At 41.6% G+C, this 67,650-nt stretch overlaps 2 protein-coding genes and 1 long non-coding RNA gene across 6 annotated transcripts in view; 1 reads left to right on the forward strand and 2 right to left on the reverse strand.

Moving 5' to 3' along the window:
* LOC103106474 (zinc finger protein 345-like) overlaps positions 1-8,025 on the reverse strand; it is a 17,924-nt gene extending 9,899 nt beyond the window's left edge. The window contains exons 1-2 of one of the 2 annotated variants that reach the window (XM_056796457.1): positions 7,919-8,025; positions 7,019-7,142 (exon numbers count right to left, since the gene is read on the reverse strand). In XM_056796457.1, the coding sequence (XP_056652435.1) occupies positions 7,019-7,051 (33 nt within the window). In that variant the 5' untranslated portion in view covers positions 7,052-7,142; positions 7,919-8,025. Of the gene's footprint in view, positions 1-7,018; positions 7,248-7,918 lie in introns of those variants that run through there. The other variant, XM_056796458.1, reaches the window with a different exon arrangement.
* A 23,441-nt stretch (positions 8,026-31,466) lies between these two features.
* Positions 31,467-39,865, reverse strand: LOC130453978 (uncharacterized). Its single transcript, XR_008911667.1, has 2 exons — positions 39,729-39,865; positions 31,467-37,370 (listed from the first exon to the last, which is right to left on the reverse strand). It is a non-coding gene; the product is annotated as an uncharacterized LOC130453978 (long non-coding RNA).
* A 264-nt stretch (positions 39,866-40,129) lies between these two features.
* LOC103092547 (zinc finger protein 383-like) lies at positions 40,130-58,174 on the forward strand. 3 transcript variants are annotated; one of them, XM_056796462.1, is made up of 7 exons: positions 40,130-40,265; positions 41,889-42,585; positions 43,320-43,444; positions 49,699-49,825; positions 50,869-50,964; positions 55,453-55,515; positions 55,633-58,174. In XM_056796462.1, the coding sequence occupies exons 2-7, from the start codon at positions 42,246-42,248 to the stop codon at positions 56,658-56,660; spliced, it is 1,779 nt and encodes a 592-aa protein (XP_056652440.1). In that variant the 5' UTR covers positions 40,130-40,265; positions 41,889-42,245; the 3' UTR covers positions 56,661-58,174. The 3 variants fall into 3 exon arrangements, with proteins under 3 accessions (XP_056652440.1, XP_056652439.1, XP_056652441.1); XM_056796461.1 differs by having other exon boundaries at positions 55,453-58,174; XM_056796463.1 differs by lacking the exon at positions 40,130-40,265 and adding an exon at positions 42,898-42,986 and having other exon boundaries at positions 42,461-42,585; positions 55,453-58,174.
* The last annotated feature ends 9,476 nt before the right edge of the window (positions 58,175-67,650 follow it).

Below are 67,650 nucleotides of genomic sequence, written 5' to 3' on the forward strand. Positions count from 1 at the left end.
CCAAAACAAAAATCAAAGATGGTAACTCTAGGACCCCTAACAACAGAACACAAATTCTTGTTAATCCAAGAATACCCAATCAACCTTCTTGGGAGAGATTTTTTGTGTAAAATTGGAGCAACCATTCAATGTGATAAATTGGGGAAAATCTTTCTACATCTACCCAAAAAACTCTTTAAAACATTATCCATTGCTGTTTATGGGGAAAGTGAGTGATGTACAAGTTCAAAACGAAGGTACAATATTTGAAATTCCAAGTGATATACCAAAAGGGCTTTGGACTATACATTCTACAGATGTAGGGATTCTAAAGTCAGCAACACCAGTAAAAGTAGAAGTTAAAGAAGGGACACCACCAAAGATACCACAATACAAACTAAGGAAAGAAGACATAGATGGAATCAACCCAATTATCCAAAGCTTGTTAGATCAGAAAGTTTTAATCCCAACAACTTCAGAATACCCATAAAGAAAGCAAAATGTGACTCTGAAGGAAAAGTTCAATGGAGACTGGCCCAAGATTTAAGAGCAGTAAAAAACTTTTTTACAAAATTCCATGCAGTCATTCCAAGCCCATCTAGAATAATTTCAGTAAACCAAGTAAATCTAGATAGTATACTGTCATTGATCTGTGTAGTGTTTATTTTAGGATTCCAATTGCAAAGGAAAGCCAAAAAATCTTTGCTTTCACTTGGAATGGGATTAAGTAGACATGGGTAAGATTACCAATGGGATTCTGTGATAGCCCAACAGCATTTTGCCAAATCTTGCAGCAAGATTTAAAGAACATTCAATTCTAAGAAAGCAAAATCATGCAATATGGAAATGACATTCTTCTTGCATCCACATCTGCTACAGTTTGTTACCAGAAACAGCAAAAAAAAACTTCTCCTAGAGCTATATAAGGCCACAAAGTTTCCAAATCAAAGTTACAATGGGTCATGCCTAAAGTGGCATACTTAGGATTAAGCTTGGAAAAGGGAACGAGAAAGATTTCCAAGAAAAGATTAGAGGATGTTCAAAAGCTCAGGGTGCCAAAGACTAAGAAACAAATGCGAGCATTTTTAGGAGTAACAGGTTTATGAAGACAATGGATGCCAGGCTATAGCCAAATAACAAAATGCCTGATGGATTTAACCAAAAACACAGAAACAGAACCTTTGAAACTAACAAAAGAGCATCTCCAAGCCTTGGCACAGCTCAAAGAAGCAATCACAACAGCTCCAGACTTAGGTATTCCAGACTACAACAAAGAATTCCATCTCTTTGGACATAAAGCAAGAGGCATAGCTTCTGGAGTGTTAGTCCAAACTTTAGGACCCAATTTTAGGCCTATGGCATATTATAGTACAAAGCTGGTTATAACCAAGAAAGGAATGATTCCCTGGTTGACAGAAATTTCAGCCATAGCAACCATGATTCAAAAGTCACCTGATTTGGAATTAGGATCAAAATTCAATATCTACTCTCAACATCAACTAGAGCCCATATTGAAGAAATGTCATTTAGAAGTTACACACAGCAAAGACTTTCTCAGTATGAAATTGTGTTACTGAGCAACAAAAACATTAGTTTAAAATATTGGCAACCATTGAATCCGCCAATATTGATTTCAGACCTGCCATTTGAAAGGGAACCCATAAACAATTGCCAGGAAACAATATTATTAGTAGAAAAACCAAGAAGTGATTTAAAAGATACTCTCCTGAAACAACCCACATTGAAATGTATACAGATGCATGATAGTTAATGGGGAAAGGTACACTGGAGCAGCAGTAGTAACACAAAGAGAGACATTATGGTATGCATTCTTAACAAAGCATGTGAGCACTCAAGGGGAAGAGCTAGGCTCAGCCTGAGCCAGAGCAGTTTAAATTAACTCTTTCCTCTCTCTCTCCTCCTAATTCCTTCTCTCTATATTAAATTAAAATCATCATAATTTCCAGCTGACTTGGGTATTTTATTATTTGGGATTTTCCCTGGCAACCATATTAATTTAGATTTTTAAGTCACAAATATAGAATTATCTTTACAATATGGACATTCAATTTGGCAAGGAAGGACTTGTAAACCAGTTTACAATGCAATGATAGGTGGAGATTGTCAATTAACAAAACATATACAAGCTTGACAAACAAGAAACAGGAAATTGACTTGATACAACAAACAGTACCCCTGGATTACAATTTGCACAACATCAAACCAGGAGACAAAGTATACTTTAAAAAGTTCAATAGAAAATTGGCTACAGACATAAAATGGACTGGACCACACTAAGTATTGCTTACTACCCCAACAGCTATAAAAATTGCAGGGAAAGACTCATGATTCCACTGTTCCCACATAAAACCAGAAAAATCCAACATCACTGTAACAGACACAGAAGATAATTAGACAAAAGATAGCACTGAGAAATGAAAACAAAAACTCATTAACATCAAAAAGTACACCACAAAGAAACAATAGTGATACATCATGTTCCAGACAACAACATCCCAGCAGTCAAGCATACCGCAGTGACAAGACAACTTTCCAGCCCAGAAAAGCATGCCAGAGGAAAAGCATCAAGAAAAGCTGCTAGAGAGAAGAAACAAAAAGAAAAAACTGAAATGAACAGCTAAGACTTTTGAACTTTGTAAATTTGTTCATAAAAGAAGACAGATGGAAAACAGGACTTATATGTAAGACTGAGTGAGGCAAAACCATTAAACAAAATTAATTTTACGTATTAGGGAAATAGAATGCAACACTACATAATTTGGGAGGAATAAGAGATCCATCAGTCAACATGAGAAGTGGAAATTTGAAGAAACTTGATAAGTATTAATTCAAAACAACACTATTAGACACTGTAGCAACCCAAGCATATTCACATCTATGAATCATAAATAACTGTAGGGCTACTGTGTCTCCAAGCACAAGGTTTTACCAATAAGGTTTGTGAATGTAACCTTGAAATGGCCATGCGGCCCTTGCTTAAGACAAACTCATTAACATTTTGGCTCGGAGTACTCGGGGAAAGCACAGGTTGAAATCTACACACCCAAAGGTGTTCCCTCTACATTGCCACCCAATCTCAACTGTCTATACTCGGTGATGTGATTGCTATGTGATTGGAAACACCTCCTTGCTTCCTCAACAATAAAAGCAAAGGCAACTCCTTTGAACCTCCTCTTGGATCTTCAATCTTCTCTAGCAATCTCTCTGTCTCCCTCTCTCTCTCAAGCCTCTCCCGAGGCTATGGCCCTTGTCGGCTTACATTCCTTATCTTAATCTTCTCCTCTACCTCGTGTTCCATTGATCCTCATATTTTCCTCCCAAGGGGAAAAATCATAGGGGTTGCCTGCCCTATTCAAACACTGACTTGTCCGTGTCTTTCATTCTCCACCCTGGTTCTCAGTTCCCTATCTCTCCTCGGGTCCCATCACAAAGGTGAGCCCCTTCCCTTGTGGGACCCTTCTCGTCAGGGAAATCCTTAAGGAACACCCCACAGACACAAAATACAAAATCACAAACCGACATATATTAGGAGACCTTGTTTAAATAAACAAGTGTCTGAAATTGTCTCGATTTCTTGTGAGGTGGAAATATCTAGCATGTTTTTTAATTACCTTACCTACATAGACAGTGATTATGAATGAGAAAACACATATTCAAAAACAAACTGGAGGAGAGATGGATATACAATTTCACATCTATTCTCTAACTTCAACATCACATGACAAATACCATCTATTGAGAAGGGTTGAAACCAGGATTAGTTTGAGTTCCATAGAGTAACACACAACACAAAACCTTGTGAGAACAAAGACTGGTCTTAGGTATAAAATCTGACAGAACAACTAAGAAATTTAATTACATCAGGAAAAGCCCCAAGCTCTTAGTGACAAACTCTTAACTTCATAACTATGACAAGTACAAACATCCCAGTAATGGAAGATGGGGAACCCACATTGGATGAATCTGTTATCAAAGACTTTTAATACCAACTTATAGATGAGAACTGAAACAGGTTACCCATATCTCTCAACTTCCACCTAAAAACAAATCTCTACCTGGGGGAGGAAGAGAGGGAGGGTACACCATGAAGACATTATCTCATAGTTTCAGACATCTCACAAGAAACAACTGTATGGCCACAATCATGTAAAACAACATTATTCCCATAATATTACCAGCAATATAGAAGAACAAGAAGCAACATTCTAAGAAAATGCATAAGAAAAAACTGAAGTATTGCCAACAGCCCCAACAACATGTTAACAATTGTCCCTATAAATGGAAATCATTACATGATAGTAGAAGAATAAAAATGATAGCATTGCACATAAGAACAACAACAACACAAATGTGAGACATGAGAGTACATGTTAAAACAGAATATAAGCACTGGAAAAACACTGGGGAAGTAGCCCCAAATTTGAAGATATTAGCTTCAATAATTAAGAACGAAACAAGATTATTTTACAAAAGACACATCTCTGCAAAACACATTACATCATGTATAATTCTATCTATACCAACAAGAAAATAAGAACCATAGAGTAAAGAAAAATTCTATCTCCAAGAAAAATTCAAAAGTCAAAATAATCTCCTAATATAAACATCTCAAAGAAGCTGTAAATCTTGAAATCTCTCAGACTTGTGAATGTTAAAAATTTTCCCATCAGGGAATTCTTAATTGGAACAAATTCCCTACTGAGAAACATTCCCCATTTTGATGTGAGAACTCGCCAGGATCAGAAATGGGAGGACCTCTACTCCAACCGTACTTAAGACTGCTTTAGGAGAGAAAACTCCTTACTAAACAAAGAAAGTACTTGGATCCATGCTTATGGTAGGGCAAGGAGTTCTTTGAGCCAGGCCTGTTTTTAGAATTGATACAATGGGATGCTAGGTACCTAAAAGGGTCGGGCAAGTTTTCTCTTGATGAGATTGGTCGACACAGCAGCATTTTTTCTGATTCAGACTTACTGAGGAGATTGGTCGACTTAGCAGGAATTTAGATGGGCAGTCCTTTGGAAAGCATCTACAGTGATTGGTAGATGTAGGGACTTAGGGGAGGTGACATGGGAGAAAAACCCCTATATAAGAAAAAGCAGAATCTCTTGAGAAGAGATATCCTTTTGGAGGAATTCCTTTTGGAGGATCTCTGATGAGGATCGCTTGGGAAGAATCTCTTGAGAGAGGCTCTGGAGAAGGGAAGCTCTTGGAGGACAATCTCTAAGGAGGTCTCCCTGGAGCTCCTCTAAGGGGACTCTGTCCCTCTGGAGGCTCTGGAGAGAGACCTTTTGGAACAGTCTCTGGCTGGAAGGCTCTCTGGTGAAGTCAGCTGAGATGGAGCTGGCCTGGTGTCACTAGAATCCTTGTTTAGGCAGACCTTGTGGTGAGTGTTAAAAGACTGACTGACTGATTCTCTCTCTTAAGACTCAGGTCTAGGCCATATTGGCTTGAGGCCCTTCATAATTATTCCTTTCCTTCTCTTTCTCTAATTCCTCATTATATTATTAATTAAAAATCTCTATAAAACCCAGTTGACTTGGGTATTTGAATAATTGGGAATATTTCCCTGGCGACCACCTCATATTTGATTTAAAAACCAAGACACTGTAGTGAAACATATTTTCTGCGGTCAAATTTACTCACCCTCTCTTATATCTATCACAATTTATATCTTCCACCATTTTAACTCACTACAGTTTAAGACATCAACCATTTTAAATCTCACAAAGCCAAATCTCAATGTAATAAAACCCCTTGAAAAATTAAACATCAAATGATATAAGACAACATCACATTTCAAAATCACGAGATGTATCTTAAAAATCTACTAAGTACAACATACTATATACACCCACACATGAAGATTACCACACAAAAAAGCATACATCCATACACAAAGAATCAAACCGTAAAAGACTGGCAGGCACGCATGAAGAATTCAAACTTACTTCCACGCACATACAAACAAGAAAAAATCAATCTTACGCACAGGCATACAAAGAGCTTACACACATACATGTTCCTGTATGTTAAAGAACACGGGACTTCAATCAAGGTGAGATGACAATGTGTAACCTGAACAGATGAAGTACCTAAGACATGTATGTTTTCTATAATCAATACCAAGGACATGGAAAGACTTTGAAATCTAGAACTAATGGTGATGAGGTCACATAAGAATTCGTCATACATGTTAACCTCACACATAGGTACATGCACATATAACATCACATATAAGCACAAGATGGAATGAAACCTCATGGACTAGATAAGTATGTAACATCTCATAATTAGAACACCTAAAATTCATACTGATAGAACTGTGAGTTTCTGTGGAAAATTCAGACAAAGAACTTTTCTCATCTGCAGGACTTTGAACCCAACTGACACAAAATGTATCCTAATTGGACAGATGTCAAATTTGTACAGACAAAGCCATGTACATTTGTAAAATACTAACGGAACTAACATTCTAATGGAAAGTGACTGCCATTTTGAACAACCAACTCTCAGGGCAAGATTCGAGAAGTCATTGGAAATTCTAAATAGATTAGGGGCAGATGGACAGCTTAGAAAGGGAGATTGTTTATGAAACAAGTTCTCGCCACAGATGTTAGGGCAGAACAAGGTGCTGGATGTCCTCAGCAGCACCTCCCCTGCCTCCCTCCCCCACTTCTCACTGTCTAATAAGGCCCAAAGGCCTGGCAAAGGCTGACCCACTGCCTGACCCAGGAAGCAGCCCATGGTGTGTCCTCTGGCCCTGAGGAGGAGCCTAGCTGGAGCCCTTCTCAGCAGCCCTTTCACACTGGAGGGTGGATGAAGGAATGGCAGCACCTGGGCCTGTCTGGATGGAACCTGGGCAGCTCATTCAGGCCAGGAAACCCCAAAACACAGTGGATGGCTGACCCTGGAGCTCCCTTAGGACAAGCAGTGACAGCGATCCTGGAGGCCTGGCACAGACACAGCTCTGAGTTCTGCTGGATTCCAGCCTGGCCTGGGGAGGGGCTGCACTCACCTGGGAGAGGGACCTTGGGGTCCCGGGGGCCATTCCTCTGGCTGCGGGCTCTCTGCGGGGCAACACGGGGGTCCTTCAGGGGGTGGCAGCCCTGGGGAGGGGGGTAGGCTTCCTCTCTGTCAGCCTGGAGGAGAGAGGGGGAGGGCTCAGAGGGGTTCCCAGGCCTCAAGGGAGACTCTCCCCCATCGGGGAGAACAGGGAGCTTCAGGCTAGGAAGGGCCTTGGACTGGCCAGGAAGAAGCCCCCCCCACTCCCTGCTGCCATCTTTGGCTTCATTCCATTCAGAAACTACACTGGCTGAATTGAGGGAGACTCCTTGGGGGAGGGGTTACTGGGGAATGGGAAGAGGTACACTGGAAGGGGAGACCGGCATCACGTGGGTGTTGGCATGTCTTCGGTGCCCAAGATCGCGGCCCCTTCCATGGCACGTGGGTACGGGCATGCCCCAGACACCGGGCTTAGGTTTATCGGCCCCTCCCCCCACCTTTTGAATGCCTCCCCCGTCCCCAGATGCCTTCTGGCTCTAGATTCCGGCCCCGGGAGGGGGCGGGTAGGGGGCGCCGGGAGGGACATTCTCTCCTCTGGCGGAGGGCAAAGCCTCGCCAAGGCTCCTGGCCCAGATGGAGCCGTCCGGGCCTGACACTGACGCTTCCGTGTTGGTCCCGTTTCTGAGGTCCTTAAAAATGACCCACAGACACCCACACTTAATCCCCGCCACACAGCCCCTTCCCCACCTCCCGTGTTGCACATGCGCACACTCCCCGCTATCCCCAAGCTCAGCACCCGGAACTGGTCCACCGGGCTCTTCCCGCTCCCCAGGACTTAGAGCACAAAGTCTCCGCCAGACCAGGGAGCCGGGGCCGCGCCTGCGCGTGGACTCCCTCCCCCTCCCCCTCTCACCGAGCAAATCAAAGCTCCGGGAGTAACAAAAGAGAGAAAAATAGAGGACCCTCCAGGAACTAAGAGGGACCATAGGCGATTCCCAGCATGCCTTGAGCCTGTCACCTGGGGGAGGAGACAAGACCAAGAGGAAGTCCGGAAACAGGCATTCTGGGAAATGGAGTCCATTCTGGGCCGGTGGGGGAGGGGTCATACACTGATTGTCCCCCAATGTGGGGGGCCGCAGCCTTCTCCCCTCCCCCCACTTCCCCTCCCGCCCAGCCCTACTGCTTCTTCTTTCCACTGGAGGCTGTCTCAGGCTAGGGCCTGGCCCGCAGCAGGTGTTTAATTGGCTGATCAGGGAATGGATTCATCCTTCCCCAGGACCTGAGGAGGGGGTGCTAGGATACCCTCTGTCTGACAGAGAAGGAAACTGAGGCACAAGGCAGTAGCTGATCCTGCAGGGCCCAGGCCCAGCCCCAAGGGCCCCCCTCCTCCAGGGATCTCTCTGAACATTCTGCTGCACCTTCTGCTCTGGGGGTAGCCCAGGGGCTCCCGCAAGGAGGGGCCCAACCTCTCCCCAGGTGGTGGAATCAGGTGACTCTGGGGCTGCCCTCCTGGGCCTGGAACCCCCAAGATCTGGGCTCAAACCTGGCCTCAGACACTGCCCAGCTGGGGGAGCTTGGCCAAGGCCCTTCCCAGCCTTTGCCTCAGTTTCCCCCATGGTGAGATCCAGACAATAAGAGCCTGAGCCAGGGCTGTGGGGAAGCTGGTATGGAGAGGGTCTGGGGGGAAACAGAGCTGCTTCCTCTGGGCCAGCTGGGGAGGGTCTCCTTTAGCACCGCCCCAGCCCAGAGGCCCAAAGACCCTTCAGAGGCCTGGGGGAGGCCCAGGAACCCCTCCTGCCCTAGAGGAGGCTACAGAAGGCAGCAGCAACAGCCACTGAGCCAGACTGGGAGCCCTGATGGACAGAGGACAGTCTGGGGGTGTCTGTGTGTCTGTCTGCAGGGCTCCTGGGCTCAGGAGGAGAGAATACACAGGCCTGGGATGGGATGGGCCCTTCCCTAGACTCCAGACTCTCCTAGGCTTTGGGCCTGTCCAGCCTGAGCTGGGAGGGAGCTCTCAAGGGAGGTCCAGAGGGGGAGGCCTCTAAGGAGGTGGCTGGGCCTGCCCTCAGGGGAGGCAGCAGGGAGGGTCCAACACCCTCTGGGGGGCCCTCCTAGGCCTGCCAACCCCCAGGAACCCAGGAAGAGCCCTTTCCTGCAGGCACCCCCAGGCCCAGCCCCCAGAAGCCTGGCTCCTGCCCTCCCCCAGCAGAAAGGCCTTTCCCTCTCTGGCCTCCTCTCAGGCCTTCCCCAGCAGGGGCTTCCTGCCTCCCCTCCTCCTCCACCCTCTCCCTCCCCAGCTCAAGCCCTGCCTTCTCTCAGCCTCCCCCTGCCATGTTCCCTTTCTTGCTTAAGTCTCCCCTTCTGGGTCACAATCAGGGCTGTTTCTGGGCTCCAGAAGCCTCAGAAGGGCACATTTGAACCCAGAACCTCTGCTCTCCAGACCAGGCTCTCTCCACGGAGCCCTCTGGCTGCCCCTGGATACAGCAACTTCCCAGAGCTTTTCCCCCACAGCCCTCCTGGTACTTCCGGCCTGTGTGGAATGAGGTTTGGGGTGTGATTCCTGGAGCCCTCTTTGGCCTGGAACCCCAATTCTCCAGAGCTCTCCGTGTTCCTGTTCCATAGGCCTAGAAGGAGAGGACGTGTTTGCCCGAGCAAGCCGCTGGTGTGGGAGGAATCCCTTTTCCTGCCCCCTCCCTGCCTTCCACTGTTTTCTCCAAATGAAAGTGTTTCTCTACCAGCATTTTATCGAGGCTCCTGTGGCTCATTAGAGTGATTCGGGAGTAAGAGCCTCCCAGAATTCCACTCCACACACAGTCATTCCCTCCTCCTGTCTCTCCCCCCACCCCCGTGCAGGCTGGGCCCCCCAACTTACCTCTCCTCCAGCCAGAAACGTCTCCCCCTGGGCCTGCCTCCACGCTGTCTTCCCTGTTCCCTTTCTGTATTTGTCAGAGCATGTCCCAGCCCCCCAGGATTTTGTCTTCCAGAGGGGAGTGGGGGGCAGGGAGGCACTTTGGGAGCACAACTTCATGGGCTGGGGGACCTCAGGGCATGGATGGCTCCCCATCCTCCAGGAACTGGAGCAGAGCAGAATTGGGTCTGGGACCTTGTTAGCTCCATGGGAGAGGAATTGTGGGGTCTGGAAAGAAGAAGCCAGGGCTTGGATGCAGATCTCCTCTGTACCCTGCTGCCCCACCCCAGGGGCTTGTCCTCCTTGAACCCCCCCCCCCAATGCACCCAAGGGATGCTCTTCCCCCTTTCCTTGCTCTGCCTCTCCCCCAGCTCTCCCCTGTGTCTCAGTGGTTGAATCCAAGCTGGAGCCCAGCCATCCCAGCTGGGTTTTCCTCCCATCCCCAGCCCTGACTTTCCAGAAGAGCCAGGACTACCCCCGTTCCTGGGGACTGAATTATGAGGGGACTTGGATCCTGAGCACCTCGGGGTGGGATGCAGGGGTCACAGAGAAATGGATTAATTTGGTAGGAATGTGGAGAGGTAAAGTAGCAATCAATAAAGTACATTTCCCCTTATAAAAAGCAGGCTTAAGGAATGTGCTTTCTCAGGCTGTAACAACAGATGTCAGGGGATGGTTCCTCAAGGACGAGATAAATCAGGTATAGGAGAAGATCTACAAAGAATGTTCATCCTCCCCAGTAGATGGTTCATCTGGCTTGTGTCTGATAAGACTTGATTTCCCTGATCAGGCTGGCCCAGGCCACGTTTTACTTTTTTAAACTTAAATCCATATATCCTTCATTTGCTTTGTATGAGCTCATTTTACCTTTTCACCTCTCTCATATATGTAAACCTGTAAACACTGTCTGTAACTTTGCCCTGGTGTGACTTTCACTAGGAAGGCTGCCCTGGCCAGTTAAGTACATATTATTAATCGATAGATTAATAAAGAAATATTGGTTCCATTAATTGAACTTCTGGGTGTCCGGACTTACTTTATGAAGTGCATAAAGTGGAGTGGGCTGCTGTGAGAGCGTGTGTGTGTGTGTGTGTGTGTGTAGGAGAGAGATCTCTAGGCTCGTGGCATACAGCTAAATGGCTGGGGTTGTAACCCAAATCATAAGTGGGCAGCTTTTGCTAAACCAGAGCATGTGAAACAGTCTTGAACCCTCATCCCCTTTGGGGGTGTTTCTGAGTGTGGACTTGGAGAATATGCAGTTTCCAACTCCTGCATGTGAATTTTTTATTTACTCCACCCTGATTAGTCTGTAGAATTCTATCAACTAGGAATGTATACACCCCCACTTAAGGATTAACTGTTGGGAAGGATGGTCAATGATCCACGTGTGCTAGCAAGTGACAAATTAGAAACAACTGACTGACCCCCTGGACTGTCCTAAGCCAAATTTAAGCCACCATTGGTACATGTGAGACACAGGAAGTGATGTAAAGAACTGCCTTTGTATTTTGTGTCACTTCCTGTGAGGGGGAATTTTGCAGCTTTTTTCAGTGGTTCTTGACCTGGAGAGCTGGAACATGGAGATCTGAGACTGCTTCCCTTGGGCGACCATGTGGTAAGATTTAAGGCCGAATCCTCTTTCCCTAGCTTTCTGAAGGCACCAGCCTCCAAGGGGGCCCCTCATCTTAGAGGAAGCCTTGTGGCTGGAAACCAACCTATATTTAATCTTCTGGGAAGGCCCCTTGGCTGAGGCCTCTGAACTTCCCCTGGATCAGGCCAGGCCAGAGCAGATCTTCTGCCCTTTCCCACTTCTCCCTCATTCTTAATTATCTTCCTTCTGTTGTAAATAAACCACCATAAAATTCTATTCTGACTTGAGTGTTTCATTGGAATTTAGAATTTAGATCCCTGGTGACCACTAATATAATATATTCATTCTGAACCCTAGATTTTACCTTTAACAGGCCCCTTAGAATTATCATTTAAATTCTTAGCTCATTAAATTCTCCAAAGGTTGCACACAATTTAACCAATTTAGTTGAAATCCATCCATCATCATCTATGTGACAATTTACAAAGCCAAAATAGAAAAAAAAAAGGGCTGTTTTTTATATGGGCTTATTCAATAATATTTGTTCAGTATAGTTACAGGGGAAAGGTAACAGAATATAACAGTAGTTAAAACACAGTAGATTAAACAGATTCAGTGTAACAGAATAGTACTGAATACATTTATATATGAACTTAAAACAACAAAATTACATCAGCTCCAGTCAGAATAGAATTTTATGGTGGTTTATTTACAATAGGAGGAAGAAATTAAGAATGAGAGAGAAAGAGAAAAAAAGAAATGCTCTGGCCTGGCCTGGCCTGAGCCAGGGGGTGTTCAGAGGCCTCCTTCCCTAGTGACATCCCCCACCCACTCCCCACCCTACCCTTTTTTCCCCTTTTGACTTGAATAGGGATGAAGGGGCCTTTTTGCCCATATGGACTTGGAGGGCTTGGGGACCCAACAGGAACTCCTATTCTTTTATTTTCCACAACAGGCAAGTTCCTAGAATTCCTTCTTTCATCCTAGTGCAGTGCAGGGCAGGGGGAGCCCCTTGAACGGATCCTAGGGGTCCTTCCAAGCTGTGGAGTAGAGTTAGGGGCTCCCTGGGGCAGTCCCAAAACAGAACTGGGGACCCAGGCAGCAGAGCAGCTGCTTTATATAAAAGGGCAGGATCCCTCATGCCCCCTGACAGTTTGACTTTCCCAGGTGTGAAAAATGCAGACACCTGTTTCTTTCCAGCCTCTGCACTCTCCTTATGTGCCCCTCCCCAACCCAACCTGTTTTGGATGAGAGTGGGGTGGTAAAGGACAGAACCCCCTCACAGAATGGCCCTTGAAGACTGGGAGAACAGCTCACAGGGGTGGCCCATTCCAAATGGGACTGATTTTTTTTAAACTAAGGGGAACTGGGACCCAACAGATCTTTCCCCACATGCCACATCTGCTGAACCACTGCATCAGGGACCTGCTCAGAGACACCCATTAAATTAATCCTGGGGGTCCTTCCAGGCTGCACTAGGGTTAGGAACTCCATGCCCCCCCCCAACTTTGAGAACTGTTGGCTGTTCACCTCATTAGCATGTTTCTTCAGATTGCATTTTTTGCTCTCCCTCCCTCCACCCTCAAACCTTGCTTATAGCATATGTAAAGTCACATTTTCCTTGCAGAGTACCTGCCTTCTTTAGCATATCAAAAGCTTTCCTGGAAGACTGCCTGCCTTCTTTAGCATATTAAAAGACAATTTTTTTTTGGCTTTCTCTTTATCTGACTGATTGCTTAGATAGGTCTACCCACAGCTGCCTTCCACTCTACACACATTTATAGCACCACCTACTGTTAAGAATTAAAACTGCAGGAAAATAAATAGAATTCCTTTGCTACTACTACTAGTGATCTAAAATAATGCAATTAAATTGAATACATTTAAATAAAAAGATTATTAATAGAAAATATTAATAATATTGAATTTAAATTAAAACTAATTTTCTAAAATTGAACAACACCAACATTAAATCAAAATAATTACATGCAATATTAAGGAATAATTTAAAACACAATATTAATAACACTATCAACAATAATTATTAATTATCAATAACTATTATAAGTCATTATCATTTATTACTAATGGTTATTATTGATACTTGTTTATAAATGGTTTATGGTTGTTAATTATTAATAATTATAACAAATGCATAATATTTATTGCTAAAATCACTGATAATTATAATCAATGCATATTATTAATTATTGATAAAATTATCTATAATGATAATAAATGCATATTATTAATTACTAGTAATATAATTAACAATTATAATAAATGCATATTGTTATTAATTATTACTCTGACAATTATTAACCTAAATACATATTCATTATTTATGCTATTGCTGTGCAACAATTACTGTTTCCTTATATTAGCCTTTTTTGTTTTAAACCTTCTCTTATTGCCTTCCACAATTACATTGAAGAACTTTGTGTCTGTTTTTTTATGTTTTAGGAACTTTTCATTGTTTAAGCTGACCATTCAGCAATACTCAAACTAGCTTAAATAAGACCTACAAACTAGACTATATGGGAAATACTGCAACACATCAAGGAAAATCAGGAACTATTCCTCCTGCTTCACCCCTGCATAAATTTCTAAATTACTAGAGTGATCCAAATTTGTCTAAGGAGAATTGGATGACAAAGAACGAAGCTAGAAAGCTTTGTATGGCATGGATGGACATATCTTTTACCTGGCCAAAATATGCGTCTTTTGACTTCAAGATCTTAAAAGATTTGAAGTTAGTCATTAAAAACAAAGAATCCAAAGATTATAAATACTGGTATTTATGAGCATATCATGTTGATAAATCGACCATTCCCTCCAGTGAGGAAACCATTCTTTTTTTGGAACCAAACCATTCTAGCTTAACTCCTTCAGTAAAATCTAGCAAGGAACATGCTCTATCATCCCACCTGGCCTGTGAAGAGGTTTCTCCTCATACTGACCCAAAGCAGGACTTTTACCCCTCAGCTCCTCTCCCTGTCAGACCTCACTCATCCCCCACTCCTCCCATCCCCTTTCCTCCTAATCTACCTCTCCACCCTCCTTTGCCTACCCATATCCTCTATCCTCACCGGTACCATCCTTATTTCAATCCTTTTCTGTACCCTCCTTCCTACCCCCTTACTATAACCCCTCTAGACCTAACCCATCCTATTCCTCTCCACCTAGTACTGGGTCCCATCCCCCTCCCTCTCCACCCCACCCATAGTCCTGCCCTCAACCTTCCACCAACATCTTCCATCTCTCCCTATTCCACCACCCCACCCCCTAGCCTCTACCAACCTCACTACAACCCACTCCATTGAACTCCAGAACACAGGCCAAGCAGCAGTTGCCACAGATGATTCAAGTAAAGTTCTTTTCCCTCTAAGAGTTGTCCTTACATATAACAGACGTGGAGATTTGGCATACATTAGACATCATACACCTTTTTCTCCACAGGACATTGAGAAACTCAAAGAAAAAATACCTTCATATGAGGCTGAGCCTGTGGTAGTGATAAATAAGTTTGAAAGTATTTTTCACACATATAATCCCACATGGCTTGAGGTAGAAGATTTGCTCCAGGCCTTGTTAACAGAAAGGGAAAGGAATAAGATTCTTTCTCTTGTTAATCAGGGCCAAGGAGAGGGAACAGTTCATTGGCCAACTGAAGATCCCAAATGGGACCCAAATTCAGAGCAAGATTACTTACAACTATGGCAAGCTAGAAATGCATTGCTAAAAGCTATGAGAGCCTGTTCTGATAGGCCTGGAACATGGACTAAATTTTAAAATCTTAAGCAAGAAGATAGCAAAAATCCCGCCCAATTTATGGATAGACTTCTTGAGCTGGGAGGAAGGTATATTGATCTTGATCTTGATAGAGAACAGGACAAATCAGAATACAATTTGTGAAAAACAGTTGTAAGGTAGTTAGGAATTATTTTATGACTGGCTGTCCAAATTGGCCTACCATGGACCTAACATAAATTACTGTTAACCAATTTATAAGCTATCAAAATTGAAATATTCTGTTATATTATCTTTATTTTTTTTACCTCCTATGACTATGATTGTACTATAAAGGAATATCATTGTAAAAGTCCATGAACAGCATTTTTTCCTTTTTTGTCTTTGTTATTTATCACTCAGAGTTGATGGATGAACTCCATCACATTGGTTTCAACCTGTATAATGGTTTTAAAGAATTTAATTGCTTGATAATATCAATAGATTTTAATGAGTATTCAGACATGGTTTTCAGATATATTGGAGCATCCCTACCTCTGATCATTCATTTGCCTACCTCTTGAGTTGTTTGGAGCAAGAGGTAAGAGTCCATTTGTAATTGAAGTAGAGTGCATTGGTATTGTTGTAATTTCCCATCTCTGCATTTATTGTAAATGTAATGGATGATACACCTGGAGTGATTTTTGCCTTTTAGTCCTTGACTCCACATACAAATGGTTGGGACATATTGGAGACAGTTCTGTTACACTGTTATAGTCTCATACCAAGAGGGAGGGAGGTGCCCACGTGGCTTAACTAACCTGTGATGTATTAAAATCTCATCCAGTAGGTGGGAATGATTTTTCCTGTGAAGTCTTGTAGCTTTGAAATGGATTTATTATGTTTGTAACTCTTCATTAACTGTATAGAGTTTTTTCTATTCATTTTTCCCACTTAATTTTGGAATGATGGTAATAATAGACTATGTTAAAAATATCTTTGCCAAAGTTGAAAGATTGGCTAAATCTGTAGAACTTGTGACAAGTATTCATTATTTCAAAGGGTTTTTTGGATGTCACATAGCAACTCATGTGAATCCTAATGGTAGTGGGTTTGTTTGCAGTTATCCTTAAATGGGGCCTTATAATTTGGGGGATTTGGGGATTTTTTAGAATCTGTATTAGTTGTTGTACTACTGTTTTTAAAAGGCATTTACCTGGTGAGAAAATTATGTACATTCACACTGTGGATCCTGGCCAAATTAAGAATGATATACATTTCATTTTTGAGTGAGCACCTTTTGTGTTGTGCCTCTACTTGCCTGACACATTGTCACATGGAATGTGAACTGTGAAATTTTGATTTTTTAAATTATTTTTTCTCTTTATGTTTGTAATAGGATATTTGATTTTCTTCTTCTTTTTCTAATGGTGATACTTGAAGTACAAGAAATAAGTATTAATTTTTTTTATTGGAAGGATTAAGTTTACAGTATAAGTTTACAGTGTCTGTTAGCCCTAGTAATATGTATACCCAAAAGGCTTTCAACTATGGAAACCTGCCATTTATTGATAAATCTTATGGAACTTTGCTTAATGATTATGTCTGATTCTAGGAGAAGGGAACAAAGGAGCCAATATACAGTGCCAAGTAGCATGAGGTCAAAACAGACCAAAAAACCAATCCAGGGAGGATGGTTGAACTTCTATGCCTATACAAAAGGACTTGAACCTAGTGTGCGAATTGAGGTTGTGGAGCTTGACAAATGTTAAGATGCAGGACTTCCTTGAACCACACTCCATGCGCAATATTCTGTCAAGTACCTCAGGTTGGCTATCATCCTGGCTCCCCCTATCTCTGACAGTAATTGTACAATTGGACCAGGGAATGAATTTTCCCATTTACTTCTGAAATTTAGTCCTTTTTCTCTTATAGTTTGGTAGTCCTGGCTGCAAATGGGTAAAGTGCTATGTTGCTGCTATTGTCCTACAGGCTTGTGGGACATAAGTCACTTTAATTGGTCCTTGCTGTGATTCAAGAACCTGTTACAGGTTTATTTTTTACTCAGAATTTTATACACATAAGATTTTTTATTTTATTTTTTAACATTTCTGTATTTCTTATTTTTAAACAGAGTTTCATTTTTTTACTCTTTTCTTTGGGATTTTTTTTGGGTGGTTTGTTTTTGTTTTGTTTTTCTTTTGACAACTATTTCATATACCTCATAACTCAGTCATGTATCCCAGTGTGATTCTGGTGTTGGTCAACACCCTCCTCAGGGGGGATTCTGTAATTATCCTAAAATTCCAAGGTATAAACCTTTTTGGAGAAATTTCAGGAAAAGAAACTTTCCAACACCCCCAAATCAAGAAAGTGGATCCTTTTGGAGAATGTGCTGTAAAGATGCCGGAAGAAGCTATACACTGCATCAAAATATCCAGAATGAACTTTGGGAAATAAAGAACTGAATTTGAACATACTTATTCTGAATGTAAACTCTTATGCCAAAGGGGACTGCCCCTTAATTGGTATTTTGTCAATGTATCTATCAATCAGTTTTTATATTTTACTCCCATCTCTAACTATTGTAATTCCCTCTTAGGAAAATGCAATACTGTATGTACTTTTAGCTAGAATGTATTTAGAGTTATACGATAGTTATACTTAATTCATCCATTGGGGAGACGGGTCTCCCAAAGGATCACAGGGAAGATTGTGTCAATGAAGTTCATTCTCCTCCCCCTCCTGAGTAACTTTACATTTCTATCAAACATTCCTGAGATACCACAGTTGCACCAGTTTTGCATCCCTGTACATTTTGTATGTCAATAAAAATTAAGGTTTGGGGCAGAATCAGGGAGAATCCAGGAAGAAGCCAGAGAGCAGGCAGGTGAGGGGGAGGAGAGAAGAAGCATGCAGGTTAGGCACCACGTGGTCAGATTACTTAGAGGAATAGTTATCTACTCTTTCCAATAAACTTTATAAAATATATATCTGGATAGAAATATTTTAATTCTTACAGGTTGATGTAGGCAGCTTGCTAATGATTTTGCTATGGGACAATGGTGTGTCACTATTGTGGTAACCGTTTGTCAGACAAATGCGAAATGTTGACTAGATGTTATTAAGCACAAAAATTCACGCTTAGAGGTTTGATCTGTGGCCCCTGCAGTGCATCCTGGTTTCCTAGAACTGGAGTTGTCTAAATGGGATTACTAACCAGCCTAACAGAATGTTTATTCTATAAGGATAGACGTTGTACTGGCTACTTTGTGGATGTCAAAGTCATCCAGCAAAAGTTGTCATGTTAGGGGGCAGCTGGGTGGCTCAGTGGATGGAGAGCCAGGCTCAGAGACAGGAGGTCCTGGGTTCCAATTTGGCCTCAGCGTCTTCCTAGCTGGGTGACTCTAGGCAAGTCACTTAACCCCAATTGCCTAAAAAAAATTGTCGTGTGGTTGAGGAGAACTTATTCTGGAATTTAAACGAGATTCAAATGAGATGTTATTAATTGCATGTGCTGTCAGAACCAGCAGCAAGTGATCTCTAAAAGGTTCTCCATCACAGGAATACACAGATGGCAGTCATAACTATCAATGTAAATGGGATGAACTCACACATAAAACAGAAGCAGAGAGCAGAATGGATTGAAAATCAGAATTCTACCATACATTTTCTACAAGAAACATACATAAGGTAGGTAGACACACAGGGGGTAAAGGTAAGAGGCTGGAGCAGACTCTATTGGGCTCCAACTGACACAAAGAAGGAAGGAGTAGCAATCAGGATTTCAGACAAAACTGAAGAAAAAATAGATTTGATTAAAAGAGATAAGGAAGATGTAATGATAATTGTAATGTAGGTGAAATTAGCTTAGTTAAGAATGGAGTGTAGTAAGATGTAAGGTTCAAAAAAGGGATTTGAGATTTCTTGGGCTGTTTTAACATTTCGCCATGGAACCCTGTTGAGGTCAGGGATAGGGAATTTTGGAGAGTATCTTAAGAGTCAGTTTAGAAACTGTCACCCACTTCTGGGACAGAGATTTGGAGGATGGTTGATCCTGCTTTCCTGCTGCTCAGCCTTGAAGTCCCATGAAAGATTTGTAACATCTCAAATCTGAAGGAGTTAGAAGGCTTTTTGGAGCAGAGAGCAGGAGAGTTATTGAGATTCTCCTGGGAACTCCTCTGTGGGCCACAAGAAAGCAGAAGCTGGGAGAAACAGCTTGTGACACAGACTAAGAGAGTTGATCTTTGGCCGAAGAGAAAGGAAGTTTGGCAAATCTCTATAAGTTAAGTTTATAATTTTTGGAAATAGGTTTGGTGAGTTAGAATTTATAATTTAGACAAATTAATGTAGAGTAAGCAGGATCACTATTAGTGGTGGAGAGGCATTCCTAGGAGGTGTGAATCTCAAAAACTACTCGGGCTGTACCTTAGAAGATTTGGTTTAACTATTCCCTTATTGTAACAATGGAGATACTTGATCTAACAAGAATCAGAAATGTATTGATAACTTTAAAAATTACTCCACCCTAAGTAGACATACTTTAGGGGAAGATAAAAGTTATAAACTCCTGTTTGAACAATGAAGGTACTTAACTCATACCTTATAGTGAAGCTAGAACCTTAATCTAGGTCTATTTTTAGATCTAATACACAAGGGTGTTAAGTACCTGTAAAGGTTAAATTAATCACAAAAAGGTCAAGTAACTTACAAAAGGCAAGCTTAACAAAGAGGTGTGAAGTACCCAGAAGATATAATCTAACTAGAGAAGGTGAGAACCAAAGAAGATGAGAACTAAGAATGGGCAGTCCTGGAAAAAAAGCATCTACTGTGACTGGTAGACGTGAAAATTTAGGGGAGGTGACATAAGAGGAAATTTCTTTAAAAGGAAGGGGTAAAAAGTCAGGAAGAAATTGAGTTCAGAGTTGAATTGAGTTAGATTCTGAACTCAGTTCAGGAGATTCAGTGGAGGACTAGAGCTTGTTTGGAGATGGTCTTGTGGTGAATAATAAGACTGACTCCCTCTCCCTTAGGCTCAGGGAGGCCACTTTGACCAAGGCCTTTAACTACTGCTTGGCTCAGCCTGAGCCAGAGCAGTTTAAATTAATTCTCTCTTTCTCCTTCCCTTAATTCCTTCTCTCTTTATTAATTAAAATCTTCATAAATCCCCAACTGACTTGGGCATTTTTCATATTTGGGAATTTCCCATGTCGACTACTTATTTAGATTTTAAGTCAAAACATTAAAATTATCCTTACAGAGGGAAAGGTTGGTGGGAAATTTATGTAGATTGATTAGTTAATGGGGAATTCCTTCTCAATATTTACTTTCTTTTTATACAATTATTTAGTTATAAGAAGTAGTTTCATATTACTAGCCTAAACACGAGTTTTCTTTTGTGTGGGATGTCGAGGTCAAGGGCTCTGAGTGACTTTGGGGAAGGAAGGAGGACGAGGCCCCAGAATATTGGCCTCCTGGGGGGAGGTTCTCTGTGGATGGAGAGGGGGACAGAATGACTGCGGACCAGGCTCTGAGCTCAGTGAGGACACGAATAGCCCCAGGGCAGCAAGAGAAGCTCCAGAAGATGCACTGGGTAGAAAGAGTGGTATGAGGGAGAATGGAGAGGGGGGTGCTGGAGTGGCAGACAGGCATCAGGTGGGTGTGGAGGAGAGTGTGTTGGCATTTTTTTAGTGCCCAAGATCAGAGCTCCTTCCCTGGCATCCCTGGCTCATGTGGGCTGCTTCTCCCCGTGGCATGTTCTTACCTAAATGTTGCCCTTCGGGAAGGGCCCAGGCCCCACCCCTTCCTACTGAAGGGGAAACATATTGGGTATGCCAACTAGAAGAGACCAGAAAGTTCCTAACCCTAATCACTCCACCTCCCCCTTTCCTGTCTGCAACAAAACTAGTAGAGCTTAGCATGGGTGTTCATGAGGCTGGAGGAGGGTGAAGATTGGATTAGGAAGGTGATCCTGCACCAGGACTAGGACAAGATGGGACATTAGATTGTAAGCCCCTCTGCTGCACAAAGGAAACAACTCTCTTGAAATGACACTTAAACACATATCTCAAGCTCAGTGCATGCTTCCCAACTGAGGTGCATCTCTGTGGTGGGCGCCCTCTTCCAGGAGAGGAATAAACCAGCCTGCTTCTTTGTAGGCTCTGAGTGATTTGGGGGGCCCGGTGGCATCCCTGGCAGACATTTGAGATACACACAAGCACCCTTTGAGCTGCGACTATTGGGATTTGCCACCTAAGCAAGCCCATTGAGCCCCTTTCAAATGTGAGTTTTTTGATGAGTGATGAGCTGAGTGTTCTGAGTGAAGGGCTATCCATCTTCATTACTTACATGGAGTATTCTCCAGGATAACTTTTTGGATGTCCAAGAGATCTGAACTCCAGCTGAAAGTAATTCCCATTGATTACCTGGATCCATGGGACTGAAGATACTTTCCTCCATCAATGAAGCATTTGCTACATTCACTATTCCGACAACAGTCATTCCCCGAGGTAATTTGCTGAGGACAGAGGACTCCATCCCATCTGAATCTGTGATTTCATCTCATTCACAGGCACTTACAGTCAGTTAAACTTTTAATGACTTTGATGTTAGAATCACAGATTTCTCTCCAAATGAAGGTACAGGGACCCCCCCTTCTTGAATCTCAGATGACCAAATTCTTCCACAAAAGGGCTAAGCTTTGTAGTCATCTCACTCCCTTCAAACCTGGTTTTTGCATCTGAAGAAATCAAATGATGATATATGTAGAAAAAGACATACACACACACACACACACACACCAGCAAAAAGTAAACTGATTTATATTCTATTTCCCCAGTCAAAAATATTTTTTTCTGACATAAATAGGGAGAATAAAATTTTGAACACACCAGCAAGACGGCCAATTTTCGAAGGAGCTTCACCTACAAAAATACTGGATCCTCACAGCACACCTGTAATATGGGCTGGTCCAGCATTCTCACTCTATTCAGAACTCAGACCAGAACTCCATGAACATGTGAATAGAGAAGGTAAGAGGTTATAGAGGACCAGATGAATTTCCCTTTTGGGGAACAAGCTAAGCAGTATCCACTCAGAGAAGTGCCAGTAGAACAGGGGTCAGGATACATTAGACCCACTTTCAGAGCCTCTGAGGTTCAGAAATTTAAGAGAGAGGAAAGACCTGCTGGAAGACCCAATTGGGCTAGCAGAACAACTTAACCAATTTCTGGGACCAAGTATGTATACATGGCAATCTTGTACCACCTCTTTTCAAAGGAAGAGAGAGATCAGATTAGGAAAGCTGCTATAAGGGTTTGGGACCATGAGCATTCCATAGTCCCAGGTGAAGCAAGGGGTGAGCAGACATACCCCCTTCAAAACCCTAACTGGGACCATAACAACACAATTGATCAGGGAAACCTGAGGGGCCTTGGGAAAATGATAATTCAGGGGAGAAAATCAGTAGGGAACCAAAGTCAGAATCTAAATAATATATGTGAAGTAAAATAGAAGAAGGATGAGAATCCCACTGAATTTTTGAATCGACTTAGAGATCCATTTAGCAAACATTCAGGTTTATATATGACCTAGCCTTTTGGACAATATGTGTCAAAGACTTTCTTCATGACCAACAGCTGGCTGGACATCCATAGGAAGCTTCAGATGATGAGGAGTGGCTGTGCAGGCCATTAAATGAATTATTACAGCAAGCCCGATTAGTATAAGTGAAATGAAAAAGATTATACTCCAACTCATGAAACAATCTACACTAATACACTAAATTCAGACATTATAAAAGAGGAAGTGAGGAAGGAAGGACAGCTTAGGAGAGGGATGAGTTCCAGGAAGAAATAAAAAGATGTTCAGTAAGACCTATGTGCTCCCTTCACATGTTACAAGTGTGGCAAGGAAGGACACTGCAAAAGGAAGTGCCCCCAACGAGATTAAGAGCATAGAATGTACTCCCTCTCTGAGATGGAGGACTGAAGGAGTCAGGAGCTCTTTGAAGACAACCCACTCAGAGCCTTTGATAATACTTAAAGTGGAGAGAGGAAGTAGAACCCACTTTCCTGAAAGATACCGGGGAAAAGATCATCCCTTAGTGTGTTACCCCAGAGACTAAGCTTTGTAAAATGAGTCTTGGAGTGACTGGGCCAACAATGATTTTGAAGCATACTTTCAAGGTAGATGTTAACTATTGGTCGGATTTTTGTGCTTTTTGAGCCTGTGTTGTCATGCATGCACACAAAAGGAGGGTTGGGAAAAGAAACCTCTAAGAGACTTTGAGGGACATCTCCCAGCTTCGCATTAATCTGGAAAATGGGAGAGCAGACAGACCCCAGAATGTACTGGAGAGATTCAAAGAGACGTGAATTTGGGAAACTCTTAAACTTTAAGACCATCTAACTAAGGGGAAAAGGAACTTTGCCCTCTATGTTTAACAGGACAAGGACAAAGGGAAAAAAGATCTGTGCAATATTTTTCCTCCCCCCCCCCTTTTTTGGCTAGCTACCGAGAAGGGAGATTTGATCCCACAGTTTGATTGGATTTTAGTTAGAATTAATTTTTATGATACGGTTTTGGAAAAGCACAAATGAAATGTATCTTGAAGAATTGCATGAAATGACTGTAAAGTGATTTAGCGTTGAAAATTGTTTATCAGTTGTATAAAATTCCAGATGAGATTGATTTTGTATTTAATGATGAGAGATAAGTTCTCGCTGACATTTGAAATGAACATTGGTTAGAGGTTTGAATGTTTGGACATACACTGTACTCTCACTCAGTGCCTCCTGAGAGCAAGAAGTGGTCTTTCCCCACCTTCTACTTAGTTCTCTGTCTCCCAATGGTAAAGGTTATTGAAAGTGAATTTTTGACAGAAAATTCCTAGGTTCTTTTCTGCCATTTCCTGGCATGTTCTCTAAATGAAGTCAGCTAGTTGGAGCAGTATATAGAGCGCCAGACTTGGAGACAGAACAACCTGAGTTCAAAACTGTCCTGAGACCCTAGCTGGAATTAACACTCCACAAGTCACTTAACCCTGTTTGCCTCAGTTTCCTCATCTGTAAAATGAGCTGGAGAAGGAAATGGCAAACTACTCCAGTATCTGTGCCAAGAAAACCCCAAATGGGGTCTGAAGAGTTGGACACTGAACAACAATAATATGCTTTAGCTAAAGACCTTTGTAACAGTTGAAGAATTCTTTGTTTTGCTAAAAATGTACCTTTTCATATCTATGTAAATGACTGATTTTTAAAAAATCCTTATCTTCCTTCTTGGAATCAATATTGTGTATTGGTTCCAAGGCAGAAGAGCATTAAGGGCTAAGCAATAGGGGTCAAGTGACTTGACCAGGGTCACACAGCTGGGAAGTATCTGAGGTCAGATTTGAACCCAGGACCTCCCATCTCTAGGCTTGGCTCTCAATCTACTGAGCTACTCAACTGCCCCCTAAATGACTCTGATTTTACCCAAAAATGCTGTGTAAACTAGCCTGCATGATCTATCTGGTTCTCCCCCAAATCTGGGTCACTCTACTCAGCAGGAGAGACCCTTGCTGTCTCCTGTGGAGTGGGAGACATAGCACCTACCAGTGGGCTGAGTCACACTCATGAGTGGATAAATCAATTGCAGTTTACTTGTCTGTCTGTAATCCATGTCAGCTTATGCCTACACTGACTTACAAGTCCCCAGGAAACTGGTCCAGCATGGCCTGTGATTAACAGTCGACATTTATGTGGTCTTGAATGTGTGGGAAAAGGAGAGGTTGCTGGTGACTGGTGGGAACCATTTCAGCCAAGCAGAGACCTAAAGCCACATGAAAAAGTTCTGGGAAAGGAGTGGAGGGAGGTCGAGCCAATTCATACAGAGAGTATAGCGCTGTCCATGTCCTAGGCTCCCTCTTGCAGATATCACTGGGGTTGATCTCCTGTACCACTGGTTCAAGAAAGCCCCAGGCACTAGCATCTCCACTCAGCACATTTCTTCCACCCAGCCTGGCTTCAATCTTTGGTTTTCAAGTAGCCCCCAAAATGGCAAAGATGGAAAAATTAAAAGGAGATAAAGTAGATAGACCCCTGCCAGAATTTTTAGGGAACAGACCTGGTTTCTCTCCCCCAGGAAGTAAAGCTGTTTATGCAGACAACAAACTAGTCTCTACTTAGCTTGGGAGATGGGAATTAGAAAGGGGCAGGAGTCAAAGAGGAATTTCAGGAATATCAAAAGGTCAGGATGGAAGCAAAATAACATTTGGTTAAGTGACTGAATGCATATGAAAAAAAAAAACACTCCTTAGATAACAACCCCAGTAAATCTAAGGATTGTCTCCTCATCTCTGACCTCACATTCCTATGTTAAGGTTTGTTTTATTGTCAGATAAGAACCTGTATGTGAAAAGAGATAACTTGTATCTTATAACCCTATATAAACTATTCCAATTGCTAGATCCATGCAGTCTTCCATTAGGGAATTCTGTCCCATCTGGTAGATTCTTTATTTGTTCTTTTATTAATAAATTGTGTTCCAATAATTGAAATTCTGGGTGTTTGAACTCATTTGTGAAGTGTCCCACTTCAGTTTCATTTTTTATCCCCAACTTTTCCCCTTTACTTTAGAGGGGATTAGATTTCAGCTAACCAGAAATAAGAACAGATCAGCTCTGCTCTTGTACCTGGATGATGTGTATCAACTTGTCATGGTGCCCCGAAGCTCAGCACAATAACTTTCCCAACCCAAGGATCCCTCCTTCTTCACCATTCACCTTTGGAAGGGAAGCTGCACAGGGAATGTCTGACTTGTGAGTCTGTGACTCCTGGATATTTGTATCTTCCTTAGCATTGGGCTAGAAACAAGGGAAGCACTTCATAAATCATTCCCATTCAAAGAAAGAAGAGATCCAAACTCCACTCCTTTTCTCCCCCACTTGATTTCCCATCTTCTCCCTCTCAACCCTTCCACCCCAAAGTTTCCACCTAACTCCATCCATCCCTCTGGAATGTGTATTCCATAAGCAACAAACTTCCCTTCATCTTAAATCTGTTCCTCTTCCCACTCCTTCTGTCTACTGACACTCACAGAAACCTGATTTTCCCCTCCTGACCCAGTGTCCCCAGCCCCACTTTCCAGTACTGGCTGTATCTTCACTTCTTTTCCTTGGTTTACTGATAGAGGGAGGCAAATTGGGCTCCTCCTTACTTCTAAGGGCACTTCCACATCCTTCTTTTTCTCCCATCACTCAACAATAAGATGAATAATCAGTATGTGTGCAACAAATGGCACAATATCTTTGGGTCTGAAGAACAAAGGAGAATGAATAGCTGGTCACCTAACTGAAAATGACCAACTGAGAGGAGCAAATTGGTTTTTTAACTTAGCAGTTGAGATCTACCATGAACGACTATGGGGTTGCATCAAAACTAGCCTATACAGGTGAGTATGAATTTGGCCTGAGGCCAACAAAATAAAAAGGATAAAACCACAATAGCATTTCAAGAAGGGATTGAAAGTACAATGCAGAAATGCTATCAGTGCTGTGGATAAAGCATGCTCAGACATAAGGTTAGGGTTCTACTCTCAGCTTCAAGAATGTTGGTGAAGTCTCAGGCATCATGAACTCATGGTCCAACTGAGAAGTGTAATGAGTAGGATAGGTTCTGACTGTGTCTCAGGTTTGCTGTGAGGATGTAGTGTGATTGTATGTGGTGCTCTTTGGAAATGAAATTATCCTAGGACATCTCAACACAAATCTCTAAGGGAAACTGAGTCACAAAGTTCTAAGAACAATTTGTTTATGAGCAAGGTTAACTATTGCTAATCAGTGAGGTCAGTGGCTCCTCAGAAACCAAACACATCTGACCCCAGAGCCAATCTCTTAAAGCAGTTGGCTTCATGAGGTCCCAGTGATAAAAACTAAACTAAGTTTGTGATTGGTCTAACATGAAGATGAAGAGTGGGCTTACATTTGGCTTGACTAAAAAGAGGGGATATCCAGAACCCAAGGCAATGGAAGAAGCTGAGGGTTGACTTACAATGCTCTGAAAAGTCTCCTGACGGGCATACCTCAAGACCAGATTGATTCATCTTCCCTTTTCCCACTCCTCTGTTTACTGGGGAGCCCATAGAAAAAGGGAAGTTACAAACTCTACAAGTCCAAATATGATCCATAATGATTTGTTCCAGTGGTTAGATATAATTCTCAACCAATTATTAATAAGTCACACAAAATAAAATGAGGTGACCATTTTCTATGTCATATTCCTCCATTTGCTTCTGTGGAGACATGTCTCCATTCATTCACCATATAAAAATCCAATTGACCTACTCAGGTGTAATCAGCATCCATTGGAATTAAATTAGTAATAGGACAATAGAAAGGAATCATTGCAGAGTTTGACATTTTATACAAGGCCATTACTACTGCTGATGGACTGTTCCGAATGACCCAGGAAAGGTAATATGTTTCTACTTACTGGGAACAAGCTCCCAGGAGTCTTTGGTGCTACAGAGTAAAGACTTGCTACCTAGGACTTGTGTGTTGATAAAAGCTGTTACGGACAGTCCCCTTTAGTAAGCTAGCCTTACAGGGAGAGTAGCGCGTGACTGTAGCATACCAGGCATGTTAGCATCTGGGAAGTATGATTAATGTATTGATATTGTATTACCAGACACATGGTCAAACCTCTTGATGTCCATTGTATAGAAAGGGACAGTCTGAAGCACTAGCATAGGATGGGCAAATTCATGGGCTGGGCCTTGATAGCCCCTGACTCTGCTCGGAGTACATTCATTTGCAAAGCGCTGGTCCATTAGGGCGCTGACAGCCAGAGTCCTGGCTCAGACTACATTCATTTGCAAAGCTCAGGTTGGATTAATCTCCACCTCTTTGATCTCATCATTGTCAATTCAACCAATATTAAAACCTATGTCATGTTACATATTCGTGGATCATTTCCCAATACACATTCCTAAAACCTCCAATAAATACTGGGGAACTAGCTTGAAACTCGCTCTCTTACTCTCCCTCTCTTCCCTCCTCCTCTCTTACTCCTCTTCTCTTACAGCTCTTACTTCCTGTATCTTCAAAGTGCTTCCTACCAATGCTCAGACTCTCTTGTCTATAGGAGGCACCAAGGAGTTGTGATTCCCCCCTATTCTAGTGATGTTGTTGCCCCCAAAGCTTCCTATTAATGCTCAGACTCCCTTGTCTATAGGAAGTGTTAAGGAATTGGTACTCCCCACCTATTCTCTTATTCCTCATATTTCCTCGGAGTTCGTGTTACTCCCCATGTGTTTGAACCTGCTGTCTTTGAGTCTGTATTATTCTCCCATTTCCTTAGTCTTCCTTCTCCATCTCAGGTTATCACCCAAAGATAAATAATATAGGACTCCATGGGGGGGGCGTCACTATATCAACCTGTTAGGGGCAGTCCCCTTTAGTAAGCTAGTCTTAAAGAGTAGCCCGTGACAAAGAAAGAATTTATATGTCCTCCAAGGTATACAGTGATTCCCTGATGTTGCTTTCTCAAAACTTTCAATCCAGCTAACCAGCCAGTTCCCCTTAAGAGGATAAAATGATGGTGTGGCATCCCAAGCATATTCACATCTATGAAATATGACTGTATGATTACTGTGTCTCCAAGCATGAGGCTTTACCGATAAGGTTTGTGAAGGTAACCTTGACCTGATCACGCGACCTATTGCCCAACACAAGCCCATTAACATGTTCGGAGACTTGCCCGGGAAAGCGCGGTTATGTCCTACACGCCCAAAAGGTGTTCCCTCCACTGTACCACCCAATCATGATTGTCTAAGATATGTGATGTAATTGTTACGTGATTAGAGGCATCCCTCTGCCTCCTCATCAATAAAAGCAAGGCAACCCCTGGAATTCTCTCTTTTTAGGAAGGTTCTTTCCCTAGCTAGGATCTCCATTCCTCTCTCTCTCTCCTCTAAGTCCTTTCCTTCCCCGAGGCTGTGACCATCTCAGCCTGCATTCTCCACCTTAATCTCCTCAACCACCTCGTGTTCCATTAATCCTCATTTTCCGCCTTGAGGAAAATCATAGGGGTTGCCTGCCCTATCCAATCACTGATTTGTCGGTGTCTTTCATTTCCACCCTGGTTCTTGGTTCCTACCTCTCCTCGGGTCCCATTACAAAGGTGAGCCCCTTCCCTCGTGGGACCCTGCTGGTCAGGGAAGTTCATTAGGAGCGAACCCTCAGATGGGAAGGATATAACTGTCTCCATACATGAACAGATAGGTAATAACAATCTTTGTAAGTGCCTAGGTTCAATGACTACCCAAATGAAATTTACTTAAACATGAGCATAGAGGGCAGGTAGGTGGCTCAGTGGGTAGAGTGCCAAGCCTGGAGTCAGAAGGATAAGGGTTCAAATATCACCCCATACACTTCTCAGCTATGTGACCCTGGACAAGTCACCTAACCCTAATTGCCTAGAAGGTAAGGGTCTAAAGAAATTATATCCAGAGCACATTGTACATCAAATTATTTGTCTGTAGTAAAACACTTTATTTTGTTAACCATATTCTTCTAGTGGAAGAGATATCACACACAAAGACCACTGCTCTTCAGTACTCTTTAAACAATGCAGGTATATTTAAGGTAATTCTAGTGTAACATGCTGGTGTTTTAGAGCATCTTACAAATCCAAGTTTATTTCAAGGATCCAACCTTACACAGGGGTTAGGGGCAGCTTGATGGCTCAAAGGGCAGCTTGATGGCTCAGTAGACTGAGAGCCAGGTCCAAAGATGGGAGGTCCTGGGTTCAAATCTGACCTCAGGCACTTCCTAGCTTTATCTCCCTGGGCAAATCACTTAACCCCATGGCCTAGCCTTTGGGATGTATGGGATGTTCAGGGAGGGGTAGCACCCTTGGTACGGAGGGCTTGTCGTGCCCTCCTAGGGCAGCTCGCCAGCCTCTGACCCCCACCTGACACCCAGCTTTCACTTGTGGCTCCCAGTAGCTGCTAGCATGCGGCAGCGGCAGCGGCCACACCCCGGGCAAAGGCTTCGACAGGCCGGCTAAACCTTGTGAGGGTAGCCATCGGGTCGACCCCTGGTGAACCAAGGCTTTGCTCACCCAGCATGTGAAGATTGCTTCGGCGGAACACGCGGAAGAAACCAACAAGAAGGTTCAACGGCTGAGAGGGCGACGCAGCAAAGCACTGTGGAGTGCTCCAAAGGACAACACGGCCACCCAGTGCAGGAAGTCTCCAGGTGTAATGACTTTTCATGCCACTGGACCCAGGCTTCCAACGCCAAGAGAGTGGGACTGTCTCTGTGCATCGACTTTTCCACTTAAATCTCCTTCACGCACAAGTATCTTTGTGCACTCTCATCTATTCCAACCCTGCCTACCCTCTTCAAGACCTGCGGCGATGTGGGAGGGGCAACGCAACAGGTGGAGGTGACCACTGGCAGTTGTAGTCACGATCCTGCACGTAGGCAGCCCACGAACCAGTGGTCACTCGGCCCTGTGGGCAGCAGGGACGTTCGGCAGCATCCTGGGCAACTGAGCAGCCCTCTCTAGGACAGCACTGCTCACCCTAATCAAGGGAGGGGACTAGAAAAGGTGTCCCAAACATTGCCTGACCTACAAACACCCGGTCAGCACACAGCGGCTGGCGGGTCATCCTTTTAAGCGGTCGAAACCAAAGAAAACAAAACACAAAGAAACTCCTACTAGGAGCATGGAACATCAGAACATTACTTGATAGAGAGAATACTCCAAGACCTGAGAGAAGAACAGCTCTAATCGGTAAAGAACTGGCGCGATATAACATCAACATCACAGCATTATGCGAAACACGCTTACCAGAAGAGGGATCACTCAGCGAACCCACCACTGGATACACCTTCTTCTGGAAAGGTTGAGCCTCAAATGAAGACAGAATCCACGGTGTTGGCTTGGCCATCAAGACCAGTTTGCTTAAACAGCTGCCAGACTTGCCTGTGGGCATCAGCGAGAGGCTCATGAAGATCCGTTTGCCTCTCAGCAAAGACCGGTATGCCACAATCATCAGCTCATATGCCCCGACACTGACCAGCACAGAGGAGACCATCAAGCAGTTCTACTCTGACCTGAGTGCCGTCCTGCACTCAGTGTCCACCAATGATAAGCTGATACTACTGGGAGACTTCAACGCCCTGTAAAGATGAAAATTTAGGGGAGACTGAGGCAGGTAGAAATTAGTTTCTCTCTGCAAGGAGTATTATATTTTATAAGGTTTATTAAAGGTTGAGAATTTAAGAATATACAAGTAAGAAAAAACACATGCCTAAGCCAGAGGCCTAGACAAGACCTCACCTACATTATGGAAAGAGCCACATCTGCCCCAAAATGGAAGTCCAAAAGAGAGCAAAAGCTTTTTTCAATCAGGTTAAATACCTTCTCAATCTTGGCCCAGGTGAGATTACAAAGCATTCTGGGGAAGTGGAGCAAGGAATTGTGGGGATTGTAGTCCTGTATTCGAGTCTATTTTTTTACATTCCCCTGTTTGAGCGTTTGAAAAAAAATTAATTTTTTTTCCAAAGGATCATGAAAACATAATCAATTTAAAGATTACAATAATTTGAGGATAAGAGAAAAAAAAGAATAAAACCAATAATTGCTGAAACGCATTGACAAAAAGCCAGTTAGGGGGAAGTCCCCTTTGGCACAAAAGTATACATACAAATAAATGTTCAATCAACTACACCCAAAGTTCATTTTTGTGCAGCTTGTGGTCTGGAGGCTTCTTCATGGTGGCTTCTCCAACAGTTCAGTTCTGGATTCAGAGAGGTAGCATCTTCTTTACCTAAAATTCTTCTCAAAAATAATTTAAGGGGGCAGCTGGGTAGCTCAGTGGATTGAGAACCAGGCCTAGAGACAGGAGGTCCTAGGTTCAAATCTGGCCTCAGCCACTTCCTAGCTGTGTGACCTTGGGCAAGTCACTTGACCCCCATTGCCTAGCCCTTACCACTCTTCTGCCTTGGAGCCAATATACAGTATTGACTCCAAGACGGAAGGTAAGGGTTTAAAAAAAAAAGAATTTAAACTTTGCAATTTAAATAATGATATTTTTACATTCCCCCCGTTAAGAGGGTGATTGACAAATACAGAATCACATAGGGATGCATGGCTGAGGTATGAGGTATATGAATCAATTGGCAAGAGAAATTAAAAGGATATCAGAAAAATCAAAAAGAAAAGAAAAAAATTTCTGGATGAAAATATAGACTATCAAAGTCTTATGTGTAAAAATTCCAAGTAAAAGAAAAATAAATCTATAACAGGTCCTTGAATCAGGGCCCAATCAAAATGATCGAAGCAATGATGCATTTACCCAGTCAGTAGCCAGCACTACAGAAAGGTACCACACTATGAAAGACAGAAAAGAAAGGGACCAGATTATAGGAGCCAAGTAGGAGCCAAGTTTGGGGATACTAGTCTGTGAGTATCTTCAGAGTGAGTGTGGGCACAAGGAAGGCCTACATCTTAACATAAGTCAAGTGTCGCAACCCCAAGTCTCACACTAGGTTCAAAACCTTTGTAGTGGCCTAGAAGTGCATCAATCCATCCTGGATTGGCTTTTCTTTGGCTCTGTGCAATGGCTCTTGTGTGTATCTCTTGTCCTGGAATCAGACAGAATCATTAAGCAAAGTCCCATAATTTATTTAAATAATTAGTAGCATCGTTTTTATAGTCACAAGCTTTTTGGGTATGCATTAGCAAATGTATCTTACTGAAAAATCAAAAGGTTAAAGAAAATCTTAATGCTGGTGACATGTGCTTCAAATATAAAAAGGAGAGAAAAAATAAAAAAAAAACAAATAGTATATTGCACATGCAAGGAAAATATAATAAAAAGAGCTTTAAAAATTCACAAATATAGCTTATACTCATTGACATTTTCTGTAAGCTAAGAAAATATAGCATACAAGGCTTTCTTACCAAAAATGAGATCCATTTCCTCTTTGTATCTGGCCATGCTCACTGTGAGTAGAAGGCAAATGAATTGAACAAGGTAAAAACTTTTTCATTTTTAAAAATACAGTAGTAGAAATATGTAGATATCAATATCCCCAAAATTCTCAATAGCCCAATTAATTACAATAGCAAACAAACACACTTTCATATTTCACATAAGTTGCTGCATGGCAATTTTAAAACCTATGAATTGATGGATATTTGTCACAAGTTTTTACAAACATAGCAATCTTTCAACCTTGGTAATAAACATTTTTTAAAACAAAGTAAAATTCATCTTGGGTTAAGAATATAATCAAGAAATCTATATATCATTCTGGTAGAAGTAAAATAGTGAGCTGAAGAGTATAAATAAAGGTATGGTCCTTTTCCTCTCTTATAGTATGGCAACTTCCTGTAGCCTTGGCTGCAAATGGGTAAGGGAAATTTGCTGCATTCTGTCCTACAGACTTGTGGGATTAGAAATTACTTAACTGGACTCTAATACAGGGGCCTGTGGAAAAAGATAATTTTTTTTTATTTTTGCTTTCTCAAAATCTTGTATACATAGATTTTTTTGATATTTTGATACTGATTTTGAATTCTTTTTTAATATAAATATATGTATATATAAAGGGTCTATATTTTCCCCTTAATTTTTTCCCTTTTTCTTCTTTGTTTTTTTTTTATTTTGTTTTCATTTTGTTTTGTTTTCCTTTTGGATTAACTCACACACCCCCACAACTAAACCTTGCATCCTTAGCTGGACTCAGTGTTTTTTTTTTCAACACTTTCTTCAGGGGGGATTGTATTTCATAAAATCCAAAATTTAAATTTTGTTCGAGATAGATCTTCAGAAAAGAAGCTTGCCAACTAACTGAATCCAGAGAATGAACTGTTTGCAGAAAGATATCTAAACCTTTTCACTACAGGAAGATTCAGAATGAACCTTGGGGTGTGGTTGATTGAACATTTTTTGAATGTATACTCTTATGCCAAAGGGGACTGCCCCCTAATTGGTTTTTGTCAATGCGCCCAGCAAAATATTGGTTTGCTGTCTTTCTCTCTCCTCTATTTCCCCATATCTACAACTATTATAGTTTTCCTCTTAGTGGGTAAACATTTTGTATACACTTACAGTTAGAATTTTTTTGGGTGCAGTACGCTTATGTTTAGTGAACAATTGGGGAGACTAGTCCCCCAATCATCATCGGGGGGATTGTGAATTTTAAAATCTCCATCTTGGTCTAGCACCCAAAAATTGTGCACACCCACACTACACGGGCATGTGCTAGTCAATGACAAATCAGAAATAACTAACTGCCCACCTGGGCTGTCCTAAGCCAAGCTTGAGCCACCATTGGCACTTGTGAAGCACAGGAAGTGACGGAGAGAGCAGCCTCGGGAATTTGCTCACTTCCTGTGGACAGGGCGAGACAGCAGTTCGTGTTAGGAGCTTGAACTGGGAGGAGGCCCACAGACAGCTTCCCTTCAGATCGGTCACGTGAGTCAAGGACTGATTCCTTTCCACCTTGGCCCTTTGGGCCTAATCTCCCTCTGCCTTGGTCAGAGGTTGAGTAACCCCTTTCCCTTTTCTTCTCTCTCCTTCTCTCCCTCTCCTTTTCCCTACTCCCATTGTGATTAAACCTCCATAAACTCCATTCTGACTTGAGTGCTTCATTTTAGGAATTTCATAAGTAAATTCCTTGGCGGCCATTGTTCAATATTATAACAATCTTAAAAGGTGAAATTTTCACTACAACAGCCCGTGTTGGCCAGGACCATGAAAGATGGAAAGGAGTGCTCAGCAAACACGGCGTGGGCTAAATGTACAACGGCCTACTGCTACTCAGCAAATGCTCAGAGTTCGAACTCACCATCACGAACACTGCGTTCAGAATGGCAAACAAATACAAAACAACGTGAATGCATCCACGATCAAAACAGTGGCATCTCATTGACTACATCATTGTATGCCGGCAATTCATTCAGGATGTACAGATCAACAGAGCCATGAGAGGAGCTGAATGCTGGAAAGACCACCGATTGGTTAGAGTGACTCTTCAAATACGCATTGCGCCTCGCCATCCAAAATGCGCCCAGACAATTCACACATCTTGCAACGTGAGTTGTCTCAGAGATCCATTTTATCTGCAAACATTCCAGTCCTGTCTGGACGACAAACTGTCTGCCAAGGGACCACTCACTGGAAGCCCAACTGAGAAATGGAACCAGTTCAGAGACACGGTGACGGAAACATCAAAGGCAGTCCTAGGCCCCAAACAACGCAACCAGCAGGACTTGTTCAATGAGAACAACACTGCTATTGAAGACCTGTTGAACAAAAAGAACAAAGCCTTTATAGAGTGGCAAAATAACCCAAACTCTGATCCTAAAAAGGACAGATTCAAGTCTCTCCAAGCCACGGCGTAGTGTGAGATCAGGAAAATGCAAGACGGATGGTGGGGAAAACAAGGTAGAAGAAATCCAGGGCTTTGCTGACACGAAAAACTATAAACAATTTTTCAGTGCCCTCAAGACTGTCTATGGGCCATTAAAATCCACCACCACCCCCTTGCTATCCTCTGACAGTGACACTCTCATAAAAGACAAAAAAGGCATCAGCAACAGGTGGAAAGAACACTTCAGTCAGCTCTTCAACTTACTCTCCTCAGTCGACCAAAGGGCCCTTGATCAGATCCCCCAAAACCGCATCATCAAGCAACTTGACATCCCTCTTTCATTAGAAGAAGTCCAAAAAGCCATTAAACAAATGAGTGCAGGCAAGGTACCCAGTAAAGACGGGATCCCAACCGAGGTGTACAAGGCCCTAAAGGGAAAGGTTCTTCAGGCATTCCATATAGTGTTGACCAGCATATGGGAAGAGGAAGACATGCCCTCAGAACTCAGAGATGCCTCCATCGTAGCCCTATACAAGAACAAAGGCGCACAAGCAGCCTATGACAACTACAGAGGCATCTCACTACTTTCCACTGCTGGAAAGATCCTCGCCCGTGTTATATTCAAAAGACTTCTGTCATCTGTCTCAGAGCAGAACCTGCCTGAATCACAATGCGCCTTCCAACCAGATCGACATGGTCTTCACGGTGAGGCAAATGCAGGAAAAATGCCTTGAGCAGAACCTGAGTCTCTACATTGTCTTCATAGACCTAACTAAGGCGTTTTACACAGTGAACAGGTAAGCATTGTGGGTGATCCTCAGCAAGCTCGGTTGCCCAGCAAAATTCGTCAAACTGATCCAGTTCTTTCATGTCGACATGACAGGGGAAGTCCTGTCTGATGGAGAGACTTCCGATCGCTTCAACATCTCCAATTGCGTGAAACAAGGCTGCATCCTTGCTCAGGTGCTATTCAACCTATTTTTCACCCAAGTATTACGACATGATGTGATGGATCTAGACCTGGGCTTCTACATCAAATACCGACTGGATGGCTCACTATTTGACCTTTGCCGCCTGACCGCAAAAACAAAGACAACAGAGAGACTCATCCTGGAAACTCTCTTCGCAGATAACTGTGCTCTCGTGGCCCACCAAGAAAATCATCTTCAAACCATTGTGGACAAGTTCTCCACCGCAACAAAATTGTTTCGCCTGACTATCAGCCTCAACAAAACAGAGGTGCTGTACCAACCTGCACCAGGGAGGCCAACTACGTGCATTACAATCAATGGCATGCAGCTTTGTAATGTCAACACTTTCAAGTACCTGGACAGCACCATCGGCAACGACGGGTCCCTAGACCATGAGATCAATGCCAGGATCCAAAAGGCCAGCCAGGCACTCGGGCGGCTGCACTCTAAAGTCTTCCAGCACAGAGGTGTAAGCACTGCAACGAACCTCAAAGTGTATTATGCAGTTGTCCTCAGCTTGCTCCTGTAAGGTTGTGAGACATGGACACTATACCGGAAGCACATGAAACAGCTGGAGCAATTCCACGAACGCTCTCTCCGGTCAATCATGAGGATCTGATGGCAGGACAGAATCACCAATCAGGAAGTCCTCGACAGAGCCAACTCCACCAGCATCGAAGTCATGGTCCTCAAAACCCAGCTACGATGGTCTGGACACGTCATCTGCATGGACCCACAGCAAATACCAAGACAGGTATTCTATGGTGAACTGTCAGCTGGACTCAGGAAACAAGGCTGACCAAAGAAAAGATACAAGGATCAGCTAAAGTCAAACTTGAAGTGGGCTGGCATTACACCAAAGCAACTAGAACTTGCTGACTCTGACAGAAGCAGCTGGTGTACCCACATTAACCATGCTTCCACCACCTTTGAAGATGAACAACATCGATGTCTTGCCGCACGTGAACGCCGACACCAGGCCACAACCGCACCTCCCGTAACAACTGGCGTTCCATGCCACAAAAATGCACCTCAGCCTTTGGACTTCAAAGCCACATAAGGGTACATCAATGGATGATAATGCACAAAGACAATAGTCATTCTCGGCTTCTGAGATACTACTACTTGTACTTGTATATGGAAAAGTCTGTAATTTCAAATTGAAAACAGTAAAATCTCATATACTTGCACCTAACAGTGTCATTATGTTTTTTTCTCATATTGTAATTTCTGAGAACCCATTGTCTTAAGAAATGCTGGTAAGAAGATGGTAAAACTGTCACTGAAGTACTTAACTCCTTTTTATGTGGATACTGTGGAATTACAAATGAAAATTTTAGAAGTTATTGTGATCCCTTGTAAATTCTCATTTTGAACTCCACATTTTTTTTGAGAAATAAATTGGTATCTAATATTCTAAGTATTATATTTAATAAGATTTATTAATAACTAACATAAAAAAGCTAGCTTTCTCATTCTAATTAATTTAATTTAGATTAATTTACTATTTTAAATTAAATTAAAGTTAGTTTAATTTAGAATACTTTTCCATATCTACATGATTCAGAGTCTTCCCTTCCTCTCCTCCCTGCGGTAGCCAATCAGGAATTCCACTGGGTTTTTCATGTGTCATTGAACAAGACCTATTTCCATAGTAGTAATATTTGTACTAGGGTGATTATTTAGAGTCTACATCCCCAATTATATCCCCATCAGGTCACGTGATCAACCCTATGTTTTTATTCTGCATTTCTACTCCCACAGTTCTTTCTTGGGATGTGGATAGCTTCTTTCTCATAAGTCCCTCTGGATTGTCTTGAGTCATTGCATTGTTGCTAGTAGAGAAGTCCGTTATATTTGATTGTACCACAGTGTATCAGTCTCTGTTCCTTTTGCTCTGCATCAATTCCTGAAGGTCTTTCCAGTTCACATGGAATCCCTCCAGTTCATTATTCCTTTTTAGCACAATAGTATTCCATCACCAACATATACTACAATGTGTTCAGCCATTCCTCATCCAGGGGCACCCCGACATTTTCCAATTTTATGCCACCACAAAGAATGTTTTAGAATATTAAAACACTTGATTGATGGGGTGATACGATAACATGATTTTGCCAAATTTTACAATTTAATTCACAATCTCACAACATCCGAAGCTGCTTTTCTGCAATTTCTTTACATAGAATTTCCTTTGATCGTAAACATCATTTTGGGTTTGAAACATGAAACAAAACTTACTATCAAACTGTCAAATTCCCTTACACAGAATTGCTTCCACTGACTCCGCTTTGCACTTTCAATCACATCAAAACCGGTAGATCAAGTTATCTACATAGTAGAAAGCAGTTACTCAATGAAACCAAGAACAAGACTTGGCATCTCTGCAGGGCTTGTCCTCTCCCCACCAGGTATCTGAGCCTATTTCCAGCTCATCCTGCTGACAGGAGAAGTCACGTGGCTACTGAAAGTTGCAGGCAGGCGGAATCGGTGCTTTTTCTTCATTTCTTCTTCCTAACGACTCTCAGGACTTCAAAAGGAAAGGAAAGGTCTCCTTCCATCCACACTTCACTGCAAAATCCTCAGCTCCTAACAGCCTCGTCCCTGTTTCTTTTCCAAAGGTTGGAACAATCTTTGCCTCTATCCAGGGGCCTAATCAATCGCTTTGTGTCCATGGAAACGAGCCCTAAACCTTTCTCAATGGAGGCCTTTCAGATGAGCAGCTTCACCCTCCTCTTCCCATCCTCCCCCTTCAGGAGCCCAGTTTCCAGCTGTAATTTGACTCACGTTATTTCCCTGTAGCCTTTACCCCATAGAAGTTGCCCTTCTTCCCTTCCTGATCTGCCCCTTCCCTTCTCGTTCACATCTTTTTCTCCTCCAATTCTTTTTTGAAGCTTTACCTTCCGTCTTGGAATTAAGGTAAGGGCACTTGGGGGTAAGTGACTGACCCAGGGTCACACAGCAAGGAGCTGCCTGAGGCCAGCTTGAACCCCAAACCTCCTACCTCCATCCACCCCCACCCCACACACACACCTTATTTAAATTCCAAATAGCCAGGCCTGGAAGGGGGAAGTCCCGGGTCCTGGCTTCAAATGCGGCTCAGACACTTCCTAACTGTGGGACCCTGGGTGAGTCTTCTGCCTTGGAACTCACCTCGGTCAATCCTGAGACCGAGGGGAAGGCTTGGCCAGTTTCCGGGCCACCCCCTCCCCCGCCATCTCCAGGGATGCGGCGGTTTCTCCCTTCGGAATATCAGCGCCTTAGTGCACGCCGATCCTCAGCCCAGAAGGAGCTGAACCGGCGGAGGGACGTCCCCAAACGATCTCGTTTCTCCCTTTACGGAGCTCAGTTTCTCCTCTCGTAAGCCCGGGCTGCGGTCGAAAGGTGCCACAGAGCGTCCCAGTAGCAGTCCGGACCCCAGAGACATCCCGGAAGGAATCGCCCACGTTATTCCTCCACGGGATGGCGCCTAGGAGTTCTCACAGGTTCAGCCCCTCCCCCTCCAGGGCGCTAAACCCAGGGAAGGGGCGCCAAGGCGGGAGAACTACATTTCCCAGAATGCATTCCTCGTGACGTCACGCACACCTCGGCCCCTCCTCCTATGGCAGCCCTGGGGCATGGTGGGCTTGTCAGGATCCAGGCTGCAGCTGGCTGGAGGGAGCCGAGGTTGATTTCTTCCTCCGCAGCTGGGTGAGTGGGAGAATGAAGGCGCGGGGTGGGTAGTCGTGCGTGGGCGCAGCGAGGAGTGTGCGTGCCAGCGCGGGTCTGTGAGTGAGTGTGTCTGTCCATCCCTTAAAAAGGGACAAACACGGAAGTGCCTGTGTCTGGCCCTGGCCGCTGGGTCAGGACCGGGAGCCAGGGCGGGGCTTAGTCGTCCCCAGAGGAGCGAATGCTCCCCCCCCAACCGCCACCCCACCCCCGCCTCGGAGCCCGGAGGCAGCTGGGGGATGGGCGAGGGGCCTGGTCCGGGCCCTTCCCCAAAGGGGACATCCAGGTCAGAACACACTGAGGGGAGAATTTTTGTATCCAGGCTCTTCCTTATACACATGTTTGCTTTTGGCTCCTCCTCTCTTTTTACCCAGAGACTCGTCCCATGTGCGTTTTCTTGCTCAACGGGAAAAGAGAATGAAAATCCGTTTATCATCTGCCACAGAGAAAAGAACTTCCATTTCTCTGTGTGCGTCTTTCTGTGTTGTTAGATTTAAAATAGTTTTGAGTGTTAAATAGTTGTAGATAAGAGAGTGGGAGCCATAAAATGTGATAATTAAAATGTTTGGGAGCATGGGAAATATATATATCAATTATGACCGCTGAAATATGTTTTCTACTGTGTCTTGGTTTTATTTATATATTTATATAAGATGGTCTCCAGGGAATATATTCCCAATTTATGAATATGCCCAAGCCAACTGGGTTTTATAGAGAAATTTAATTTATAATACACTGATTAATCAATAGAAAAAGAGAGAAAGTAAGAAAGGAATAAGAATGAAGGGCCTCAAGCCAATAAGGCCTAGACCTCAGTCCTAAGAGATAAATCAGTCAGTTAGTTTTATCACTCACCCAAGGTCTCTCTAGGTAAGGCTTCTCATGCCAACCTCAGGCTACACCTTCAAGAGAGCCTCCTTTCAAGAAATGTTTCCAGAGAATCCTCCTCCTGTCTCCTCCTGAGTTCTCCTTCCACAGCCTCCTTCAAGACCTCTCTAGGAGCTCTCCCTCCAGGACCTCTCTCCTCTCAGACCTCCTCCAGAGCATGAACTTCCCTCTATCTTTTAAGCAAACAATCTAAGTTCCCTTCCCTCAGTTCTCACATCTACCAATCATTGTCCATGTCTCCCCTGGGCCAATGGTGGCTCTAGCTTAACCCAGGACTGACCAGATGTCTGCCCCTTTGCACATGTCTGTTGAAGGTCATATTCTCAAATAAATCTTGATCTTTGCTGAAGCCCTTCCTAAATCCTGTTACTCTGAGTAGGATGGAGATTGTAGTTTCCGAGACCTGGTTCTGTCATTCCAAGTATCTCTATTGTATCAATTCTAAAATCAATCATGACTCAAAGAACTTCCTGTTCTATGCTTAAGCATAGGTCAAAGCCCTTTCCATTGTTTAGCAAAAGGTTTCTGTCCTAAAGTAGTCTTAAGTAGGGAGGAGAAGGTTCCTCCCATGCCAAGGAGTTTCATATTCCAATAGAGTTCTTACGATCAGTAGGAAATTTTCAAGTATGAAATTTCCCAATGGGGAAATTTCCAACATTCATAAGCCTAAGAAATTTTAAGGTTTACAGTGTATAAACCCTTATTTATCTTGTGCAGATGCAGACAGCATGTTTGAAGTGATGAGATGACCACCACGCTGAGCCTCTGTGGAAGGAGGGATTTTTCCTTTGACTTCAATTTAAGAAAAATCTGTGACTGATAACAAGGGAGAAAAAAATCCAAAGTGATTGTGAATTTGATGAAACTGGAAAGGGATTCAGACAACATTCAATTGTAAATCCCTGTAAGAACTTGACTTCAGGGAGTAACTGTCCTCAGGATAGTGAATTGGTAGAGCTTTCTCAGTCCCTTTGGAAATCTCCTCAAATGCACAAGTATCAGGACAACCTAAGAGTAATGGGCTCCAGGTGAAGTTCAGACCTCATTAGAAATTTTAAAAGTTATCCTGAAGAAATGCATTCTATAGGTAATAAAGGAGGGAAGTCCTTCCCACAGAACTCTAAGCTTGCTGGATATCAGAGAATCCACACTGGTGAGAAACCTTATGAATGTAATCTGTGTGGAAAGACTTTCACCAAGAGCTCTAGTCTTACTAAACATAAAGGAATCCACAATAAAAAGGAACCTCATGAATTTAAACAGTGTGGAAAGGTTTTGAAAGAGAAAGACAATCTTGTTGAACATCAGAGAATCCATACTGAAGAAAAACATTTTGAATATAAACATTGTGGAAAGGCTTTCACAGATGTCTCTAATCTTATAGAACACAAGAAAATCTACACTGGAGAGCATGGTAAAGGAGAAAGGGAAAAGGTGGTGGATAGATTGGGGAAGGGAGATACCATCAAGGATTGGACTGGTGTGTGTGGCCCAAGTGCAGTTCTAGTGCTGGGGTGGAGTTTGAGGACAAGATTTAGGAGGCATAGATAGATAAGATCTGGAGGTTCTTCTGCCCATAGGTGTGATTGCTTCTTAAAGCTTAAATTGTCTTTTGCTTCTGGAAGTTCTGCATATTCAGGTAGCCTATAGGACTGAGGTAGTACCCCTCCCTGAACCCTTCCCTTTTCTTTGGACCTCATCTTCCCCCATATGACCTCTTGACCAGCATCTGCCAGTTATACCAGGATCAGACCTGCCTTCTGGGCCTGCTCCCTGCCCATACTATGTATCCAGGCTCCTCATCACTTTCCAAAGGTGAGTGTCATCCCCACCTTTACCCCTGGATTACATTTGCCCAACCTTCATATCCCACCCATAGTATCAGAAGGAGATCTGAGTCAGGGGTCATTGAAGTTCTGCCTGATTTAATCCTATCTGTTATCCCAAGCCCCTTCTGCCTCTTGGGTCTCTGTAGAGGATAAAGAAGGTGAATGGGGCCAAAGATGGAATTATTGAGGGTGGGACATCCAAGTTTATTTTTAAGTGTATCCCCTCCTTTCCCCCTCAGATTTGGTATAGTCTCCCCTCAGGACAGGGGGAAGACCTTTTGATCTCCTCTGAAACCTTACCTTCTATAATTCCTTATAGGTATGGAAAGAGAAAATTTCTCCACCTTGAGTATCCTTCAACCTGAAGAGCACCAAAGTCTAGCCCTAGGAGAGACCATGGAACCAGAGAGAATGATGCCTGAGACCCAGAGACCCCCATCTGAGGTGAGTGCAGTCCATATCCATACCTGACCAGCTTCACCCAAGGTGGAATCCAGGAGAATTAAGGAAGCTCTATCCTGTTAAACTTGAGGTATCCTTTGCAGTAATGTCATCAGAGCAGAAATTTTCCTCCTAAATCCCTTTCTTTTACCATTTCTTAGGTCTAGTCAGTATGCATTGAGCAAGTGGCTGCTCTGTGCCAAGCACTGTGCTAACCTCCTGGGGATGCAAAAGAAGGACATAAAATTAGACTATGTTATGGGAAGAAACCATGTGAACATCTATGTCTAGAAAAGCCAAATGTAGTATAGATGGGAGCCCTCTGAGAGGGAAGGCCCTAACAGATTTAAGGAGCAGGAAAATCTTGTTTTTAGAAGGTGAGATTTGACCTGAGATGGAAAGGAAGCCAGGAGACCCAGGGCAGGAGGGAAGATACTCCAGTATAAGAGACAGTCATTGGAAAGGGACAGAGTGAGGAGATGGAGAGTCCTGGTCATGGATCATCCAGGAGGCCAGTGTCCTGAGTCAGAGAGGAAGTGGAGGGCAGGAAGGGTTAGAAACCTGGAAAGGGGGTCAGGGATGGTTAGGTGGTATCTGCTGTTTGTCACTAGCCCTCTCAGTATGTAAATCATTTATTCCTGTTGGGAGAATTGTCATTGTCCTTGTGTCAAGGTTTACCATAGAACAAAGTAATTGTTGCTTGTTTGGTTCTAAGGTTGACACTCAGCCAGACTGAGGCAGCAGCACAAGAGCTGGACAAGTCCATGACAGTTTTTGTATCCACGCAAAAAAATGACCCACATGTAGGGTAGGTGAAAAACATTTGGGTCCCTCACATCTAGAGATCACATATGTATGTAGTGATTTGTCTTGTGTGTTTGTTTTCATTTAGTCATTTCAGTTGTGTCTGACTCTTTGTGACCCCATTTGAGGATTTGTTGGCAAAGATCCTGGAGTTCTTCAGAGCTGCAGGTAGCTAAGGGCATGACCTGAGCTTTTCTCTCTATTCCTATTGGCTGTCTCCAAAGTCCTTTTCAGAGCCTTCTTATGTGGCTTCAGACCCTTCATCTTGGCTAAAATTGCTCCCACCAAGCTACCAGTGACATCTCTCTTTACAAAGCCTCTATGGGCTATATCACTGCTTGTTATCAGTGTGAACTCTAAGATCAGCACTGTCTGCTCTCACATACCCTATGTTGCATGAATTTTCCAGGTCCTTGGTAGCCGCTGCCTAAATAAGCCAGTTCAGATTCCAGATAGACAGGTACACTGTCATCTATTCTACTCAAGACTTGTAACAGTTAAAAGAATGGTTGCCATAAACTGTGACTGTGGAAATATGGTTTCAAATCAAAAATATAGTAGTCGCCATGGGAAAATTCCCAAATATTAAATATACCCAAGTCAGCTGGGTTTTATGGAGATTTTAATTAATACAAATTAAGGACTTAATGAAAGGGAGAGAGAGAGTAAGAGGAAATAATGAGACAAGGGCTATACCAGCCTAGGCCAAAGCCTTAAGAGAGAGATCAGTCAGTCTTTAATCCACTCACCACAAGATTTGTCCAAGCAAGATCTAGTATTCGGAGAGACCCTCCAGTTTAGCTCCTCAGCTCCACTAAGTTCAGCCACCGAGCCCTCCAATTCAGCTTTGGCAAGCTGACTTTCTCAGAGGCCTGAGACCTCTTTTTTTGACCTCCTTTTAACGAGAATTTTCTCCTATGTCACCTCCCCTAAGTTTTCACATCTACCAATCATAGTGGACGTTTTCCAAAGGACTGACCATTCTTAATTCACACTCGAGTAGACTAAACTTTTGAGTAATTCACACCTGAGTAGACTAAAACTTCACACCTCTTTTGTTAAGAGCTTGTTCCTTGCAAGTTTGCAAGTTGCCTGACCTTCATAGGTACTTAGCACCCTTTTGTATTAGATCTAAAAATAGACCCAGCTTAAAGTTTTTTAGCTTTACTTTAAGTATGTGTTAAGTACTTTTCATTATTCATTATTCAGTAAAGAGTTTACAAATTTATCTTCCCCTAAAGTATGCTTAAGTATGGGTGGAGTAATGTTAGAGTCTGAGAATTTTTAACATTCACAAGTCAGAAATTTTAAGATTCACAGACTGTGACACAATTAATCAGTAAGTGATGGCCATGTGTCTTAAAAAGTGCAGGAATGGCATTGGGATAGTCTCTCCTCTTGACCTCTATGCCCATTATCCTGATATAATTCAGGAGATCCTAGTGAAAAGGAAAATTTTGTAAATTCTTATGAATCTACAAAATGAGAGAGGAAAGTACAAGTTATTTATTGTTCAGAAATTTTATAATAGAACTGAAGGAAGCTTAAAGAGAAATATAGATTACAAATAGAAGACAAATCATATGTTTTAAGGTAGATATCAAAATGATGAACAAGTGAAAAGCAATGTTTATCTTCATGAAAGAGAATTATTCTAAAATGATAGAACCACTGGAGAAGTGAACCCCATCATTGAGCCAGAAATGGAAGGAACTAAAATGGAAAAGCATCCAGTACCAAGTATTAACATGTTCCCACATACTTACATGAAGATAGCAGTAGGGGTTCCAACTGTCCCTTCTTCAAACTTCCATGGAATTCTCACTCTCTCCTTTTTCTCTCCTCTCCCTATGATCTGTGTTCCATGTGTCTTTTTGCTCTCTTTGCTTTGCATGTCATTTCTTCTGTCTGTGCTCAAATTTCTTTAATCACATCTATGCCTGAGCAAATACATAATCCAAACAGTTTCTGGTGGGACAGTAATCATTTAGAAAGTATAGATATTCTGCAAAAATCTTACTTTAACATTCACCATACTGTGAAGGTAACAGCATTCTTGAGTGGTTATGGCACTGGAAAAGTTCCACTGGGAATGATGAAGCTAGGAAGACTTGGTTTTGGAAAGATTAAGGTCCTATCAACAAATTATGTCTGCCCAAGGACCAATCTAGCTAACTCTGGTCCTGGTAATATATGTTAAAGGAACCAGACTGGGAAATTTGATCAAATTAAATGCTGATAGAAACATGGCGAAATAGTCCTGATATTACATTGCGAGAGCAACTGTGAATTGTTTTTTAGAAAACAAGATGGAAATATATATTAAGTGCTGTAAAACCATTCATGCTCATTTACCTAGGAATCCCATTACTAGGATTAGACTCTAAGGGCATTATTAAGAGAGCAAGAAGCTGTGTGAAAAGCTGTATTAAAATAATAGTGGAAGATTTCTTAGTAATTACAAAAGAATTAGACATAAAACAAATGCAGTGCTTGGGAGAAATGTTTGAATAGATTAGATTATTTTAATGTAATTGGTTATGCTATTAGAAATGACAAATATTGAAAATATTAAGAAAATAAGGGAAATAAGATGAAAAGAGAATAAGAATAATGCATTGTATAATAAAATTTACTTAAAAGCTACCAAATGTGAAGATTGGATTTAGCTATTTCCTGATTTTAACAATGAAGATACTTAGTCTAACAAAATCAGGGGATATTTTGATCTTTAAATTATTCCACCCTACTTAGACTGTACTTTAGGGAAAGATAAAGTTGTAATCTCCTGATTGCACAATTAAGGTACTTAACTCTTACCTTATAGTGAAGCTAGAACTTTAAGTTAAGTCTATTTTAAGATCTTAATACAAAAATGTGTTAAGTAACTAAAAAGGTTAAAGTAATTACAAAAATGTTAAGTAACTCACAAAAGGTGAACTTAAAGAAGTATTAAGCAACTCTAAAGATATAATCTAATCAAAGAAGATGAGAACTCTAAAAGATATGGGCATTTAGAGGAGGAGACACAAGAGTGAAAGGTCTATATATTTGGCTCACTTCCTCTCTCGGGCACCTTTCTGGGGGCTAGTGGCAGTGTGCTGGGCCTTTCGGTATCTTAGCTTGGCTACAAGCTATTGTCTGGTTCGGTGGTGAGTTTCTGACTGAGTTTTCCACCTTTACTTTCCAACTTTATCCTCTTAGAAGCCTATAATCTTCTTCAGAGACCTAGAGGTGGGGATTTTAAACTCCCCCTGGCACAAACCCGGCAGGAGAACTCCTATATCCTCTTCCTTCCTTCTCCTTAAATTCCTTCCCTCTATATTAATTAAATTACCATAAATTTCCAGACTGACTTGGGTATTTTAGTTGAGATTTCCCTTGGGGACCAATTAAATCTAGATTTTAAGTCACAACCCTAAAATTATCTTTACACAAATCAAGAGAAAAAGGTATCAAAGTAAAACAAATTCAATGGGAATTCAAAAGCAGAGAATGTTTTTGTTAGCACACATGTAAAATTTATATATTTGAAACAAATTATTAACATTGTGAAGTTTGTCTTTTTGCAATCCCTTCCCCCCAATAAAAAAGGGAATAACAGGCATGCTCACAAAAGATATGAATATTAAATTATATGCCCTTAAGATAGAGTTAGCTTATATAAATGCACATGTGATGTATGACATGGAGGAGGAAACATGACTAGAGGAGAACATATAATAGGTGTGTTGGGAAGTTGTAAATCTATAGTACCCAGCCAATGGAGAAAGGAGAGTAGGACTCTGTAGCCAGGTATATGGAATAAAAGTTTGCTGTGCCAAGCCAGGTGTGTGCCTACTTGTTGGACACCTGCTCTTATTTATAGAAAGGAAACTAGAACAAGTTCTGGACTTTCTGCCACTGTGTTGGAACAAGCAACAGTGGGAATATTAGAGAGAAAAGAAATTGACAAGACTGATAGTTGGTAGGGGAAGGGGCAACTGGGAGTGGCAGTTGGTCTTGTGACGAGCATTTTCTTCCTGGTGTTGGAAGTGGGAGGGGCGTGGCTTCCCAGTCTCTGAATTAAGGTGTCTCTACTTTCTTTGGCCCGAAGAGACAGACCCAACCAGCTCTGAAGGTCAGAATTTTTCTTGTTGCTTGCTGTCTACTGCTAAGATTTTGAAATTAAGAAAACTAGCACAGATAGAGTAGACAGGAATAAGAGAAACCCTCCACCAGCCTGTGAGGCTTGGCCTCAGCTCCAAAGCTGAGAAAGATTCCAACCTTATTTAGGGACATTTCCTCTTCCCTTTTCCCTGATACTTCTCCAATCTGAAATGTTTATTGAAATTTATCTTATTTGAATATTGCAGTTAGATAATAGGACTATCTTTCCTGGGGCATAGAGGGAGCTGAACCTCATTTTAGTCATCCGACTACAAACGGTCCTTATCGGACCCCTCCTGGGCAACCAAAGTCTGGGGAAAGACTTGCCCCTCAGGAAGGTCCATGTTTACCTGCTCTGGGGTGTCTTTGGTATCAATCCATAGAGAAGACATCCCCGCAGGCGATCATAAGTGGCTCATTTCTTGGACACCCCATTTTGTTTAAAAAAAAAAAAGCCTCTCAGCAGGGGGCATCTCTCTCCTTTGCCTCACCGGCAGCCATATTCCCTCTCTCACTTAAACTCCTCATTTCCCTGCTACAAACTGTCCATATTCCCTGTTCCTCATATCCACCATCTTTCCACTATAAATATTACACCAGCTAATGCAGAAAGGAGGGTAGGACTTTGTAGCCAGGTATATGGAATAAAAGCTTGCTGTGCCAAGCCAGGTGTGTGCCTACTTGTTGGACACCTGCTCTTATAAGAATATCTTAATAAAATACCTTCCTACTTCACTGAGGTTTTCCATTTAGGTCTTCATAAGACCACTGTTTTTTACAATCTAGATAAAAATATTTCAACTTTTTGTGAAATTAAGTAGGTAATTCCTTTCTTTTCTTTCCTCATTAATCATTGGTAATGGTTTTTTTTTTTCCCCCCAGAATACACAGTACTTGCCACCTTCTCACAAGCTCTTCATAAAACGTTCATACCAGATCAATTCTAACAGTTGCGCTGAGGAGGAATTTCAGATCATCTTCTCTCTTCTCCATAGAATCTCATACTTTTCACTCAGAGATTACATACCATCTCCCTGATTCCATAAGGAGAAACAATTCAAAGTAAGACCCTTCTCCAGGTTTTACCAATCCAACATGATTCTCACTTCAGATACAAATGCTTTTCTCAGTATTCCATTAGGCTCTGAATGACTGCTCTCCAGTGCTAGCTCTGATGCTATTCAAGGTTAAAAGTTTGGGGTAAATCCCTTGTGAGCTTCAGTTTTCTCCTATGTGGTGATGAGGGTTGAACTAGATGATTTCTGAAGTCTCAGCTCTAAATCTCATGACTTTTGCTGATTTAGGAGTCAGTAACATTCCAGGATGTGACTGTGGACTTCACCCAGGAAGAGTGGTGCATGTTGGACCGTTCTCAGAAAAAGCTGTACAGGGAGGTCATGCTGGAGAATGTGCAGAATCTGCTCTCTGTGGGTAAAGAACATTTCCTCTGGTAACTCTGCATCTGTCATCAAAGGAATATTTTCATTCCATGCCTAAAGTGTAGGATTTTGAGCCTTTTATCAGTTATTAAAAAAGCAAATGTGCTGATCTCTCCACAGGGTCCTTCTGCTGTCTGGTTTTTATGAAAAAGGTTTTTTAATTATGTGATGGGAAACTGAGACATTGCTTTGTTGTTCCTGAAATTGTCTCTTTTCTATTTTAGGTAGCTTAAGGTCAGAACTCAAATAAGTATTACATATTCAGAGTCTTAAAGCTAATCTCAGAGGTCATTTAGTTTAGTTTCTAACTGGACTTAAATTTTGTCTACAAAAATCTCATGCCCTTGCAGCTTTTCCTTACAGATGGGCATTGACCCTCTACCTGTCATGGCAGCCCTTCTATCTTTGGGATGATTCTACTATTTAGATAAGTCTTATTTAGAAGTATAAAGTCAAAGCTCATGGTCCCTAATTCTCCTAGGTTTATCATGATTCTTCTCTCAATTTCCAGCCCACGTGGTAGAAAATGAAGGGAAAGGAATAAGCATCCATATGTGTATATGGATATATATATCTGCTTTATGTCCTGAACTGAGTAAAGGACTTTATAATTTTTACCATGTAATCTCACAACATCTCTGTGAGTTTGGCATTATCAACATCTTCATTTCACAATTGAGGGAACTGAGGCATACAGAGGTTAAATAACTTGCCTAAGGGTCATTCAGTTCCCATGTATCTGAGGCTGATTAGAACTTGTCTTTCTGACTCTAGGATCAGACCTCTTCCCCCTACTATGTTGAATGTTCCCATTCTTCTGTGACAGAGGAAAATAAAGATGAAATTTTCTGATTCCAAATAGGCTTAATGATCTCTGCCTCTCTCCAAAGGTCCCAACAGTGAATACCATGGAAATCATCCTTGAGGCTACCTGGGAACCATCCATGGTCCTTGTTTTCATGTCCCCTTTCCCTAAAAAGGACTAAATTATCTATTTCTCTCTGACCTCATCCCTACTTTATTCCTTCTGCCCAGGGCTGCCAGTTCCCAGAGAAGATTTGATATCCAGTTGTCAGCAAGGGGAATCACCATGGTTGTTAGAACAAAAAGGCAAAAGGAGCTTCTGCTCAGGTGAGTGAAATGAAAGCAAGTACATAAGGGCTATTATACAAAGAGGCCTCTTTGTGTTATCGTGAAGGAAGTGATAGACCTGGGGCAAGCAGATCTGACTTGGAATTTGTTTGTAGACACATTTTAGCAGTGGGATCCTGGGCAAGGAATTAAACCTGAGCCTCAGTTTCCTCATCTGTAATAAAGAAGAGAGGGTCAAGCTCCATGGCTTGTCAGTTTCCTTCCGATGATGAAGTTATGAACCTCTAAGAAGTCCTTGTTGGGAACACCAGAGCATAGAATTCTCCTGAAAACATCCAGAAAGACCTGAGGCTTTCCAGTATGAATTCTTTGCTAGGTTTATTCAAGCCAACAAGCATTTGTTAAGCTCCTACTATGTGTCAGTCCCTGTGGTATGTTCCAAGAATACAAAGAAAAGTAAAGAAGATGCCCTTCTCTCAAGGATATCCCTATCTAATGGGGAAGACAGCATGCAAACATCTATGAGCAAACTTGCCATATCCCGGATGCATTGGAGCTAATCTAGAGAGGGAAGGTCCCAGGGCTAAGGAGGCCTGGACTAGACTTAGTGTGGAATGAGGGATTTTAGGAGAGACTTGAGGAAAGCCAGATGCACGTTATCAGCCTGAGGGGAAGCTAGAAAAAAAAACCTGGGTGTCAGGGGATTAGTGTGTCCTGGTCAAGAGGCAAAAAGTAGCCTATTGTTGGAAGTGCCTGTAGTCCCTAAACAATTTACTTGTGGGTGGTGACCTGAGAAGGAGAAGAGAGACTAAAGGAAAATAGATGAATAGATAATAGTGATATAGGGAGAAACACAAGAATAAAGACTAAGAGACAACAAGTTAAAACACGTGGGGTGCAGCAAGCTCCGATATTATTTCACATCAGCAAGATAACAAGAGGAGTAATTAGAAGTATGAGAAACAAGAAAACATGTGGGGAGCCATAAGCTCCAGTAATACCTCTCATGGGCAAGAGAGCCAGAGGATTAATGAGAAGTATGAGAGGCAGCAGCATTGCGAGAATCAAGTGAACATGAGGAACAATAGAAGCTAGAGTGACAAGAGGATCCAGAGTAGTTAGAAGATCAAGAGAGGCAAGAGGGAGGCTCGCACGTGTTCCCCAACTTTTATTGGAGATTTTAGGAATGTGGAGTGGGAGATAATTATTGAATATGTGACATGGCATAGGTTTTAACATTGGTTGAATTGACAAGAAATCAAAGAGGAGGAGATTAATCCAACATGTGCCTTGGAAAGGAATGTGGTTTGACAAGGCATGAGCTAGGACACTGTGGCCGGTAATGTCCTGCTCAGGAATTCTCTTGTCCTTTGGACTGCAGATTCGTCCATACCATGATCAATAAGTAACATGACCATGAGTCTGGTAAATGAATACATAAGATACAATATCAATACATCAATTACATTTCCAAGATACTAATATGCCTAGCATGCTACACCCGTTCCACTGATCATTGCACGTGTGGAGAGGACTGAGGTGAGGGATGACTAGGAAAGGAGGAAAGGGGCAGAGAATGAAGGGCATTAACAGCCAGACCCAGAGAGTCTTATATTTGATCCTGGTGATAGGAAGACAAGGGAGTTTCTTGAGAAAGGAGTAACATGATCAGAAGTGTACTTTAGGATGATGAATGTGACACTTGTGTGCAAGATCGAGTGGACTGGAGAAAGACTTGAGGCAATGAGACTAAGAGGCAGGCCCTTGGATCACATCAGGACTTATCCCAGAAAGTGGTAATATTGGAAGATATGACAGTGATTCCAAAATAATCAGAATGGAATATCAGGAAAATTACCTGAAATTGACAAAATTATAAGTATAATCAACAAGAGGCATTTAAAGGAAAGTTAGAAAGTGCAGTAGGGAAAGACTGTCTAGTACTATGGACAAGTAATGTAAGAGCAGCATACAAAGGCAAGGATGGAACTTTGAAAAAAGACATGATTGGTGGGCAAAGACCATTGGTAACACGATCAAGGGAGAGAAGAACGGACATGGGAGAGCTCTAGGAGGATGTCTGGGCTTTTGAGATTGGATCTCAGGGTGGCAGGAAGTGTCTTACCTTGTGTGAGAGAGTAATATTGAAGAACAACCTGCAAACAGAGGCAATGGATGGAAGTTTGAAGAGCTGTCCATCAAGGAGCATACCAAAGGAGAATGTGACTGGGAGAAGGCAGTTAAAAGAAACACCCAAACTGCTGGAAAAATCTCTCTCTTTCTCCTGACACTTGAAGGAGGAAGAACTGAGAACATCCTTCCCTTGTTGGTCACTGATTTTCTCTCTACTTTATCAAGAATTGACTCAAAAGATCCTTAAGACTGTTAGCCACATCCCTCATCTAAGACTTTAAGTTTATTACTCATTTTAGGATTTTTCTTAAGATCAGGGAAAGTCCTAATCCCTCTCCTATCCAATTTCCTTTTCCTTCCCCTTCCTTAAAATAAACCCTTATTCCCACAACTTTAGAGAGTGAGTTATCTATCAGATATTCAGGCAACTTACTCAGTCTGAATCCCAGTTTGACTCCAACTGAAGAGGCTAACTGAAGTGGGAGGGAGAGGGAGGAGGGAGACAGAGTCTGATTTCACATTACATCATTGATCTTTTCCAGCAAAGTTATATTACCATAATCCATCTAAAGAAACAACCACCTAATACACTTGCTAGAGGTCTGTCAAAAGCCTGATGAAGGATACCCAAGTGAACAGCCATGGGACTTCTCTCAGGTCTCATTGAATCTGTGGGGGGCCTCAGACTCACCGCCCGAGAGCTGAACCCCCTATCAGCCTTATTGGATCTGTATTAGTCTCTCCTTAACCCTTTTAGTATTTAATTAGTTTAAGATAGTTGGGAAGGTGAGGAAAAATTCTGATCTTTCTCTGAAGCAGTCAGAACCAAGGATCTCATGGAGACTTAGAAAATAGGGACACTAATAACCTCTAACCAAACCTCACACATCCTGATATCCTGTATTATTAAAGTATTCAAACACAGTCATATAGTAAAAGAGGAATTATTGTAGGAGCTTGGAGAAAGCAACTCACTAGGGTTACTGATCAGCCATTGCTGAATGCTGGTCAAGACCCCTTCCCCACTGAGTCAGCAGACTAGGGGGAGGCTTGTCTCCCTAGCTGAGTTGTGCTCGGGTATTTTGGGGGTACCCCATCCATCATTCAACAGGAGAGACTTCCCTTCAACTCCCCATCACCAACTTATCACTGGGGATCCTCAGTTTCTTAAGTTATACCCTCTGAACCATAGCCCAGGAAGAGCTGAGTGAGAGAAAGCAAAAGGAGTCACTCCACCTTAACTCCTACCTTTCCTCACACATCTGTACTCTAATAGCAGCTTCCTTAAGATCTACAAATACCATCAACAAATTATCATTATAGTAACAGGGTTTGAACTGTAGTCTATCTATAGGGAGGTTGACCACATCACTCCTCTATTTTTGAGCTCATGGCCCTAGTTGTAAAGTATAATTACAGTGCTGGACCTCTGTGTCATAGGTGTGTCATGAGATTCCAGTGTTATTGTAATGAGGGTATTTACAAAATCAACCATTCCAGATGTAACCAAATGATGTATTCTAAGACTGTTTTGTAAGGATAACTAATAAGGGATAAGGAGAAATTAATAGATTATCTTTAAGAGGAAATGAGGAAAATTTAGATACAAACCCTGTGAGAAGATTCTGGAAGGAAGGGAGGATCTTGGGAGTTGATTGTTCGTAACTATCACTCCTGAGGTAGCTTTCCACTGAGCTGGATCTTTGCTTTGACAACCCCTTGGAAGAACTAATCTTGTGGAAAGATTAGGAATTCCTGGATTGGAGAATAGCCTTGGAGTAGACTGCCTTTTCCCTGGAGAACAGAGAGATCCACCTGACGGAGATCAACTGGGCTAAGGTAATCCCAAAATTTTGTCATCTGGGTCTTAGGGTTACCTAAGAAGCCAACCCCAGGTTTGAGAGGGGATTCAGGCTAACAGCTAACTCCTCTGACAATCTGGGTAGTTAGCTTAGCAGATAGTCAGATAGCATTTGGGGTTCTAGATAAGCACAGGGAGTGTATAGGCAGGGCCTAATGAAGAAACAGAGGGTGACCTCTTGCAAGGTGTATAAAAGTTGGGTTGAGTCTAGATCCTATAGTATTAGGACCCTATCTACCCTTTCCCCTTATTCCAATCATCAAAATAAACTTGGTTCCTAAAGCCCAAGGGTTTTGTGCTTTCCTAGCCCTGGAAAGGTCTCTAGGTGGGAGTTTCTCATCTCCCATTCATCGAGGTTTTTCCCAAACAATCTACCTCCATTTGAAAGTAGCCATCTCTTGCAGTTTCTGCCTCCTTCAGATTGAAAAGTCTCATTTTTAATCGGGGAAATGGAAAATCAAGTTTACTTTCTGCCATCAGAGGAAAGAACTTATTGTTTCTTTCTGTGTTATATCATCATTTGTTTTATACAGATGCAAAAACCAGCTTTGAAGTGCAGGAGATGTCTACAAAACTGAGCCTTGTGAAAGGATCTGGTAAGCAAAGATTTATGAATGAGGATTCCTATTACTTCATTTTGAGAGAAAGCTATGAATCTAATATCAAGGTAAATAAAAATCCAGATAATGACTGTGAATTTTATGGAATTGCAGAGAAATTCAGACAGTATTCAAGCCTAAATCAATATAAGAAAATGACCTCTGGAAATGATTATCATCAGAATAATGACTACAACAAATACTTCCCTGAAAAAGCAGAACTCCTTCAGTCTCATGGGAAACCTCCTGAAATACTCATTTACCAAGATAATCTAGAGGAGATGGCCTTCACTTGGAGTTCCAGCCTCATTATACATCCAAAAAGTAATCCTGGAAAGACACTTTCTGTGACCAGTAAAGATGGTAAAGCCTTCAGTCAGAACTCTGAATGTGCTCGAGATCAGAGAATTCACACTGGAGAGAAACCTTATGAATGTAAACAATGTGGAAAGGCTTTCACAGAGGAGGGCTCTCTTGCTGAACATCAGAAAATCCACCCTGGAGAGAAACCTTATAAATGTAAACAGTGTGGAAAGACTTTCACAGAGAAGGGCAATCTTGCTAGACATCAGACAGTCCACACTGGAGTGAAACCATTTAAATGTAAACAGTGTGGAAAGACCTTTGCACGGAGTTCTAGTCTTACTGCACATCATAGAATCCACACTGGAGAGAAACCTTATGAATGTAAACAATGTGGAAAGGCTTTTACAGTGAGTGCCCATCTTGCCAGACATCAGAGAATCCACACTGGAGCCAAACCATTTAAATGTAAACAGTGTGGAAAGGCTTTCACACAGAGGGGCCATCTTGCTGAACATCAGAGATTCCACACTGGAGAGAAACCGTATGATTGTAAAGAATGTGGAAAGGCTTTTACACTGAGAGGCCATCTTGCTGCACATCATAGAATCCACACTGGAGAGAAACCTTATAAATGTAAACAGTGTGGAAAGACCTTCACACAGAGCTCGAATCTTGCTGCACATCAGAAAATCCACACTGGAGAGAAACCTTATGAATGTAAACAATGTGGAAAGGCTTTTAGAGGGAGGGGCCATCTTGCTGCTCATCAGAGAGTACACACTGGAGAGAAACCTTATGAATGTAAATTGTGGAAAGACCTTCACACAGAGCTCTAATCTTACTGAACATCATAGAATTCACAGTGGAGAGAAACCATTTAAATGTAAACAATGTGGAAAGGCTACAGAGTATCACATACTTGCTGAATATCAGATAACCCACACTGGAGAGAAACCTTATGAATGTAAACAGTGTAGAAAGGCTTTCACATGGAGGGGCTCTCTACACATCAGAATCCACACTGGAGAAAAACTATGAATGTAATCAGTTTGGAAATGCTTTCACATTTCACACAAATAACTCCACACCTGGTAAATGTCACACTGGAGAAAAATCTCATGACAGTCATGTATGAACAGGAGCTTTTAGTTGCTACTTGTAGCTCATTTATGTGTCAAATTTTATTTAAGAATAGTCAATTTAGATAAATAGAATCAAATTCTTCAAACTGGGTAATTAGGTTTATTGGAAGAGGAATCCTCCAATAAAGCTGAACTCCTGATTAATGTCAGAAAACCTGAGTAGTGTGAGAGACCTACTTTTATAAAACAACAGTCAAGTTTTCCAGAAAAGAATAAGAATAGCCATATCCTTTGTTAAGAGAATTTTCTTAATCTCTCCCTTTTTCTATTTAAGAGGCAGGGGAGCAAAAAGATTTCTGAGTACGAACCTCACCCCTGCTGTGCAGGTTGACAGTTGAGAACAGTTAGAAGGGTGTGGTTGAGAATTGGTTAGTGAGTTGCAGGCAGTTGGAAAGGAGCTTTTGTCTCTGGGTTCCCTGGAGAGCAGAGGTATCCGTGTCTCTGAGACAAATTGGCAAGTGGATAAATAATTGACAGTGGATAAAGAGAAATGTATTTAAGGCGGTGGAAGGTGATTAATGATTTTTTTTTATTAATGCTTATTGATTAACTTAGATAGGTATTTAGATAGTGGGTATATTCTTAGATAGACAGAGTAGGTAGATAGGCTGGGCCTGGCCTAGCAGAAGACAGTGCCCTAAAAGACAGATTTAGGAGTTTTTAGAAAATTTTAGTTAGGATTGGGATCTTAGGTATAGGTATAAGAGTTCTCTCACTTTCCTCCTTTCTATTTCCTATCCAAATTTTCCTCAAAATAAACTAAGTGTTTTGTGTTTAAGAAACTGATCTCTTGACTTTTGTTTAAACTCCTACCCCAAAATTTTAACCCTTCACAGCCTGGAGAGCCAGCTAGGAATTTGATTAATCTTAATATTCTGTTCCTTATTAATAATAGGAACAAGTAGAGGTGCTAGATATCATGGTATGGGTAGTAAAGGAGGTGGTGCCAATTTACCTCAGACAACTCCCATGACCTGAGACCTTCAATGAGATTTTACATCTCACTGTTTTGGATTGTCTTTGGTTAGTACGCTTATGGGAGTATTTGTGATGTCCACATTGTTTTGAGGGCACCAACTATCAAGTATTTATTTCAATCCTTACCAAGAAAAGGAAACAACTAAAAGAGAAATTAATGAAGACTAAAGATTGCATCTCTCAGCTGCCTAAAACTATTGGCCAATAAAATGAAACTATCTCTCACTTGACCCAACCTGCCTCTCCTACTGTTTCTAATTCTCCCACTCAGGTAGCTAATCCTAAAAACCGAAAGAAAGAAGATGCTAATCCTAGCCTATTCCCTGTAAGAGAAGTACCAACTTTTCATCCAAAAGAGAAAGAGTTAGTAACTATTAGTCAGGCTTACCAATGAGGAGTGGGGCAGAGTTGACTGGCCTGAGAATGACCCTCATTGGGACTTTAATGGAGAAAGTGACTGTGAGATTGTGCCAAGCTAGGGAGGCAGTTCTTTTTTTTTAATTGAAAATTTTTAATTAATTAATTTAGAATATTTTTCTGTGGTTACATGATAGATATTCTTTTCCTCCCTTTCCCCTCCCTTCCTGTAGATGAAGAGCAATTTCACTGGATTTTACATGTATTATTGATCAAGACCTATTTTCATATTATTGATATTATTATAAATCCCTCAGAATTGTCCTGGATCATTGCATTGCTGCTGGTAGAGAATTCCATTACATTTGATTATACCACATTGTATCCATCTCTGTGTATAATGTTCTCCTGGTTCAGCTCCTTTCACTCTGTATCAATTCCTGAAGGACATTCCAGTTCATATGGAATTCCTCCAGTTCATTATTTCTTTGAGTACAATAGTATTCCATCACCAACAGATACCACAATGTGTTCAGCCATTCCCCAATCGAAGGGCATCCCCGCATTTTCCTATTTGTTGCCACCACAAAGAGTGAGGTTATAAATATTTTTGTATGAGTCTTTTCCCCTACCATTTCTTTTGGGGTATAAACCCAGCACTGGTCAAAGGGCAGAGTCTTTTAAAGCCCTTTGGGCATAATTCCAAATTGCCACTCAGAATGGTTGGATTAATTCACAACTGCACCAGCAATGATTAATGTCCCAATTTTGCCACATCCCCTCCAACATTTATTACTTTCCGTTGCTGTCATGTTAGCCAGTCTGCTAAGTGTGAGGTGGTACCTCAGAGTTGTTTTGATTTGCGTTTCTCTATAAGAGATTTAGAACATTTTTTCATGTGTTTATTGATAGTTTTTATTTCTTTATTTTAAAATTGCCTATTCATGTCCCTTTCCCATTTATCAATTGAGGAATCACTTGATTTTTTTGTACAATTGATTTATGTGAATTTTAGATTACTCCACCCTACTTAGTCTAACAAAATTAGGAATGTCTACACACATATTTAAGAATTAAGTATTTATAAGGATGGCCTATGACAGACATGTGCTAGCAAATGACAAATCAGAAACAACTGACAGACCGCTGGGCTGTCCTAAATCAAGCTGAAGATATTAGTTCATGTGAGATACTGGAAAGTGGTGTAAAACCATCTATATATTTCGCATCACTTCCTCTCTCCGGGCTCTTTTTAACAGCAAAGAGGTGGCTGGTGGCAGTTTGCTGAGCATAGCATCTTGGCATGGCGGCTGCTATTGTCGGGGTTTAGTGAATTTTCCTTGATACCACACTGGAGGAAGCCTAGTAACCTAGTTCGGTGAGGCTCTTCTTTGAGATCTCTCAGAGTTTAGGCTGATTTTTCTCTCCTTTACCTTCCAAACACTATCCTCTTAGAGAAAGCCTCTAATCTTCAAGGACTTCATGGCTCTCTCAGCACAGGCCCGGGTGTGTGTGTGTGGGGGGGGGGGAAGAAATCCTAAACCTTTCCCCTCTCTCTCTTCTGGATTTCTTCCCTATATATTGATTAAACCACCATATATTTCCAAACTGACTTGGGTATTTTATTTGGGATATCCCCTGGCAACCAAAATGAAATTTAGATTAGGTCACAACCCTAAATTATCCTTACAGTCTGGCTAATCCACGAAGGGTATGACGAGGATCCTCAAATTTCTGTGAAATCTCTTTTCTCTTTTTATTACTTGCTCAACTCAGACAGTCTTTTAAGCAGCTAACTGCTTCAAAACACAGCTGCTAGAGCAGGTAAGTATAAAACTTTTTTTTTACTCTTTTCTCCTTAATTTGAATTGAAAACAGCTGTGTTTTTTAAAAAACCTAAAAGCAGCAGGACTGGGGAAGCTGTTTACCTACGAATCCCCTTTCCCTCAGGGAAAAAACAACCTAATTAGGCAACTCTCACTGACAATACTGCCTAGATTACTCTTAATTAGCACGGAGAGAAACCTGAAGAAAGTTTTGGCCTTGTCCTGCTCCCCACATATTTTGTGAGGCCTGCTAGGGAAATGACTAATATATATATATTCCTACTAGGGAAAATGACTACTATATACATATATATATATATATATATATATATATATATATATATTTATATATAAATATTTATATATATATAAATGAATACTACATTCTCAGACATTTATATGGCAGTTGAAGAATTAGGGACATTAAGGAATTCAGGATACCTCCAATTTTTATGTTATTAGGTGATGTCATTTTTGTACTCCTCAATACTGTGTTAAGAAATGCTAAAATAAAAAAATTTGAAGCTAAAATATGAGAAATTATGCAAAAATCTGAAGCTAAAGTACAGAAAAACACAAAAATCTGAAGATAAAACAGGAAAACAAAAAATTTTGAGGCTAAAATACAGGAGAACATACAAACCCAATTGGATAATTTAAAATGCTTCTTTCAGAATCAATTGGCAAATATCCACCCTACAAAAAAACAGATCTGAACCTGACAAACCTGTTTCTGAACCTCTAAATGAGGAACTTTCCCTTCCCTGAAATAGAGATGGAAAATACCTTCCATATAGCTCAGCTAACAGACTGTTTCTCTTATGGTCTGCAAATCTTGGCTGAACTTAATCCCCAAGACCCTTCTCCTGAAACCCAAACTTCTGAAATCCCAGTTTCTCCTGTTCCTTTTCCTACCCCAAAACAAATCCCAGTCCCAAGGAAATTTCCTCCTACCCAAAAACCAATTCCAGCCTCAAGGAAATCTCGTCCTTTTAAAGAAACTCATTCTAGTCAAACTGACCCACAGGTACCAAATTTAATCACAGTCCTTTTCCCTCTACGAGAAGTACCTGAACTAGGACATAGCAGGGATGTGGTGACTCTAAGGCACAATATACCTTTTACTCCTGTAAGAGTTACAAGAGTGGTTGGCTTATACTGTGACCGCGAAAATATGGTTTCAAGACTTTGAATAGCCAAAAGCATAAAGATAATTTTTAGTGTCTTGATTTTATATCAAAATAAAGTGGTCGCCATGGGAAAAATTCACAAATATGAAATACCCAAGTCAGCTGGGTTTTATGGAGATTTAATTAATACAAATAAAGGAATTAAGAAAAAGAGAGAAAGAGAGAGAGAGAGAGAAATATAGTATGAATGGTCTAGGCCTAAGCCCTACTAGAGACCAGTCAGTCTTTAATCCACTCACCACAAGACCTTTTCCAAGGAGTTGTTCAGAGAGAACCTCCAGTTTAGCTTCTGAGCTGAACTAAATTCAGTGAGAGAGAGAGAGAGAGAGAGAGAGAGAGACTCAGCAGCCTCCTCTGACTCCTGACCTCCAATTCAGATCCAAAGCTGAATTTTTTGTTCAGAGGCCTTCTGACCTCCTTTTAAAGAGAATTTTCTCCTATGTCACCTCCCCTAAGTTCTCACATCTACCAATCACAGTAGATGTTTTCACAGGACTGACCATTCTTAATTCACATCTTTAGTTCTCAACTTCTCTAGGTAGACTAAAACTTCTTTGCCCCTTGAAAGTTTGCAAGTTGCTTGACCTTTTAGTGATGAATTTGACCTTTATAGGTACTTTGCACCCTTTTGTATGAGATCTAAAAATAGACCCAGCTTAAGGGTTTTAGCTTTACTTTAAGTATGGGTTGTTCTTTTCATTGTTCAGTAAGGAGTTTCACAAATTTATCTTCCACTAAAGTATGCCTAAGTATGGGTGGAGTAATGTAAAGTTCTCACATACATTCCTGACTAAGTACCTCCATTGTTTAAATGGGGAATAGCCTTAACCAAATGTTTTGAAATAGAGTCTGAGAAATTTTAAGATTCACACTCCCTAAGAAATAAATGAATTTACATGAAATATTCCCGCATATGAACAAGATCCCTTTCTGATAACAAAAAAGATGACAGACATATTTTTTTTTCAATATAATCTGTCTTACAAAAACTGAACATGAGAAAAATAAAATAATTGCTCATGTCAATAAAACCCGAGGGTACAATGTAGCACACTGGCCATCTCAGGTTCCCAAATGGGACAATAACAACTCTGAGGATTATTTACAACTATACCTTCATAGGGAGGCCATCTTAATGGCAATGAGAGAGTGTGCAGACAGTACAGATAAGTGGAGAGAATTTGAAAGAATTAAGCAAAATGAGAAAGAGACACCCTCCAGATTCATGGACAGAATAATTGAGTTTGGCGGTCAATACCTGGATTTTGACCATTCTAAAGAAAATTGCATGAGACAACTTAGAAGGCACTTTGTCAATAACTCTTGCAAAGTGATTAGGGATTATTTTAGAACACATTGCCCAAGATGGCTGGAGATGGACCTTGAAGGATTGCGGAAAACAACTCTATGTGTTTCAAAGGGAAACAAAGAAAAGGAGGAAAAGAATAATGATCTCATGGAGAAAATGGAGAAACAATTGACATGTTTAAAAAATAAGATGGCTAAATTAGAAAGAGGGCATGATACTCATGTATCATGGAATTTGTCCCTTTCTAGGAATCTACTTATTGATCCATTAACTGCCAATTCTGTGAGAAGGGCCACAGAATGATAGAGTGTAGAACTTTATTCAAGGCAATCAGAAGGAATATGTAGTTTAATAACAACTAGAGAAGTGATAATTATAGAAATAACTATAATAATGATAATGGAAACCACAACTTTAGAAATAATTATAGGAACAGATATTGGGAAAATGATAACTAAACCCAAGTGACTCCATAACAATATAACTTAAGTGGTCCTTGTCCAAAATATACTTGGGGTGCCAATGCCCCTCAGGGGTGTGCCCAAGGAACTCCCCAAACACTATGAAGGTGTTGGGGGGGGGCTGGGGCACAGGAATCAGAGGATACAACATTGATTTTCTGGACCCTGATGTCCTACTACCCATTATCCCTATCCACTATCCCCCCATATTTATGAGCCCCATGTTACCATAAAGGTAGGTAACACCTATTATGATTGTCTTCTAAACATTGAAGCTTCCAAGTCTGTATTAAAGAGCATACCTGATTTACATTGCTATTCCATTGGCTCAGAGAATGTAATGGGAGTGTCAGGGATACCCTAAAGAGTTAAAAAGCTTTCCCCTAGAATGGATTCTGTAGGACCTCTAGAAGTACAACATTCCTTCCATTTGATTCCTGATTCCCCTTTGAATTTTCTGGGGAGGGACCTTTTATGCAAACTCAGAGCCATAATAACTTTTCCCCAGATAGTTCCTTATCATTGGAAGTACCTGAGGAATCTTTAAAATTAGTCCCTGTACTTCTCTCAGAGAGTCAGGAGGGGAAGGAGCATCCCACCTTTGTAATACCTGCAGATATACTGGAGTCTCTTTGACTCACATCTTCTTCTGATGTAGGCTTACTTAAGTCGGCTGTTCCTGTGCAGATAAAAACTAAATTTAGCCCACCTACTTCCATTCCTGAGTATCCCCCCTTCAAAAAATGCAATTGAGAGTATTACTCCAGTAATAAACTCATTAATTGACCAGGGAATAATAATCCCTTGTAAATCTGAATACAATTCGCCTACCCAGTCTGTTAAACCAAAAATAGGACCTCATGGCAAGCACCTCTATAAATTGTACAGGATTTGAGGGCTGTGAACAACCACATTATAAAGATACATTCCATAGTTTCCAACATACATACAAATATTTCTTCTGTTTCTAGCACAGGTATATACTTTACAGTAGTAGACTTATGCTCAGCCTTTTTTTCCATACCCATACATGAGAACTCCAGGCATATCTTTGCTTTCACCTGGAAGACCTCTCATTTTACATGGATTAATATGCCACAAGGGTTCATGGAGTATATTTGCACATATTTTGAGCCAAGACATAGATAATATAACATTTAAAAATAGCAAATTTATCAAATGTGGAGATGATCTACTCTTGGCTTCAACAGACACAGAAGCATGTCAAGAAGATAGTAAATACCTTCTTTTAGAACTACACAAAAGAGGGCATAAGATCTCGAAGAATAAATTTCATTGGTGTCTCCCTAAAGAATATTTGGGGTTCATCCTGACTGTGGGTGCCCACTTTATTTCTCCCAAACGAATTGAAAATACTCAAAATGTAAGCGCTACTACCACTAGGAAACAGTTGAGAGCAATTTTGGGAGCAACAAGTTTTTGTAGACAATGGATTCCTTGCTATGGGGAAATTACTAAACCCCTTATAGGATTAACAAGGGATTTGGTCCCTGAACCCCTCAAATTAGAGCCAGAACACCTGTCAGCTGAATCGGACTTGCTCTGTAACTGCCCCTGCTCTAGGCATCCCAGATTACAAGAAGACATTTACTTTGTATGTACATGAGTGAAGAGGGGTAGGTTCATGTGTTCTAACTCAGACTTTGGGACCTTCTCAGCACCCAATTGCTTATTATTCTGCCCAACTGGACCCAGTAGCAGCAGCAGCAGCAGCACCATACCTTAGAGGAGTAGCTGCTACTGTCTTACTAGTGACAAAAACTGTTGATCTAGTATTGAGATGCCCAGTAACAATTATGTGCCCACATGAGATAGAAGCATTGTTGCTAAAGCATAGGACACAGGCATTCTTGAATCAGCGAATTACAAGGTATGAAATAACCTTGTTAAATAATGAAAACATTACCTTGAAACACTGTACAACTCTTAACTCTGCCACCTTGCTTCCAGATTTACCAACTTCAGGAGGACCATTACATAGTTGTGAAACACTAGTGTCCATGGCAGAAAAGCCTCGAGATGATCTCTTGGACACTCCCTTAAACAACTCAGATCTGGTCTTAATTACTGATGGTTCCTCTTTTATGAGGGATGGAATACACTACACTGGAGCTGCTGTAGTCACAGAATTTGCCACTGAGTGGTCAGCTTCACTGCCCTCTAGTATTAGTGCTCAGGGTGCAGAACTCATAGCTCTAAAACATGCCTGTATAATTGCCAAGGATAAAAAGGCAACAATTTATACAGATTCTAGATATGCTTTTGGCATTTGTCACTTAGTCGGGATGCTATGGGTCCAGAGAGGATTTTTAACCTCAGCTGGAATATCTATAGCTAATGCAGAAATTATTAATGATGTTCTTTCTGCTCTACAGCTGCCTGAAGCCCTAGCTGTAGTTCATTGTTCTGCCCATACAGGTGGCACTTACCTTGTCTCTAGGGGAAATGATCGAGCAGATGCCACTGAAAGCTAGCAGCGATAGAAGGGCCTGAATTAATTTTAATATTAACAACCATTGATGTCTTAAATTTATCACTTTCCTATAATGAAAAGGAAGTGGAAAAATGGAAGCAAAAATTCAAAGTAAAACAGATTAATTGATCATGGGTGTCATCTGACGGAAAACACCTGCTACTTAGAAGTTTCTATCACCAAATTTGCCAATCTATTCATCAAAATGGTCACTTTAGCACCCAGGGCATCATGGACTCTGTTAAGAGAGTATGGATAGGCCCTGGTATAACTACTATAGCCTCTAAAGTGTGTACAGCCTGTTTTACCTGCCAAGCATATAACCAACGTGCCTTTCATGGCAAAGCCTTTGGTGGGCGTCCTCTGGCTTTCACACCTTTTGAGCACCTACAGATAGATTTCATAACAATGCCAAAGGCCGGATATTATAAATTTTATCTAGTCATAGTAGATCAACTGACCAAATGGCTGGAAGCATTTCCTGGAATACAGTGGCTTTTGTTGCTAAAGTGCTTTTAAAAGAAATATTCTTCCCTTTGGCCTGCCAGCACATATTGATTCAGATAGAGGAAGTCATTTTACTGATTCTGTCCTAAATCAAATATATTCTTGCTTGGGGATAACTCCCAAATTTCATGTACCATATCATCCACAGAGCTCAGGCCAAGTTGAAAGAATGAATAAAGAACTTAAAACTATGATTGGCAAATTATTCATTGAGATATATTTAAGACGGACTGAAATTCTCCCTCTGGCCCTATTTTAGCAGGCCTAGAGGAGACCTACACATCTCACCATTTGAGATACTTTTTGGACATCTACCTTTACAGGTTAAGCCTTTCTCCCCTACATATACATCACTATTAGGGGGAGATACTATTATTGCTTCCTATATACAAAAATTACAGCACAAACTGCGTGAACTGCATGAATCCAAAGCTGCAGTACAAGCCGGATCACTAGACTTTTCACTTCATGACCTGAACCCAGGAGACAAGGTGTATATTAAGAATTTCCAGCATAATGGAGCAACTCAGCTTTCCTGGGAAGGGCCATTTCAAATATTGTTGACTTCTCCAACATCTATAAAGATTGGAGAGGACTCTTTGATTCATTGCTCACATGTAAAGAGAACATCTTCTGTTGAGACTGATTGACTGTATCCTATCACATGCATTGGATATAATAATCCATTGACAAATGGATGCTGTTTTTTGAGAACACATTGAATTCCTGATTTTTTTCCCATTCTTTTCCCCCTCATTTTTATTATTGCTTTTCTTTTATTTTGATTAGAATATTTGATTTTTTCCTTTTTTCTCACTTCTTGTACTAAAGGTACACACTATTAATATTTTTCTGCAGTAATATAAGATTTATATATATTTATATATACTTGCTATATCAATACATACCCCAAAACGTTAAATTATGGAAACCTGCCATTTATTGATAAATTGTTATGGGACTGTGATTAATGTTTGTGTCTGATTTCAGGAAATGGGATAAAAACAAGGTGCACAGACTTAACCTGAATAGCACCAAAAAGAGCACACATAAAAAAACAAGTGTGAGACTATAGGTTGCGATGCTTCCCATATGTTATGTTGTAGGACTTCCTTGTATCCACGCCCTTTGTGAAGTACTCAGACAAGTACCAAAGTTTGACCATCATCCTGGCTCCCCATATCCCTGAGAATGACAAAAATCAGATCAGGGAATGACACTTCCCTATCAAAGTAAAATTCTAGTTCTTTTTCTTCTTATAGTATGGCAACTTCCTATAGTCTTGGCTGCAAATGGGTAAGTGAAATATTGCTGCATTCTGTCCTACAGACTCATGGGATATAATTTTCTTTAAACTGGACATGTACAAGGGCCTATTATGAATTTATTCTTGGTTACTCAACATTTTATATGCATAGATTTTGATATTTTTATTCTGGTTTGGAATTTTTTTTCCTCTTTTTCCCAAAAGTTTAACTTTCTTCCATTTTTTTCCCTTTGTTTTTGGTTGTTATTCTCTTCTTTTGATACTTAACTCATTCACCCCCATAACTCAACATTGC

Source organism: Monodelphis domestica, chromosome 4 (genome assembly GCF_027887165.1).
Source record: "Monodelphis domestica isolate mMonDom1 chromosome 4, mMonDom1.pri, whole genome shotgun sequence".
NCBI classification, from domain to species: Eukaryota; Metazoa; Chordata; class Mammalia; order Didelphimorphia; family Didelphidae; genus Monodelphis; species Monodelphis domestica.

Bases quoted from the DNA above. Each gene is read 5' to 3' on its own strand.
- LOC103092547 (XM_056796461.1), top strand. From the start codon at position 42,246: ATGCATTCTATAGGTAATAAAGGAGGGAAGTCCTTCCCACAGAACTCT. The intron at 42,586-43,319 runs GTAAAGGAGAAA...AATTCCTTATAG, and splicing joins AATCTACACTGGAGAGCATG to GTATGGAAAGAGAAAATTTC. The intron at 50,965-55,452 runs GTGAGTGAAATG...TGTTTTATACAG, and splicing joins CAAAAGGAGCTTCTGCTCAG to ATGCAAAAACCAGCTTTGAA.